This window comes from Pediculus humanus, genomic scaffold (genome assembly GCF_000006295.1).
Source record: "Pediculus humanus corporis 1103172107475 genomic scaffold, whole genome shotgun sequence".
NCBI lineage: Eukaryota > Metazoa > Arthropoda > Insecta > Psocodea > Pediculidae > Pediculus > Pediculus humanus.
In genome coordinates, this window is record NW_002987093.1 from 52,843 (window position 1) to 124,931 (window position 72,089).

The 72,089-nt window shown below is 28.9% G+C and overlaps 4 protein-coding genes across 4 annotated transcripts in view; all 4 read right to left on the minus strand.

Annotated features, from left to right (window-relative positions):
* Positions 1-3,411: 3,411 nt before the first annotated feature.
* On the minus strand, positions 3,412-3,633 carry Phum_PHUM125090 (protein drumstick, putative; the record flags this gene model as incomplete). Its single annotated transcript, XM_002424231.1, has 1 exon — positions 3,412-3,633. The coding sequence occupies one exon, from the start codon at positions 3,631-3,633 to the stop codon at positions 3,412-3,414; it is 222 nt and encodes a 73-aa protein (XP_002424276.1).
* Positions 3,634-8,235: 4,602 nt separating this feature from the next.
* Positions 8,236-10,366, minus strand: Phum_PHUM125100 (T-complex protein 1 subunit alpha, putative; the record flags this gene model as incomplete). Its single annotated transcript, XM_002424232.1, has 4 exons — positions 8,236-8,446; positions 8,530-8,886; positions 8,974-10,006; positions 10,294-10,366. The coding sequence occupies 4 exons, from the start codon at positions 10,364-10,366 to the stop codon at positions 8,236-8,238; spliced, it is 1,674 nt and encodes a 557-aa protein (XP_002424277.1).
* Positions 10,367-13,317: 2,951 nt separating this feature from the next.
* Positions 13,318-16,385, minus strand: Phum_PHUM125110 (tkr, putative; the record flags this gene model as incomplete). The annotated part of the gene is made up of 9 exons (XM_002424233.1): positions 13,318-13,403; positions 13,597-14,301; positions 14,376-14,492; positions 14,570-14,642; positions 14,742-14,879; positions 15,016-15,378; positions 15,457-15,861; positions 15,944-16,151; positions 16,228-16,385. 9 exons carry the CDS (start codon positions 16,383-16,385, stop codon positions 13,318-13,320), a joined length of 2,253 nt encoding a protein of 750 aa, XP_002424278.1.
* A 54,705-nt stretch (positions 16,386-71,090) lies between these two features.
* The window catches only part of Phum_PHUM125120 (uncharacterized protein), a gene marked incomplete at both ends in the record, with an annotated part of 1,688 nt that continues 689 nt past the window's right edge, over positions 71,091-72,089 (minus strand). The window contains 2 exons of the mRNA XM_002424234.1: positions 71,091-71,317; positions 71,789-72,089. The exon at positions 71,789-72,089 is cut by the window's right edge and continues 24 nt beyond it. Coding sequence (XP_002424279.1) covers positions 71,091-71,317; positions 71,789-72,089 — 528 coding nt within the window. The remainder of the gene's footprint in view (positions 71,318-71,788) is intronic.

The window sequence follows — 72,089 nt, forward strand, 5'->3', positions numbered from 1 at the left end:
AAAAAAAAAAAATTAAAAAAAAATTTTAAAGCTTTGAGGACGGATTCATCCCTAATAATAATAATAATAATACTAATAAATGATCGATAATAATGATAATAAAATAATAGAGTATATATATTTATATGGTATAATAAATAAATAATAATAATAATAATAATTTTAAACGTGGCACTGATATTTAGCCTAAACTTTTTTTTTTTTTTATAACAACAATCAATCGACGTAGACTAGATTGCAATGTTATGGAATCCATTTAAATATGAAATTTTTTTTTTATGTATAAACAAACAAACAAACAAAACAAACAAACGAACAAACAAAAAAAAATTTTTTTTATTTATATAAAATGAAAATCGGAATCGGATAAAATTTTTTTAAAAAATAAAATGGATTCCAGTTTTTTGTAATCTACAGCCTGGAAAAAATCAAAAAAAAAATAAGCAAAATAATAATAATAATAATGATAATAATAATGATAATAATATACATTATTTACAAAAAACACTCGCGATTATATTAATAATAATAATAATAAAATAATAATTTTTTTTTTTTTTAAATAATTAAAAAATAAAATCCGCGTGGGAAATAAATAATAATAATTATTATTATTATTCCGCGGATATAATAAAAACTTATTTACATAGACGTACATAGAATATTAAAAAAAAAAAATCAATAAAATCGATCGATAAACATAAAACAGACTTTTTTTTATTATTATTGCACGGATGATAAATAAATATGTCGTCGTCGGTGGTGGCGGTGGTGGTGGTGGTGATGGTGGCATCGAATATTTTTTTTTTTTTTGGTTGTTTGATTGTTACTGTTGTGATTGTGATTGTGGTTGTTGTTGTCGGCTAATTGTACAGCCTACAGCTCGGACTATGAATCGACCTAAAAATAATTTTTTTTAAAAAAAAAAAAACGTCACAAAAATTAAAAAATTAATTAAAATAATTATTAGTAATGATGATAATAATGATAATTATTATAAAGCAGAGTGTTTTTCTATTGACCGTACCGTATCCAGGAAAAAAAACGCCTTAATCATATTTATTTTCTCGCAAATAAATAAATAAATAAAATTACGTAATATTTAAAACGTAATAACTATAATTAATATAAAATTGTGGAAACCTCCCAAAAAAAAAAAATTTAAATTTTATAAACACTGTTTGTTTGGTAATGTATAATTAAGGTTTTTTTTTTTTTTTGGTTATATCATACCTTAAAATACCTTAAAGGTAATGATCGGTAATGATATTTTCCTTCTTCTTTAAAAAAACAAATTCACTCTGCTTTGTAATGTTAGTAAAAAAAATCCATAACCAACTTTACAAAAAAAAAAAATTAAAGCTTTACTACAAATTTATGTTGCATGCAATGTTTTGTTTGTTTGTTTGTTTGTTAGTTTTGTTAAAGCAACGAACGGTTGTTTGAACGACACACACACGATCATTTTGTTAGCAGACGTTCTCATAAGTATTAAAAAGAGAAACGACGAAATTTGTTTGTGCCGTTTGTTGTCGTTTGTTGTTGTTACCCAATCCTACAAACATGACCGTTCGATTTTTGTTTTGATTCGTGATTGATAAAAAAAAAAAAAATAAATGAAATGGATTCTTACTATTTTAAAATAAAAAATCTATCGAGGAGGGACGAGGCAGTGCTCAGGCCGCCGCTTCACCGCCACCCACATCTAAAATAAGAAGAATCAGTTAAACTAACGAACGTGTAAAACCGCCATATTTTGGCAGCCTCCTCCAGCCCCTCATCGGGCATTTTATCATTACAAGGGGTGTTCTAGGACAATCGTTTTTCGGGGAGTTCTTCGGGGAGGGGGATCCTTCGATGATTCCTTTTGCGTTGTATACAAGCGAGCAGTATATAATTCATTCATGCAAACGCCAAATATATTTAAATTTTGTCTTTTTACCCTCCCTGTTTTATTCGCCATTTTCCGTGTGTTGGCAACAATGATTAACCACCACACAAAAATATTGTCAAAATAAATAATTAAAAAAATCCGCAAAATTCGTTTTGTTTCAAACGATTACATCATCAAACCTTTTTTTTTTTTCCTTAAACCGTTCGAAACAAAACGACCATTATTATGATTATTATTATTATTATTATTATTATTAATAGCTTAAATAAAAATATGTACAAAAACTATTAAAATAATAAATTTATATAAACGTATAACGCGATAAAAAAAAAGAAGCAAATTTCTACAAATGCACAAAAACAGACAGACTTTTTTTTTTTTAAATTTATTATTAATATATTTATTATGGTTGTCTTAGTTGTCTTTGTTGTTGTTGTGGTTGTTGTCGTCGTCGTATAAGCCCATTAACAACCGTCGAATGCGACAATAATCAAAATGAGACAACTTTTGTGTGAAAAAAAAAAAAAAAACTTTAAAAGGAAATTTTTTTTTTTTTTTTTGGTCTCATCTCTTCGTTCACTCGTCATCATCATAATCATTATTATTTGCAAAATTTTAACCCTTTAACCTTTTATTTTCCCTCCTTTTTTTTTTTTTTAAAGTAATAAATTATAAAGCAGACGAAAAAAATAAAATAATTAAAAATTTATTATTATTAATCGAGATCGAAATAATATATATAAATATTACGTAAGGAAAAAAAAAAAAACTCGCGACTTAAAAATCACACGAATGACGATCATAATAATGATGATGATAATGATGATGATATAAATAAAAAAACGGGTTATCTTCTTGTCCATAATTTTTTGTCAAATGATGTCCAAGTTACGTGAAAATGGATTCTCCAAGCAGTCAAACAACATTTTTTTTTTTTTTTTTTTTTTTAATATTTATCCAAAACGATACGTTTTTAGCTACTTTAAATTTTTTTTTTTTTTTTGTAAAAACATTTTGTTACTTTTTTTTTTTTTTTTTTTTTTACTAAATAAAGGAAAATTTATTAATCCGCCCAACAACGACAACCGAACAAAAAAAAAAAAATGCGATACGAATACGTCGCAATAAAAAAAATTATGGATATCTCGACACTTTTTTTTTGCAAAAAGCTCTCTATCTATCTCTCTCTCTCAACCCCCCGCGTCGCAATATGTTTATATATATAAAATAATAATAATAATAATAATAAAATTCAGGTTTTTTTACCGACCGACGGCAAACCTAATTTTTTTTTTATACAGCTGTAAATGATAACGTTTGTTTTACTGCATATATATATATATACACTTCGTCACCGTTTGTCTGTCTGTCTGTCGTTTTTTTCATTTATTTAATCCCCTTTTTTAAACCTCCCCTTCCCCCTCCTCCCCATTTAGGGCAAAAAAGTTTACTCTTACCCTTAACAAAAGGTAATAAAAAATTAAAAAAAAAAAAAAAAAATAGATAAATGATTGGATTTACCTGTGCTGTTTGAGATTATCCTGACGTTTGAACGTTTTCCCACAAACTTCGCACGTCCAAGTGACGTCATCCTTATGAGAACGTTCGTGTATCATCAAATTATAGGGTTTTGTGAATCTACGTTGGCAATATTTGCAAACGAATTCACATTTGGCGCGATGCATTTTGCGCCGAAACTCCCTTCTATCATCCGTTTCCACTTGCATTATCGCAAACATGTTCGCTTCTTTTTTTTTTTATTATTATTATTATTATTAATTAATATTTACCCTTTTATTTGTTTTTATTATTATTATCTGTAAATAAATAAATAAATAAAGATCATATAAGTAAAATGACGACGACGAAAACGAGGAGGAATAAATACGATGATGATGATGATGATGATATTAATAACTTGATTTTCTATTGGCTCCCTGCTCACGCAATATCTTCACAGCCACTAAGAGCTACCGGTATTATTATTATTATTATTTTCTCCCTTTTCATTTTTTCTAAAATGAGAGTTCTTCGGGTAGTCATTACAATTTAAACTTTGTCATTATTTAACACGGTTTACAGGTAACCGCCATCGTCGCCGCCGCCGCTGCCACCGCCACCGCCGATACCGCGTTTAAATTTTTATTTAAAGTTTTGGGTTTTTTTTTTTTTTTTGGTACTTTCGTCCGGCGGCGGCGGCGGCTTCCCTTTTAACCAATCATCGACATCGTAATTATTATGATTTTTCGGGTAATTTATTACTCGGGTAATACTTTTTTCTCTCTCTTTCTCTCTCTTTATTACTTCTTATTTTTACATCTTTATCTATTTCCACGTAAAAAAAAATTTTGAGCTTGAGAGAATCGGATGGATGGATTATTTGTGACAATAGGTGTGACACGTTTTAGGTACATAATAATAATAATAATAATAATAATAACGATACCTTTGACGCAATTTACACAGGAAGTTTACATAACCGAGATATCTAAAAGAGAGAGAGAGAGAGAGAAAATCGTTTCCTCTTTCGTTTAATAAGAAAAAACAAAAAAAGGGAGCGGTTTTTGTTTTTTATTTAATTATAATACTTTGCGAACAAATATTTGATTTTTTTTTCTTTCCGCCCCCCGCCGCCCCCCCGGCATGATAATAAAACGTGTGATAAAAAGTAATCATCATCATCATCATCATCAACCTGAATAATAATAACGATTCGAAAAAATTACACCTCTTATTATTATTTAAAAAAAAAAAAAATCAAAATGTCCCCCTCAATTATTATTTAAAATTTTTTTTAATAATAATAATAATTAAATAAATATTAATCCTCCCAAATAATAATAATAATAAAACTTTCATTTTTTAATTTAAAAAAAAAAAAAAAAAATCGTTATTAGGATCGCGTTAAACATTTTTTTAAAAATATTAATAATAATAAAAATAACGTTCGATAAATACGACTTATTATTATTATTTAATATCGATATTTAATTAGTACGTTTCCGGCGGAAACGGTAAAAATTTTCCGAACGGAACTCATATAGAAAATAATTAATAAAAAAAAAGTTTTGTTAACAAACCTTATCATATCCCAATTTTCTGTCGTTGTAAACGTTATCATATAAATTTTTTTTTTTTTTTTTTTAAAAACGAACCCGAAAATAAAAAAAAATTTTTTTTTAAATAATAATAATAATAAAAAAAAGAAAAAAGAAAAAAAATTCACTTGACTTATTTGACCGTTTTTTTTTTTTTTTTTTTTTTTTTTCACTTTCGCCTAAAGTGTCGCGAACATGACTCAATTAAATGTGTGGACCCGAGAACCTGAACAAGACTGAACTTACCTGTCGGGAGCCACAGCGGTGCCCAGAAGTCCAGCAGGTCTTGCTTCTGGAGAAGTACGGACTTAACTATGTGCCTTCTGCAGCCTCCGATGAACGGACACCCCGCCCCGCGCGCCTTCAAGGATTACCGCTCATGTTCATCTTATCCAAAACTAAAAAATTCCTTTTTCAGAAAGAGAGAGAGAGAGAGAGAGAGAGATGACGACGACGACGACGACGACTGGTGAGTTGTTGTTGTTGTTGGTTGTCTTTCCAAGAAGTTAATCAATCGTTTTTCTTCTTTTTCTTCTTTCATTCAACACACACTCACACACGCACGTTCACACGCACTCATATACTCAACTCAAACACATAATAAACACACACGCACACGCACAAGCACACACACACACACATATAAAACACTTAACACACACACAAATTCTTAGATTTCTCTTTATCTCTCTCTCTCTTTCTCTCTCTGTCTGTCACTCCCTCTCTATATTTCCCTCTCTCTCTATCTAATAAGCGGCATGGTTTTTTTTTTTTTTTTTTTCCTCTTGAATCGAAAGAACTTAAATGAAGAACAACAACAACAATACGAATTCCGATTCGAGACGAGTCGGCGTGGGCCGTATGGCCCTGGTCGCGTGGGAACTGCACAGTAGCGCGGGTGGGACTTCCCCTGCTCCTTTCTGATGCTGCTTTACTATTTAAGCCACGCCTTTATCATCTCTTGCCATTGGCTCTTATTCTTCTTCTATTCTGTATCTCTTTGATTATTTGAACGCTCCTCTGAATCTTAAAAAAAAAAAAAATTAATTCTGACATAGGTTTCTCTCTTTTCTCTCTCTCTCTCTCTTTGTAATTTTTATTCACGTCATTTAAATCTTCACTAAACTTTTTTTTTTCTTTTTTTTCTTATTTGAATGATTTAAATTTTTTTTGTTCGACATACAAAAGATTTAAAACAGATTCATTTAAAATTTTTACTTACAAATTTCGTTTTAAAATTTTTTATCATAATAATGATAAAATCAAATGATGATGATAATGATTGACTTTTTCTTTTAGATTTTCACATATTCAAAATAACAAATTAATAATAATAATAATAATAGTAAAATGTTTATGTTGTTAAAAGGTGGAGTGGAGTAAGTAAAAAAACAAAAAAATTTTTAAATCTTTTCTTATATTTTAAAATTAATATGAAGTAACATAAACAACAACAAGTGACACAACAACCGCAAAAAACAACAATAACAACAACAAAAAGAGACACAACAAACGGACACAACAACAACAACAAAAACAAAGCTTTCCATAAAATTTTTTCCCCATTTTTTTTTCTTTTTCTTTTTCTTTCTTTCTTTTATTATTATTTTTAAAATAATTTATTATATTTTATTCTATGGAAAAATTAATAAAATTTTTCTTCTTCTTCTTTTTTCCTTTTAACTCGTTTTTTTCAAAAATTTTTTCTGTTTATATTATTATTAATAATAATAATAATGTTTTTATTACGCGATTGATAAGAATTTAAAATAAAAGCAATTTAGAATTTTTCTTTCTTTTTTCTTTTTTTTTTTTTATTTAAAAAAAATTCATTTATTTTTATAATTAAATTCATCATCATCATCATCATCATCATCAAAAAAATAATTACGGTTTTATTTAAAAAAAAAGGAAAAAGGAAAAATGAAAATTGAAAGAAAGAAAATTTTTTTTTATCGACAAAAAATATTTAAAAAAATAAATAATATAACTACCGACCCGCACTCTATTGGTACTTTATCGAACTACTTACTTTGTTTTTAAATTTTTTTTTATGATGAGGTGAGGTTAGGTTTCATGTAGATTATAGAAATTAATGTTGAGATGTCTAGGAAAAAGGATGTCAAACATAAGGGACAAGCGAAAAAGACATCAGTGTTAAACGAGGAAATAGTTAATTCAAATGAAAAATCGCGAGAAGAACGTGAGAATTTTTTAGGTAACAAAGTTGAAAAAAAATACCAGAAAAGAACCATTGAATCCAACTGGTCAAAATACGATACTGATGATTTGAATGTTGATGCTGAAGACGACGTAAATGAAGATAAAACTAAAAATTTTACTTATTTGATACAAAATGCATCATCTGATTTTACTCAATTCGAATTCAGCGAAGAAAAAAAATGGAAAAAAGAAGGAAATTTCATGTCTCCAAGCAATGTTTTTAACTTGGATTTAAACGTTTTAAGTTGTGGTTTAGCTTGTATACCCTTTTATGAAAGAATAGATTTAAATCCCTCCGAGCTGTCTCCGGAAGAGAAGGCTTACTACGATGAGGAAATTAAGAACAATTTAGAAACATATGATTCCATTAAAAAAAAATTTCTCGATAAAAATTTTGCTTCTAAACATTGTGAAGATAATTTTCTTGTAAGAAAGCACTGCACTGAATCTGTTCCAGACTCAAAAGTTAAGTGTGATATAAAAAGTGATAAAAACATTGTTACATCCCCAAAAGAAACAAAGCCAAGTAATGTTTCTGCAACAGACAAATATCCATCGAATAATTCAAATAAATCTGCATCTGATAATTCTAATAGCGAAGTTATAAACAATGATGATACAAACTTAGAGGAATGGTTGGATGAATTTTTAAGTGAATAATTTTGCCATAGGAAAATTAATTAATTCAGTATTTAACCTTCATTGTACAATCTTCAAATAATAAATATAAAAACAATTCACAGATAAAAAAAATTAGCTTTATTTATTATAATAGTTATTAAGTATCTGCAAACTAAAAAAAAACATTAATAGTAAGTTAGTATCTCATTCAAAAGAAAAAAAAAAAAAAAAATTACAACTTGAACAGGTGCTTCACTGAGATTAAATTTTTTTAATGTGAATTTTAACTTATTACTCTTAGTATATAACTAGGATTGAGTGTTGTTAATTTTCAAATTCATATTTTTTATATATATATTAGTTTAAAAACAATTTATTTGTTCTTTAAAGTTTTCAATGTTAGTCTTCCAATTCACCGCTGCGAAGAGCTTTTTGATAGTTGCTATCATCTTTCGGTTCTGGATCCAATTTAATCATGTCATCAATCCTTAAAATGGTGATGGCTGCTTCTGTTGCAAATTTTAACGATTTTATTTTGGAAATGGCAGGTTCCAAAACTCCAGCTTTCTTATTATCCACTACTTTTCCTTCATAAAGATCTAATCCGTACCTAATAATTATGAAAAAAAAAAAAAAATTTATAATTTATAAAAAAAAGTGGTAAATTAATAATTTATTCGAATAAGTATTTACCATTTTAAGTGAGCCATTTCTAATACTGTTTGGCTTGAATTATGATGAGCTCTTAATTTAGCTACTAAATCAGTAGCATCTTGTGCTGCGTTTACAGCTAATGTCTTTGGAATGATTAAAAGAGATTTTGCAAACTCAGCAATGGCCAATTGTTCTCTTGAGCTTATGGTTGTTGCAAAATTTTCTAAATAAATAGACAATGCTGCCTCTACACTACCACCCCCAGCAACTACATTTTTACTTTCCAATACTCTTTTGATAACACATAGAGAATCATGAATTGATCTTTCCATCTCGTCACAATAAAAGTCATTTGGACCTCTTAAGATAATCGAACTGGCAGTTCTGGCTTTCGGACTAAAAAAAGAAAAAAAAAAAACAAATGAAAAAAAGTTAAAACTAATTAATTTTTCTCCCACATTTAAAATTATTGTTTAAACTTACTTTTTGATAAGAATCAACTCATCATCGCAAATCATTTCTTGAACAACTTCAGCTGCTTCTCCAACAAAACTTGGCTCAAAGCTTTCTTCACCCTCCATGTTGGTCAAAGAAGTGAGGTAAGTGGCACCTGTGGCTTTAGCAATTCTTTTCAAATCATCTTTTTTGCATCTTCTAACTGCCATTGCTCCTGCTTCGACGAAATACTTTAAGCACAAATCATCAATGCCTCCAGTTAGCAAAACAACATTCACTCCACATGCCAAAATTTTCTGTATTCTTTCTTTTGTGATGTCACTTTCTCTTTGTCTGACAGCTTCAAGCTTATCAGGATCTGTGATTAATACTTGAACTCCCAATTTCATTTTTGATTTTTGAAGAGAAAAATCTAAGCAGGCAATTTTGGCATCAACGATTTTTTTAGGCATTGCTTGAGATGCAACAGTGCAATTGAGAGCATACCCTCTGATAAGCATACTGTCTCTGGCACTTTTACCATGTGCTTTTAAAATGTTTACAGCTTTTATAGGGTACAAGTGGCCTCCTTTACCATCGTTAACTTTTATCAAGTTAGCAGCATCAACTGCCATATTTGAAAAAAAATCTGCATCTGCTCCAATTATTTTACTCGACATAGCAGTTCTAGCACAATTTACTAAACAGTCTCTTCCTAATTCATCAACATTAGCCACAAGATGATCTTGAATGTATTTGCATGCTTCTTTACATGCCAAACGATAACCGCTGATGATAGAAGTAGGATGAATTTTTTGCTTAACCAATTCATCTGCATTTTTTAATAACTCTGCAGCGATTATGACAACTGAAGTTGTTCCATCTCCAACTTCTTCATCCTGTAATTGTGCCAATTCAACCAATACTCTTGCAGCAGGATGTTCAACTTCCAAAAGTTTAAGAATCGTAGCTCCGTCATTAGTAACGGTTACATCTCCGATATCATCTACCAACATTTTGTCCAATCCAACCGGTCCAAGTGAGCTTTTAACTATGTTGGCTATCGAACAAGAGGCCATGACTAAAAAAAAATTTAAACAAAGATCATTAATAATTACTAACAATAAATTACCGTAATTTCATCAAATTAAAAAAGGATAATTTAAAAAAAAAATTGCAATATAAACGTAACGCAAGACGAAATAAAAAACAAAATTCAGGTGTGCATATATGAATGGGCAGGGACAAGGAGAAAAAAATTAAAACCGTAAAGCGGCATTGCATTACTCATATTTCGCAATGAATCCGGCGAGAAGCACATGTAACTTACTAAGAAATTTTCTTATATAAATTCAACATTTTACTTACCGTTTTGTGTTCTGACAGGAGCCCCTGATGTTCGGGTTCCCCCGACAGACAATAAACTCTGAACTGAAGACATGTTTTCCCTTTAAATTGTAATAATTCGGTCAATCTCTCGGTGACAAATCAATTGTTTAAAGTGACAACAGAATAATGTGTTTCGTGTCTTTAGAAATGCATTCATTAAACTTGAGTTCCCCTCTTAAATTTTCCTTTGTTATTTACACGTTAAAACAAAATCTGAAAGTTTTTTATAATTATATGTAAGTAAATGTAATTATTATTTATTATATTTTTATAAATTATTATTATTATTATTATCTTTTTTGAAATTGCTTCTTATTTTACTTTATGCATTTATTATAATTCATTCAGAGCTTTTAGTTTAAAAAGAGAACAATAAAAAATTTCTTTTGTCCAACTCTTTCTATTTTCTCTCTTCTTTTTCAAATTTTTATTTGTTTTTGAGTAGAGATTAGAAAAAAAAAAAAACACACACACACACACATACTTAAAACTAACACAATGAAAAATTAACTTAAAAGTTTGATTGATTTTTTTTTTTGTAAATGTCTTTTCAAATATCAGTATACATATATATCTTTCACTCATAATTATAAAATAATTATTTTTTTAATAAATGAATCGATAAATTTATTAACATTTTAGATTGTCTACTTACATAATAAAATATTCAACAACAAAAGAAAATATTCATGAAAGAAAGTTTTTTTTTTATTCGATATTATTTAAAATAAACTAGACATTTCATAAAATTATTTCTTACTTATCGATTTAATTATTATTATTATTAATATGCAAACATTTAATTAGTAAATTTTTCATGTTGATATACAAAGTTATGCATATATATATTATATATATATATACATAATTTAATCTTTTATAAAAATAAAATAAATGAATAATTAATTTATTATTAATAAATAAATTTTTTTTTTTTGTTTCGATTATTAAATCAAAAACGTTAAATAATGATTTATTTATTTATTTATTATTAATAAAAAATAAAATAAATTAATAACAAAAAAAATTTTTTTTTTTTTTCAATAATAAAATAAAAGTGTATAACAAACAAAATTTACTGAGTGAATTACATTTAAAAAAAAATTTTTTTTTTTGGTTTTTATTCGTTTTTGTAAAGGTAAAAACTAAATCGAATAATAATAATAAAAATAAAAAAATTTAAATAAATTTACATATTAAAATTAAATAATAAAATAATAAAAAAAAAGTTTATTTATACAATTAATTATATATATATATATATCCACTTGTTTAACTGTACATATTTACCCTGGAATTTATTTATTTATTAAAAAAAAAATCTATTATTTTTTTTAATATTAATACTATATAACCGTTATGAAATAATATAATTTAATTAAAAAATAAAATAATAATAATAATAATCTTTGTTTTTTTGGTTTATTTGGTTCATCATTATTTGTATATTTTTGTATATATATTATTATAATATATATGATCAACAGGAAGCTCAAAAACAATTTAAAACAATAAAAAAAATATTGAAGCTCAATTATAAATTAAATTAAAAAAAAAAAGAAACAAATTATATTACCTATAATGAAATTATTATTATTATTATTCTAATTTACATAATATTTACAACATTGAGTGTGTGTGTGTTTGTGTATAATAATAATAATAACAACCTGTTACATTATTATTATTATTATTTTATCAACCGTGCTAAAAAAAACAAAACATTGTCGAAATTTATGCCCAAAATATCAAACGTTTTTTTTTTTCCAATCATCATCATCATTATCATCACTATTATTATTATTATTTTATTATACATATTTAAAAAAAAAAAAAAAACGAAAAAAAAATTTTTTTTTTTTTTTGCAACTTTTCATACCGTGCCCTGCTCCTTAGTAAAAGAACTACAGATTTAGGCCTATAAATTAATTCAAGACTTTTTACATTTTTTTTTTTTTACCTCTTGATTAATAATAATAATAATAATAATAATTACAATAATAATAATAATAATACAAAACAAAAAAAAATTATATATTTACACACTAAGTATATATATATATAAACTTTTTCGTATACTTTCATTATTATTATTAATTATTTTTATTTTATGTACTTTATTATTATTATCATTATCATTATTATTATTAACCGTGTAAATTAAATTTATCATTCGCTAATGAAAAAAAAAACACCTAATTAATTATTATTATTATTATTATTATTAAACTTATTGCTTAAAATAAAAATTTTTTGAATGGACGCGTGGAAGGAGGGTATGGGGAGGGGAGGGGAGGAATAGAGAGAAAAGATAACGGTTTTTATTTGATTAATAATAATAATAATAATAATAATAATTTGAAACCCTGGATTTTCCAGATTTTTTTTTTTTTTTTTTTAAATCAATCGAAATAATTTTTTTTTTACAACTTACTCATCGATAAAAATTAATAATTAAATAATTAATTACAAGTACAATAATAATAATAATAATAATTATGTATATATATATATATATATATATATATATATATATATTTATTTATGTAAGTATGTGTGCGTACGTTTAAATACATACATACATAACTATCACATTTTTTATTTATTTATTTATTTTTTTTAAATTAAATTGATTTGGTAATAAGTTATCGATAATAATAATAATAATAATAATAATAAAAAAAGCTACACACACAATTAAATTTTTTTTTTTTTTTTATCAATACACTATCATACATATAATTTTATTAATATTATATTTAATACATATTAATAATAATAATAATAATTATAATTATATTTATATATATTATTTTGAGATCGTCCGTTTTTTTTTTTTTATAAATTTTAAATAATTTTTTTTATTTTTTATTTATTTAATACAACTTTACGCGTTTAAATTATTTAATTAATTAATTGATTGATTGATTGATTGAAGAATCCATCACAAAATATATATATTTATTTAAAAATTTTTTTTTTTTTTTATCAGGGAAATAACTGTTAAAATTTTGAATCTATTCTTTTTTGATAGTTTGAAATCATAGAGTAAATAAAATAATAACAATTGTTTTGAAAACTATTGACAACTTAAGAAAAAAAAAAAAAAATTGTTTGTTGGCAAATTGGTTCAGTCTTTTGTAAAAGGACGATGTTGATTATACCATACTTTCTATTGCTTTTTGTTGTTTTTGGTATTTTTTTTTTTTTTTTTTTTTTAATTTTCGGATCCATTTTCGATTAATTGATTTTGGGATTCGAGTTTTAATGGAATCGGTGAACATTCTAATGAGCTTCCCGTATTGTCTCTCGATTTGCATCTGAGCCCTCGAAAATCATCTTCTTTAGAATCCGGTGATGATAAATCTTGTGGTAACTGCATGGCTTGTTGCAAGAGATCTCTCGCTTTTTCCGGTTGGTGGTGAAAAATTTCCCGCGGTTTATCTTGACTAATTAAATCTCTTGGTTTTTCCTCGTGACCGAACATATCTCTTCCTTTATCGGATTGACTGAACAAGTCTCTCTTTTTATCAAACGGTGGAAGTTGATGTATCATGCTCACGGGAACCGGAAACGGAGGTCCGAAATCCGGATAAAAATTTGCCGCCGCGTAAGGATTGAATCCTAACGGCAAAGACATGTCGTGTTCGGATGGTCTCAGTCCGTGTGTTAAATCTTCCGTTTTGACTTTACCCGGGGGATGATTGTTGTTGTTTCCCGGGGGGGGATTCAAACCTAAAAGATCGAGCGGTCCTCCGGGTCCACCCAAACAGTCTTTTTTTAATTGTTCTAATTTTAAACTTTTCCCATATTTTCCGCGAACGTACATGAGTAAGCTGTTGTACGGTATACCGAATATTCTAGATGCTTGTGACGTCGTCATTTTTTTATTCCAAACGTGTTGAAGTGCTTCCGTCAATTCAGCATTTGTCCATGATCTTGGCGGACCGCCGCGCGGGGCGCTGTGTTGTCCTTTAGGTCTCCCCACTAAAAAAAAAATGACAAATTGTGAGCCGAGATACGGATGGTAATTACACACACAAAAAAAAAACAAAACTAACTTTTTCTCTTATTTATTATATGATTTTCGCTACGATGATCAGGTAAGTCACTAATTAATGGATTCCTACAGTTATCCAGATTTGAAAAAAGTCCCAATTGTTGATCCAAAGCAAAAACTGCCAACATAATAAAAATAAAATCACACTCACATTTTTTTTTAATTTAATAAAAATAAATTTAAAAAAAGTCTTACTGTGTGGCGGTGTCATTGACAAAGCAGATAAAGAAGGAATAGGAAGAAAATTTGGATTGTCCAACGCGGGATCCTAATAAATAATAAAATAAAATTTTTGAAAATTAATTTCATTCGAATTATTATTATTATTATTATTATTACTATTTAGAAAATGATTTCCGAAACTTACCGATGGATGAGCAGAAGAAAGATTAATGGATTCCGTTTTCATTAGAAAATCTTCCGGTATTCCTTGCATATCTAAAATGTCTCTTTCTTGGGGTTCAATATCGGATTCGCTTTGAATTTCTTGTTTTGTATTTCCCGGCTGTAATAATATAAATATGTCGAATTTAAAATTTTTTTTTGGTTTTTTTTTTTTTTTTAATAATACGACAACAGCAGCAGCAGCCGACGCCGCCGTCGCTCAAGCAAAACAAATAAAATCCGGTATTATAACTTACTGTTGGGATTTGTGGTGGCGGACTTGGAGGTGCGACTGTTTGACTTCTTTGCTCTGATACATTATTGTTACTATTATTATTATTATTATTAGTATTATTATTGTTGTTGTTGTTGTTGTTTGTGCTTAAATTATTGTTGTTGTTGTTATTGTTATTACTAAAAATATTACTACAAATAGTATTGTTATTACTTATACTATTGTTGTTGTTGTTGTTGTTTGTAAATGACTTTTTTAACGATAAATTTTCGGGAGATATATTAACCGGCGAACAAGTTCTTTTGCTAAGATCTTGAGGTACAGCATGTTGTTGTTGTTGTTGTTGTTGTTGTTGTTGTTCTCCGGTTCTTCTCATGGGTCGAGCCTGAAAAAAGAACAAAAAAATTATTATTGTTATTTTTTCTTTTTTTCCTTTTGGTGGAAAAACGCAAAGCGAACTCACCTGTTTTCTTCGAGGTATTGGAGAACTTCTATCTTTTTCTCTTTCTCTTTCTCTTTCTCTTTCTCTTTCTTTTTCTCTTTCTCTTTCCCTTTCTCTTTCTCTTTCTCTCTCCCTTTCTCTCTCCCTTTCTTCCTTTTGCCTCGTAGATTCGGAAGGATTTTCAGTGAACGGATGAGTGATATGATGCGAGAGAGACGTTATTTTCAATGGTGAATCATAATTAGACGATGCAGTCGGAGAATAAGGAGACAAAGGTAGGGAATCTTTGTCTATCGACGTGGAAAAGAGTCGGTCGGCTGTTTGGTACATACCGGAACTCGGAGATGGTGAAAATGGATGATTGGATTGAAAACCGCAATCCTTTTTACTTCCGGGAATTTGTTCCGGTTGTGTCAAACCTCTCACCTAACCGAAAAAACACACACATTTCATATAATTCAACGTTTTAAAATAATGATGATGATTACAATTATGACAACACATATACGATCAATGATGGTAATTGTCCATCAGTGATACCAACCTGTAACGATTCTGCTGCTTTTATTAAATTTTGTAACTGATCCTGTACAACGCTTATTTCTCCTTTGTACATGAAATAAACAATTGCTTGTACTTCCCATCCTCTAAGATCTTTTAATACGATTATCGGATGCTTGCAAGGATTTTCGGAAAATATCTTTTGAAAATAAGGACTGTAAAAACGAATAAGATATCGTGAGTATAACGGATGGGTGCGTGTGTGCGTGTAGGTGCATGTGTGCATATTACCTGCATGCAGAAAGAACGACTTTATGTGCCCGAATTTTAGTTTCTTCGCACACGAGAGTGACGTCAACGAGTGTTTCGCTTTGGAGAAGTGTATCAAAGGCATTCAATATGTAATTTTGATGGTTGTTCCATCTTAAACTGTAATGCTGCGAACTCATTATTTTACGCTTCTTTTCCCCAGTCTGAAATTAATTATTATTATTATTAAATTATAATTTTTTTTAAAAAAATGGTCCGTAAATTTTACCGACGGCTAACAATCAAAATCCCATAAAAAATTTACAAACAGACAAAACGGCCAACAAAAAAAAATGATGTCGTTCATAATTTTTTTTTTTTGTATTTTATTAATCGATTCGAACGAAAAAGACGAAAAAAAAATCTCATTTTGAGAAGGGGCGAGGGAGTAATGGGGAGACAAAAAAAAATTGTTTTCATACTCTATGAAATAATAATAAATATTTATTAATTAATTAACTTCATGCCGATTAATTTAAAAAAAAAAAATCAAAGCAACAGGAAAATTATAAAATTGACGTCATATCAATTTTTATAATTAATATGACGTCATATTATAATTTCCGTTAATTAATTTTTTATAATTTACTGATAACGATGATAACGAGAAAGATGGGGAGTAAAACGTGATAACTTTTAATTATTTTAAAAAAAATAACGGACGAAAAATTTCTTTAAAAATTTCAAAGAAAATCTTTTATCATTTATCTTCCTTTTAAAACATACATATAGAAATAATAATAATAATAATAAATTTTCTGGAGAAAAAAATAAAAATAAACGTCGACGTACACGTGGATAGACGAAAACGTTAAAAACAAATAAACAACAAAAAACCGGTAAAAAAAAACTTTTCAAATCTTTTACTATCGATAATAATAATGACTTTAATGACGATAATAATAATAATAATAATAATGTTAATAATAAATAAATAAATAAATAAAACTTACGACACACATTTAAACAAAATTTAAATAAATAACACAAAAAACTGATCATCTTTAATTTAAATAAATCCTTTTTATTATTTTTTTTTTTCTATTTATATTAATCCCGTTAATTATTATTATTATTATTACTACATTTCGATAACATTTTATGTATTATTATTATTAATTTTAAAAAACACACACACGCACAATTCATACGTAATTAATTATTAAAAATCACATTTGAAAAAATTTTTCGCGCATTTTTTTTTACTTTCAAAAAACTAAAATGGAAAACCACGTGAGAGAGAGAGAAAAGTTTTCTCAAGTTTAAAAGTATTTTCCTGTTTTACTAAAAAAAACTAAAATTTGTTTTTTTGTTTTCTCAAAGAGTAAAAATGAAACAAAAAAAAAAAGGGAAGAAACTAAAAGAAAGAAAGAAAAAAAAAAGAAAAAAAATTTAGTTTAAAAAAATTGTTTTTGTTGTTTTCCCGCACTTATTTGCGTACGTAAGACGTCCGGCGTCGGGGGTGAAAAATATCTGTCAGGGCCCCGGTTACTGGACTCATAATTCCCGGATCCCTCGTTAATGAATCCGATTAGACAAAGCTTGGAAAACCTCATGACAACGCAAGCGCCAAACTTCCAAGGAAAAACCAAGTGTATTTAAGTAAACAATAGGCATAAGTGAGATTTCCAAAACCCTCTTCTTCTGTACTCCTTCCTGGTCTTCTTCTTCTTCTTCGTAGTACTAAGAAGAAGAAGAATCGAACCCTCCTCTTCCTCCTCTTACCTTTTCTTCATTTATTTTCCTCGAGTTTCATTTCCATCCACCTACTACCACCACCACCACCAACACACTTTTTTTTTCTTCCCTTATTTCGTAAAACACTCTCATTCGATCTTAAAAAAAAAAAAAAAAAACTTTTTTCCTTTTTTTTCTCCTTCCCTTTCCCCTTTTCCCTTCTTCATCCCCTACTTTCCTTTCTGTCGTTTTTTTCCTTTTTTGCATGCGATGATTATTATTAACCGACGCATTCACACGATCATCACCATTTCCGATCGGAAAATATTTTTTTCTCTCTTTCATTTCTAACCGAAAAGTTTTTTTTCTACATAAGCGAAATACAAAAAAAAAACAGGTATACCAAACGTGAAAATTAAAAAAAAAAAAAAAAAAACCGGGAAAATTTTTAACACACGCATCACAACTTGACCGTTGAGCCGCGAAAACTAAAAATTTTTAACTTACGCGGATGTGTAAAAAGCGTCGGCGCCGCTTAACCGCCAATTTAACGCAAAATTTTCTTTTTTTTTTTTTTCTTAAACTATCATCATTTTTTTCACTTATTATTATTATTATTATTAATATGATCGGTAAGTAATTAACAATAGTGATAACGAGAGACAAAAAAAAAAATTCTTATTAATTTCAGGTACGAATGAAGAACGCATTCGTATTCTTTTTTTTTTTTTGTTAATTTGAAAAAATAATGATAATGATAATGATAATGATAATAATGGGGAAAACAAATTAAAAAAAAGAAAAAGGAAAAGTGACGTCGTTGTCGTCATCGTCGTCGTCGTCGGTTAGAAGGTTTTTTAGTTTTACCCATCACATTCACGGTAGGCTTGTGGCAGACATTTTTCCAAAAGCTAAACGAAAAAAAAAAGAAAAAAAAACGAAGGAAATAGGGCGAGTCAAAAACAATCTTCTTCTATCTCTCTCTTTCTCTCCCTCACTCTCTCTCTCTCTCTCTCTCAAAATAAAAAAAGAAAGTAAATGAGAAAAAACTATAAGATTTTCTATAAAAGCACATGTCGCGGAAAAAAACAAAATGAGACGAGTGAGTGGAAGAAGAAAAAGGAAAAAAAAAACAGAGTGGTAGAATAAGAAAAATAAATGAGTGAGAGAGAGAGAGAGAGATGTCGAAGAGAGGGAAATAAATTCACCGGAAATAAAACAAAGATGGTAAATTATAATTACGAATGGGATAAAAAGAGATGAAAAAAAAAAATTTTCTTTTTTTCGCTTTCACCACCGCCGACTTTGTTGTATGTGTTAATAAAAAGCTCCCGTACGAGTTAGACAAAGATGGAAAATGTTAATTTTTAATAAAAAAGAAAAGAATAAAAAATGTTTTTTTTTCTTATTCTTTTCTTTTCTTTTCTTTTCCTTATTTTTTTTTTTTTTTGTTTTATTTTCCGAAGGAAAAATTAAAAAAAGATGGAAAATTTTTTCCTTTTTTTTATTTTTTTATTTTTTTGTTTTTTCATTTTTCCCTTCGCTCCGCCCTGTCCCCCTCCCCTCTCCCCTTACCCCTCGTCCCCTCTCTCATTCCGCGGTACGAAATTAAAAGAAGATGATTGAAAATAGATTTATGGCATTAAAATGTGTGCGAGAAAGAGAGAAAAAAAACAACGAACGAACCGAACGAACGAACGAACGAGCGAACGAGCAAACGAACGAACGAACGAACGAACGAGTGAGAACGATCGAGTAGGAGTGAGAGAGAGAGAGAGAGAGAAAAAAAAGAGACAAGAGAAGAGAAACATAAAAATAGAAAGAGATAAACGAAACGAAAGAAAGCGGGGGGAAGGTTAAGGAAAGGAAAGGAAGAAAAAAAACAGCAAAAACCTCGTGAAAAGAGAAAGATTAATTAACACGAGGAAAAAGAAAAAGATGGATAGATTCGAGAAAGAAAGAAAAAAAGAAAGAAAGAAAGAAGGAAAAAAAAAGAGAAAGAAAGAAAAGAAAAGTTTTTTCTTTTTTTTTTCTCGTAAGGAATAAGAGAGAGAGAGAGAGAGAAAATATAATTAAAATATTTAAAATAGAAAGAGAAAGAAAATCTCTGGATAAAAAAAAAAAAAAAAAAAAAAAAGTTACTCAAGAAAATTGTGAAGAAAAAAAAAAATTAAAATTAAAATTACGAATATGTAAAACTTTTTTTTTTTTCTTCTTTTCCTTCTTTTTTTTTTTTTTTTCATTTCGAACTTTCTGGAAAAAAAAAAAATACGCATTCTTACGTACGTACATGCACGAACACGCACACGCACACACGCACGCACACATACAAAATGAAATTTTTTTTTGTTTTTAATCGTTTATTTTTAATGCGTTACGCGTACTACTCCTCACGCGCACTCACTCACTCACTCACTCACGGAATGACACGTCACACGTGTACAACATAAAATTAACACGTGCAAACATTAAAAATAATTTTTTTTTTTCCTTTTTTTCAATTAACCTTTCGAGAAGGAACTTTTTGTTTTTTTTTTTTTTTTTTACCCTTTTTTTTTCAAAAGAGTTTTATTATTATTATTACCAAAACTGTGACTACGAAGACTTTGATGACCTTAACCCAAAAGTGTCGCACATAAGAAAATTATCATCATCATCATTATTATTATTATTATTTTTACGTATTTATACATATATATTCATTCGTGACATTATTGTATTTATAATAATGATAATAATAATCATGAAAGAATGTACTTTCCGAGGAGGGGAAATTTTTTTTTTTTTTTTTTTTATTCCAGCAGAAGAAAAAGAAGAAGAAGAAGAAAAAGGAAAACTTATTCATCATGATTCTTCCTTCGTGACGGCAAAACATTCTATTTCTAATTAGAATTTTTTCTTTTTGAGTAATTTTAAGGATTTTCGGTGCCAGGCGAAGGTTTCTTCATTTTTCTTCAACTTAAAAATCGTCGGCCATGTCATGTGTATGAACCCCTCACCTCCCCTTCCCCACAACCCCCTCAACCACCGATCCCACACCCTTCCGCCTGTGGAAAAGTTTTTCTCTCTCTCTCTCTCTCTCTTTCTTAATTTTAATTTTCCCTTATTTTATTTTTTTTTTGTTTTTGTTTTTTCCCATATAAAACTAATTATTATTATCATCATCATTATCATTATTATTTAGATCAATAAGTTTTCGCTAGTAAAAATAAATAAATAAATAAATTATTATTATTATTATTTATTTTCGAGTTAAACTGTAATTACGGTTATTAAAAAAAAAAAAAACTTTTTTTGTTTTTTTGGGAGGGGGCGTGTGCAGGAACGGGGGAGGATTTCCCGTTTGACGTTTAAATGCGTTTAAATAAATTATTATTATTATTACTACACGCAGAAGGAAAATATTTCGACCCCTTCCCCTTCCCCCCCTTTTCCAAAAAAAAAAGGAAAAATACACGCACGCACGTATTCACATAATTAAAAATGTTAAATTTTCGTCTTATTTATCCCCTCCCCTTCCCCTTCCCCTCCCGGTCTTTTACTTTAAATGAAAATGATATATGATGACGTAATTGATGACGATAATGATGACGTTTTTTTATCGGATTAAAACGCGAATAATAATATACTAATAATTATAATCGAGTAACGGTTTTTTTTTCTTTTCAAGTATTGAAAATTTTCACGTGCGTGGGTGTGTGCGTGTGCGTGCGTAACGCATCGAAAAAAATGACGCGGATGAAAATTTTTAACTTTTGTTTATTTTATTTCATTCAAAAAAAAATTTTGTTATAATTATTACTGTGTCAAGAAATTGTTTCATCCGACCGGAGATGAAGAAATAAATAGAAAGAGAGAGAGAGAGAGAGAGAGAAAAATAAAACCATCGAAATCATCATCGTCATGAAAAACAATAATTGAAAAAAAAAAAAAAAATTCAACCGTGTGAAATATTTTAAAAACTAATAATAATAATAATAATAATGAAAATTTCTAAACGAAAAACTGAGAAAAAAAAAAAAAACCAGAAAGATTCCGACTTTAATTAAGCCACCATAATTAAGTCCTCAACGAAAATAAAGTATGAGAAATTGGGAAGCGAAGAATAGGGAGGGGGACGGAAGAGGGCGAGGAGGAAAGTGAGGATGAGAAAGGGGATAAACTCGGGGGAGGGGGGGGAAGAAAAAAGAAAATAAGAAAAAGGGAGAAAGAGAATGAGGAGGGAGGAAGGGAAGAAGGGGGTAGAGATAACCTCTCAAAAACCGAATCTTCAAAAACTAAGAAAAATAAAAAAAAAAATAATTTTATTATAACAAAGGAATACTTTGCCCCCCCCGTCTCTCTCCCCCCTTCACTCCCCATTACCATCATCGCTTCGCCGTTCCTTTTCCCTCCCCCTCAAGAAAAAAAATAAAACCTCTCCCCACCTTCGCCCCCATTTTTTTTTTTTCTTCTCTCCATCCATTACCTGATTCGGCTTTGGCTCAAAAATTACTTCGCCATTTTGAATTTGCACGCAAAAAAATCTTAACCAATCAAATGAAGGTAAAAATTAGAAGCAAAGAAAATGAAAATGAAAGGGGGGAAGGAGGAAGGGCAATCGGAGTTGGGGGGCTGATGGGAGAAAGAGAAGGAGGAGGCTGTTGACTGGAGAGTGGGGAGAGGGAGAACGGGGATGGATGAGGAGGTAAAAAGAAAAATTGAGTTTAAAAATTCCCGGAATCGGTTTTTATGTACATAAAAGACTTTCCATCGTCAAAAAATATTCAAAAATTCATTTGCTCGAAATATTAACGAATTATTAACGAAGGTTTTAAAAGAGACGCTTAAAAAAAAAATGAAAAAATAAAAAAAGGAAAAAAAGGAAAAGGAAACGGAAAAAAAAAGGAAAAATGGTCACACCTTTTTTTTTCTTTTCTTTTTTTTTTTATTTAATTTGTAAAAGGAATTTAACGCCTATAAAAAAAAAAAAAATTTCGATTTCGTTTTTTTTAATGTTAAACTATTAGCTGGACTATCGTGTGCGTGTGTGCGTGTGTGCGTTTGTGCGCGTGGTGTATATTTTTTTTTTTTAAATATATATATTATTTAAACGATTTCGTTTTAAATATAAGTTTTTCTTCTATTTTTTTATAATTAATAATAAATAAGAATTTTTTTTCTTTCCTATTTATTTTGTATAATTTATAAATAAGAGAAAACCGATCGTCGGATAATATTATAGTCACACCCATCAATTACCCTCGTTTCAATAAATAATATTAATTTTTTTTTTTTTGGTCGTGGAAGGAGAAAAGAAAAAAAAACGGGGGGGTTTATGTGTTAAGAAGAAATCATAGATGATAAAACATGTTTTTTTTTTTTTTTTTAAATCCATCCACGAAAAAAAAAAAAAATCGCGCGGAAAGGTTTTAATTTAAAATTTATTTCCTTCCCATTTTTTTTCTTCTTCCACTTTTCTTTCCACCTTCCTCTTTTTTTATTTCTACTTCATTTTCTTTTTTTCAATCCTTTTTTTTTATTGTCTTTCTCCTTCGCCCCCCTTTCTCTCTCTCTCTTCCTCTCTTATAATTTTTATTTTCCTTTTTTAATTTTTTGTGTTCGTGCGTGCGTGCGTGCGTGCGTGCGTGTGCATTATATGTAATTACACTCTCTCTCTCTCTCTCTCTTCTTCCCGCCTTTTTTTTTTTTATCGTCGTTTATTCGATTGACTTTATTGAATTTATGCATATTCACGTTTAATTTTTAAAATAATTTTAAACTATTCAAATTATTTATCTCGCGCGTCATTTAATCGACGATCGAAAATAAAAACTAGTAAAATAAATTTAAACAACCGACTTAAACAACAACAACAACGACAACTACAAACAAAAAAAAAATTTTTTTTTTTTTTTATTTATTTACCGATTCTCTGTCAAAAAAATTTTTTTTTATTAACTATAAGTTCTCAATTACAATGTTTTTGTTGTGTTTAAAAACTTTGTAAAAGTTTAACCTTTAACCTCTCTCTCTCTCTTTTCCTTCTACTTTCAGCTTCCTCAATTTCACATCAAACCTCAAAGTTTTCACTCTGAAATCTTCTTAGGTCCCCCACAAAAGCATAAAGTTTACGCTTTTCAAGGTACCTTGCCAGATCCCAAAAAAAAAAAAAAAAAAAAAATTTACTTTTATCGAGAAAGACTTCAAAAGAATTTTCTTTTTTTCTACTTTTTTTCCTTTACCCGATTATTATTATTATTATTATTATTATTTGCTATCCTTTATTTTTTTTTTTTACTTTTATCGACACAGCAAAAAATTATTATTATTATTATTAATTTAAAATCAATTGTCACGCGTCGTTAAATTATACTAATTAAAAAATTTAAGGCCCTTTTCGCCTCGTCTTCTTCATCTCTCTCACCCTCTGACCCCTCTCTCCCTTCGCCCCCCCGCAAAAAAAAATTGTGAAAGAATGCACAAAATTATAATAATAATAATTATTATTAATTATTTAATGTTATAAATTATTTAAATTTTTTTTCTTATAATTTCCCGTTAAAAATTTCGTTTCGAATTTTTATTTTTTTTTTTTAAATTCTTCGGGGAAGAACCCTAATGTTACGGGTTGGGGGTAGAGGGAGAGGGGAAGACAAGAGAAAAAAAAGAAAGGGGGGTAAAAAAAAAGATGAAAATGCGCTCGGAGAAAAAAAAAAAAAGTAATTATTGAAGGTGATCAATCTACTTTCTTTTTCCACCCCGCTTCTTCTTCTTCTTCCTTAAGTTTCCTTTTCTTCTTCTCCCCTACCCTAACCACCACCCCTGTCTTTACTTTCCCTTTTCTTATTTCATCATACATGAGCTGTTTTAAAAATTTCCCCGGGGCAATTCTTCATTCGGTGGAAAAAAAAACGAAAGAAGTGTAAGAAGAAAAATAAGAATAAGAAGTAGAAGAAGAAGTAGAAGAAGAAAATCGTGGAGGGATAAAGAGAAGAGAGAGAAAAAGAGAAAAAGAGAAAGAGAGAGAGAAAGAGAAAAAAAAATTTTTTTTTAATTTCGCTCGAGACGCATAAGACATTTAGCATTAAAAAAAAAGAAAAAAAAGGAGAAAGAAAGAAAGAAAGAAAGAAAGCGAGAACGTAAATGAGCGAAAAGAAAAAGATGGTGGGCTACATGGGACTAATTAAAGGCCAAACAAGGGAGTTTTCCAGAAAAAAATAAGGGGGAGTAAAATAAGAAAAAAAAAATGGAAAAATGAAAAATGTGAAAACGTTGGAAAAGGGAACGAACAGGGTTTGTTTCGAGAAAATGGGAGATGGGGGAGTAGAGAAGTAAGGAAAGAAAGCACGAACCCGAGGGGGGCCTAATTTAAAAAATAAAAAAAAATAAAAATTCCTCTTTAACTTTTTCCCCCTTTTTTTTTTTTTTTTAGTAAAAACCGATTTTCGATTTTTGGCTCCTTTTTCGTTAATTTTTAATTTAAAAAATTTTTTTTTTTACATTCAAGTTTTTTTAAAACGACCCAACGACGTTAAACAAACGACACAATACAAACAATTATTATTATTATTATTATTGTTAATAAAAATTTATTATAATTTTTTTCTTTTTTTTAAACAAATAAAAATACCAAAAATTATTATTATTATTATTTTAACTTATAATTTGTTAACGAATCAACAACAAAAATCTTTAAAAAAAAAAAAAACGAGGAAATGGTAATGGGAAAAGCGGGGAGGAGGGAGGAGGGAAAAGGAGGGTAGGAAATGGAAAAGAAAAGAAAAATTAAGAAAAAGAAAATAAGAAAGATAACAAGAGAGAGAGAAAAAGAATTAAAAAGAATGTGTGAGAGAGCGAGAAAGGAAACGATAGGGCTTGTGAAAGAAAGCGCGCGAGAGAGAGAGAGATAGATAGATTGAAAAAATATAAGGAAAAAAAAAAGAAAGAAAGAAAGAAAAAAAAAAAAAAAGTTAATTCAAATGAAAACAAATGGAGGCATCCATGCATGGACTTCTTTGCATAATAATGAAGGCTCAGAATTTAAAAAAACGCACACGCGCACGCACGCATTTACTTCCATTAACTTTTTAATGTTTTCTACATCCTCAGCGCTGACGGCCCTCACCTTCTTCTTCTTTTTCTTCTTCTTCTTCTTCTTTATCCACCCTCCCTTCATCCTCGATTCGCATTTTCTTTTCGTCTTTTTTGTCCTCCTCTCACTCTTTCTCTCTCTCTCTCGCTCTCTTCTTTTCTTTTCTTTTTTTTTTTTTTTCATTCTCCCCATCGTTTCGCCACCCTCTCATTTCGTGAGGCGCGCGGGACCGACCCGTGATGAAGATGGTCGGGGGAAAGGGAAGGAAGAGGCACCATTCGAAAAGGGAGATTTTTTTTCCTCTTTCCCTCTGCCACCGCCGCCGCCGCTCCCGCCCTCGGGGAGGCATAATTTAAAACTTTTCTTGTCCAATTCTTCATTTTTTCTTCTTCTTCTTCTTTTTCTTTTTTTTTTTTACTTCCTGCTAGAAGTTAATTTTTCCCTTTTCCCATGTGTTGGTTGCTAAGGAAATTGCGAATCGATCTTCTGGAATTTTCTTTTCGTGGGGTTCTCTCATTGAAGCACCCGGATTAATTGCTCTTTCTTTGTCTAACGTTTTTTTTTTTTTTTTTTAGGTCTCATCATCATCGTTGAATACAAATATCAAAAAAAAAAAAAACACAAAATGGCTTCATTCATTTTGTTTTGTTTTCTTTTTTTTTTCTCGTGGAAAATACTTGCTTGAATATTAATTTTTTCCTCCCCCACTCCCTTCTCCCCTCCGCAAAAATCATAAGTTCCGGACAAAAAAAAAGTTTAAAAGAAAACCATAGAAAAAAAAAAATATGCAAATAATTTCGACACAAACAAACTTAAAATTTAAACAACATAGTTCTTATAGAAAGAAAGAGATAGAAGATTAGGAAGAAAAAAAAAGAGGATAGAAAAGCCCAAAAGGCTAGAAAAGGAAAAAGATAATGCGGAAAAGACGGGAACGACGACGACGACGACAACGTTAAACTAGAGCAAAGACTCAACATTTATATAATATAATACGTAAGAGAAAATGGATGGTTCATTCCTAGGAAAAGGATGAAAAAAGGGTTGGATTCGAATAGAAAACAAGGAGTAGAAGAAGAAGAAGAAGAAGAAAAAGAAGAAGATGGAGGAGTAGGAGGAGAAGGAGAAGGAGTGAAAGTTTTCGGCCGAAATCTCCTCGGGAAGACCCCAAAGGATTAAGACAATCGAATGTATCATTCCGAAAACGGACCACGTCATAAGCACTTTATGCTAAAATGGTCCACGACGTATTTCCTTTACATTTATATCTATCTCTTTCTCTCTCTCTCATTATTTTGTTTCTTCGTCCTTTTCTCTTTTTCTTTCCTCTTACTACCACTTCTCCCTCCCTCCCTCCCTCCCCACATTTCCATCTAGAATTTCAGCCTAAACTTTATCTCAGCAAAATTTTAGTTTTAAGATTTACTTCTTTGTCATTCTCTTAATTTATGGCTAATCAGATTTCTGGCCTTTTCCTTTAAGATTACGTCAAACGTGGATGACCTTTGGCTAAATTTACCAACCATCGTTTCTTTTTTTTTTTTCTTATTCTCAAAATTTAAATTTTCGGTGGACTATGACGATGAAAACGACTACGATGATGATAATAATAATAACGATACGAAAATTTAAAATTTTACGGTAAAAAAAAAAAAAAAAAAAAAAAATTCTCAAATTCGATTTCATTTTTTTTCTTCTTAGAATCTAAATTTTCCTTTCTCCCCTTTTTTATTATCATCATTATCATTAACTCTTTTAACTCTTTATTAATAATTTATATAAAAAAACATAGAAAGAATATAGAATTGGGGTTGTTCGTAAAGTGAGAGAGAAAGAGAGACAAACTTGGGCGTTACAAACAACAACAGCAACAGTAAGGAAAACATATCGACAACTATTATTATTATTATTATTATTATTATTATTAATAAATCGAATAGTGAGGTGGCAAAAAAAAAACGTTTTTTTTTTTCTTTTCTAATTATTAGTACGAAAGAATAAATTTACCGGGAAATTTTCGGTTTTTTAATAATTAAATAATTTTCGAAGAATAAAAAAAAAAAAAAACTTTTGTAATTTTATACCGCAAACTTTTATTAATGTTTCTTTTTAATAAATAAATAATTATAATTAAATTCTATTAATTGTACCTAAATAAAAAAATAAAAAGAAATTATTAAATTACATTTTCAAAAAAAAAAAAAAAAAACTTTTCTTTTTTTTTTCTCCCTTTTAAAAATAAAAAAAAAATAAATTGAGATCATGAAAAGTAATCAAATACGGCATTAAAAAAAAAATAATAATAATAATAAAATGTCGTTCGCGTGCGTTAAACAACAACAACAACAGTAACAAAAAAATAAAATAATTTTAAAAGAAAATCTTTTGTTAATTTTAGTAACAACAACTTTCATTAAGTTTTCCAAAAAGAAAAACCTTAACCGCAAGTTTTAAAGTGTGCAACATACAAACAACAAACATCTGACGCAACCTACGTCGTTTGTATGTGCGTGTGTGTTTGTGCGTGTGATAAATGGCCCGGGGAAATATTTAAACCCGTTCAATTATTTCGTTTTTCCCGCCAAAAACAAAAAAAATATTCTCTCGCTTTCACCCCCTCTCGCTCTCATAATAATAATAATAATAATGATGATGATGAGACGTAAAACGACGCGACCGAGTAATAAATAAATAAATAAAATAATAATAATTATTATTATTATGACGATAATAAAACGGTTTTAAACGTGGAGGAGAGAGGGGGGGGAACATCAAATCATCATCATAATAATAATTTCGCGTTTTATTATAAAAAATAATAAAAGGAAAGGAGAAGAGAGAAGAATCGATCGATAGATCGATCGATAAATCAATTCAAATCATTTAAATAAAAAACAATTATAAAAAAAAATGAATTTATCGTGAGAGAGAGAGAGAGAGAAATGATTTTATTATTATTATTATTATTACTGGAACGGTTTTTTTTTTTGCTGCAAAATTATACGAGAATTTTCGGTTCGATGAGTATTATAGGTATTAACTGGTACGAGTATCAGGTAAATTAAAAAATCTCTCAATCAAGTTTTTTGTTTGTTTGTTTGTTTGTTTGTTGTGTGTGTGTTTGCATCGTTTATTTCAGGGTGGGAATTTATAAGAGTGGGAGATGTAGATGAAAAAATGATTTTTTTTGATTGATTTATTTGGATTTTTTCGATATTTGCGGGAGTTTTTGAATGTCAATTATACGATCGATAATAACGGAGTCACGAATTGAAAAAAAATAAAAAAAATTTTTTTGTTGATTCTGCAAAACAACAACAACAACAATTTTTTTTTTTTTCCATTTATGCTACTAGTATTGAAATGATTTTTTAACCTTTCTCTCTCTCTCTCTCTCTCTCTCTCCTCCGGCGGCAAACATTCTATTAAGTTTTTTTTTTTTTAATTTTTTTTTATGTTTTCAATTTAACATTCAATCATATTTATTTATTATTATTATTATTTACTGGCAATTTCATTATTATTATTACTATTACAATTCACCAGTTTTACTCTTTTTTCATATATACATATAAACAATTCGAAATCGTCTTCTGCTTCACCTTCTTCTTTTTCTCACGCAAAAAAAAAAAAAAAAAAAATTTATTTTCGATCGAAATATTTTTAATATAAAACTTTTTTTTTTTTTTTTATTAACTTAAATCTATCTCATTATCGATAATGACTAACTGTTTGTTATTAAATCGATTTATCGAAAGGTATCGATAATAATCTTTCTTTGCTGTCGTTTATGAAAGTACTCGTAATAATAATAATAATAATAATAATAATAAATTAAAGAAATTGTTGACGCGGACTCTTATGTATATATAAAAGACCCAAATTTAAAATAATTACTTATTGGTTTTCCTTTTCCTTTTTTTTTACATCATCTTCATCTTCTTCCGCTTTTTAAAAATAAATAATAATAATGATAATAATGATAATAAACAACAATTTCTTTTTCTATTTAAATTGAAAGTATGAGCGTAACTGTATATAAATATATAAAAAAAGGGGTAGAAGGAGGAGGAGGGGGTGAGGAGAGAAAAAAATTGTCATTTCACGCGCGCCATAGTTACGACAATAATAATAATAATAATAATAATAATAATAATAATAATAATAATAATAATAATAATAATAATAATAATAATTACGTTAATTTTGTTTTTTTTTTTTTATTTGTTATTAACTAACGTTGTCCGCGTGTTATGACAAACAACAAATAATTTTTTTTTTTTTTTTATGTAATAACAAAAATATTATTGGATCTTATTAACCAATAAATAAATTTCTTTTTTTTTTTTTATAATAATAATAATAATAATAATAATAATAATAATAATAATAATTGGTCAATAAATAATGTTTAAGTAAGGAAACGACGGTATTATTATTATTATTATTATTATTATTATTATTATTATTATTATTATTATTACTTGACCTAATTTTAATTTAATGCCCGAAAAAAAAAAGAAAAAAAATTTTGTTTGTTTGTTTGTTTGTTTTTATCGATTCTTATAAGCGTGATGTACGACGACGATAATGATAATAATACTTAAAATTATTTAAACGCGTTTGTTTAACAAAAAGAGAAAAGAAAAGAAAAGAAAAGAAAAGAAAAAGGTTTAAAGTCATTTCAATAATACATATACATATAGATATATATTTTATAAATGTTAAAATAAGAGGAAAAATTTATTTAAAATTTTGTAAATGAAAGGTTGTAAAAGGTTTTCAAGTTATCCTTTCCGTTCATCTTAAGCTGATCATTTCTTGTCACGGAAATTTTTGAGACGCCCCGTAGAATATAAATTATTGGGGGATAGTTTTGCTAAGGCAAAAGGTCATTTTGATCTACGTCCAGAGAAAAAAAGGGTCCGGGGGGGGGAAGTTAACGCTCGACATTCTGGACGAACGAACGAACGAACGAACAAACCTTTTTTCTCTGTGTTATCCTTCGTAGCCTGGTTCTCCCTCGAGCCAGGACCGTGTTTTTCCTTATTCCTTCCTTCTCCTCTCCTTCGGACGACCGACCGACCGAACGAACGGACGAACGAACGGACAACCTTCTCATCCTTTTTTCACATCGACGAACGACGGCTCTTACATCAAAATTAAATCGAATGAACTAATCCTTATATCAAGTTAAATCCTTTTCAGAAAAGGTTTTGTTTTCTAACTTTGTTAAAGAAAACTAACGTTTTCCCCGTTCTTTGAAAAAAAAAAAAAAAAACTATTGGTAGTAATATTAATTTTACGAAAGGGTTTCATGCGTTCCTTTCCTTTCCTTATTATTATTATTATTATTATTATTATTATTACGTGAGAAATAATGCGTAAAGAAAATAAATATTTAAAAAGAGAGAAAGAAATTATCATCATCATCATTATTCGTCCACCATTTTTTTATTCGGACAACAAATATAAAAAAAATAAATAAATAAAAAAAAGGGCGGGAAACTAAAAATTTAAAAAAACACATACAAGTTTTCATTCATTCATTCATTCATTCATTCACGAACGAGCGAAGGAAAGAACAAACGAACGAGAGAAAGAAAAATACATGACGAAAACGCACGTTCAACAAGTTCTAGTTTTTCATCCTCCTTTTCGGCTCCACCGCCGTTACCCCGTCGCCCTCTCACCTCCTTTTTCTCACCCTTATTCTTTTCTCTTATTACCTCCCACATCCCTTAACTTGAATGGCTTAGGTTCGATAGTTTTTGCACCCTCGCTCGTCTAGACTTAAAATTTGTCGCTTCTTTTCACCTGTTTGACTTTATTTTTTCACCCGCCGCCCCCCTTCTTTCTTCTTCTTTTTTTTTTTTCTTTCATTCGATTTCGCGTATTATTTTCGATTTCAGGTATCCGAAAAGTATTTTTTTTTTTTTAAATAAAACTATTATCATTATTATCATTGGGTTTTTTTTTTTAATTCAATTTCTCACACTCGAATTTTCTTCCGGTAAAAAAAAAAAAAAAAAAAAAAAAAAAATCGTTTCAAATCAGGAATCGCGGGTCAATCAATCTACAAAAGGCGGTGGTAAATAAGACATCATCATCATTATTATTAATACTAATCTTCGAGCGCAATAAAAAAAAAAATTAATAATAATAATAATAATGATGATGATAATTTTCGTGAAAGATAAAAATACCTGAACTAGAAACAATTATTCAGAAATAGTAAGTAACAGAGAGCAAGAAGAATATAAATGTTCACGATTACGATGATGATGATGATGATTGTGGGAGAGAGAGAAAGAGAGAGAGAGGGGGCGAGGCAGGGGGGAAAGGAGAAGAAGAAGAAAAGAGAGAAGAAAAAAAAAAGTTAAGAAATAATAATAATAATGATTTATTGTCTCTGAAAAGAGAATAGGTACTTATTTCATATGACTGTACGATTTTGAACTGATTTCCATCTTTTTTTTAAACCAATTTTAATTTTTTTTTTTTAAAATCTATTGTTTAAACAACACACCGTATCCCGGATACAGATAAACTCTATGTCTTCCTTTTTCCTTTACCTTTCTCCCTTCCCCTCCCTCTTTCATCTTCAAACGTGACTTTTAAGCTTCCTCCTTCACTACATCCTTCACTTAATTTTAATATATGCGTGTGTAATTTTTTTTTTTTTTTTGCAATAAATAGACCGTTGAAAAAAAATTTTTCTTTCCTTTTCTTTCTTTTCTTTCTTTTTGTAAAAATTTCAAAAATTAAATTCAATAATAATAATAATAATAATAATCGATTGATTTACTTATTCGATCGATAATAAATTTACCACTATTATTTAATTTTAATTTACCCTATATAAACTCCCCCCCTTCCCCGTGTAGAACGTGGAACTAGAAAACAAAAAAAAAAAATGTCATATGTTAAAAGAGAGAGAGAGAGAGAATGTGTCGAGTCATTTAACGTGTTTTTCTTTTTGCTCCTTAAATAAATTGTCCGTGTTTTTATTTAAAAAAAAAAAAAATTTCTATTTGATTTTTGTCGCTGGAGAGAACGTCCATGTTGTGCGTGTTCATGTTTATGTGCGTGTGCGTGCGTGATTTTAAATAAATATAATGATAATAAATTTATATATATATATATATAAAACTTCACCGCGTCGTTTCCTTTCTATTGAAAAAAAAGTGTGTGAGTGAAAGAGAGAAAGAGAGAGAGAGAGAGAGAGAGAATAGGAAACGGAAGTTTTATTAAATTTTTTTTTTTTTTTTAACAGATAATTAAACCTCGTACGCAGTAATTTTTATCATTTTTTCCACTGTCATTTTTTTTTTCAATTTTGGCAATTTCTTTTTTAAATAATAATTAATCGTTATGGGTAGTGATAATAATAATAATAATAATAATAATAATATTTTCATAAATTTTATGAAAAAAAAAAAATTATATTCCATTAAAATTATTATTATTATTATTAATTGTTTCTATTATTCACAAAAAAATTTTTCACGTAAATGGAATTTCTATTAACCTTCATTCAATGAGGAAAAAAAAAACCGCAAAAAAAAAAATTACAAAATCACGTGACGATGACGATCGGTCCCTAACACTTCTGTACCTGAATCCGTTTTATTTTTCCAATAATAATAATAATTAATCGTTAAAAAAAGGAAAAGTTTTTTGTTTTTTTTTCCCTCCATAAAATTTAATATTAATAATAATAATAATAATAAAAGCAAAGGTTTTATTTTATTTTATTTTTTGTAGAAATAACGGTGAACCGCCATGATGATGATGATAATAATAATAATAATTAGCTCATCTCTGGTTAAAATTATTAGAATTTATTTGCCCTTTTCAAAAGGACGAAGAAGACCACCACCACCACCATCTTATGCAAATCTTTGAAATGTGTCTGAACCAGCTGAATTTCTTATCATCCTTGTTCCAAAGCAAATGTCCATTGTTATCTGGACGTAATAATAATAATAATAATAATAATGCTGATGCTTCTGCTCCTTTTTCTCTCTCTCCCTTTTTCTTCTTTCTCATTCTCCTACAAAACTCACTCACTCTTTCCTTTCCTTTCCTTTTATTTCTTCGTTTCTCCTTTTCCTCCTCCTCCTCCTCCTTCTACAACCACCTCCACCACTACCACTACTACTTTGAACGTTCGACCGACCCTCTTTTTCTTTCCATCTTTTAGCCTTTTTGCCCGGAGGCCGACTTTTCTTAAATTACTTCTTCTATCTTTATTCGAAAGGTTTTAAATTGTAAATTTTTACATGGAGAATCATCGCGGCGAGAAAAATTCAGGAGCGAAAATAAATCCGAAAAAATTAATTTTTTTTTTTTATATATATAAATACATAAATTTTTTTTTATTTTCGATTTATCGATCTATCGATCGATCGATCGATCGTTGGATACGAAAGAAAAAAAAAGAAAAAACAAACAAATAATCGATTGATTTTTTTTTTTTCGTGTTTCGTGTATCACGAATTATTTCTTTGTTTTTCTTTTTTTCTTTACATGCTTAGATAATTTTTTGTTTTCTTATTCAAATGATAAAAATTGATTATAAACATTGCAAGACAAAAAAAAAACATTTATGTAAACCAAAAGAAATTCTTAATAATAACTATAAAGAGAGTCAGTCGTATTAAAAAAAAAAAAAAAAAAATCGTGATTGGCCGCGTGGAAACTCCAGGAAAAAAAAAAAGGAAACCCTGGGTGCTCAATGAAATCACGAATATTATGGATAAATAAAATATTGCGTGAGTTTTTGGGTGTTCCAGTTGTGATGATGAGTATATTTTGCAAATAAATTCTTTTTTTTTTTTCTTTTCTTTTAATCGATCGACCTAAAACCTTTTTTTTTCTTTTTTTCTTTTCTACATTCTTTCCACCATTTTTCATTATTATTTAATTTTATCATTTTTCTTCTTCTTCTTCTACAAAAAACTTTGTTTTGTGCGAACTTGTTTGTTTTTAAACAAATATAAATAAATTTTTTTTTTGTTTAACATAATCATTATTATTATTATTTTTAAAATTAAGTCTTATACGTAATGGATTATGACGGAGGTATTATTGTTATTATTACGTACATTGTCGTGACTCGTTTTTTTTTTATTATACTTTCATTTTAAATAATAACTAATTATTTATTGACCCTTATTATTATTATTATTATCATCGAACGGTAAAAATGAATTCATAATTAATAAATAAATAAATAAAAATTAATTTTTTTTTTAAAACAACAACAATAGATCTTTCTAGAAATTTTCTTATTTTCATGTATTTATCTATATATATATTTACGTAAATTTTTCGAAAAACATAAAATTATCGTGGGAATGAATGAATGAATGAATGAATGAATGTAATTTTTTTTTAAAAGCGTTCGAAATAACGCGTTAAAATATTCATCGAATCGAAATAAATTTCATATTATTATTATTATTATTATCGTTTATACATGCGTTGACGTTTTTATTAAAAAGTTTTTTTTTTTTTTTAACTGAAAATAAAATAAAGTGGTGAATTTTTTTTTTTTTTTTGATGTTTGAACCACGTTCGATCTCTCGTTCCCGATTCCCGACTCCCCACGCGACCCCCAGACTCGACTTTCATTTCCAAAAAAAAAAAAAAAACCCCAAATAGTTAATTAAAAATAAAATGCTTTTTAGATTTGTTATTTGACCAACATTAAATAGGATTATACAATAAGCCAAAGAAAATAAATAAATGAAAAGAGCCGCGAAAAGAAGAGAACGTTTCAGAAAAGGAAAAATACCGCAAAACTTTTTGCGGAGGAGGAAGGGGAACGGGTGAGAGAAAGGGAGTGAAAATGAAAGAGGGGGAAGAAGGGTGGTAATGCGTGCGTGTGGAGAAAAGAAAAAAAATAATAAAACGAATGCACGCGGCCATGCGGCAACAACGGCAAAAACAACAACAAAAACAACAACAACAACAGCAACAGCAACTCTGAGGTTCCCGTAACAAGGTTTGAAACTTAATGGCAACAAACTACGGAAGACAAGTGTAAGAATGGAAAGGCGAGTCTGACATTTGAAAAACCAAAATCTGAGAATCTTCTCCCTGAGAAATCCCAACTCTCCCTCCCTCCCTCCCTCCCCTCCTCCCTCTCCTACCCTTTCTTTCCGTGTCGTGCCGTATACACATTCGAAGACAAAAGAAAATGAAGAGGAAAAAACATTGTCAGAGAAAAGGCCAGTACGAGGGAGAAAATTTCCTTTTTTACTTTTTTCTTTTTTTTTTTTATTCAACTAATCTCAAGGGGAGGGGGGGCAACCAAAGCACCGCCGACGTCCGACGACGTTGGCGAAAGGGAAAAATATAGAAAAAGAGGAGAGGTGAGGGGATTGAAGAGAAGAAAGGTAAAGGTGAGAGAGAGAGAGAGAGAGAGAGAAAGAGGTTAAATAGAAGGTTTTCATATTTACTACATGGAGAGTGAAAATGTCATTAGAGTAAAATATTATTACTAAAAAGAAAAAAAACTATTATTATTATTATTATCATTATTATCATTATCATTATTATTCATCGTTCTAAAGAATATTTATTCACTTCCTAATTTTATTTAAACTAAAAAAAAAAACTATTTTTCTTTTTCTTTTTTTTTAATTAGGCTTTAAATTGTGGCAGTTTACGTAAAATTCATATTTTTTCTTATTATAAATAAACGAATAACGTTATTATTATTATTACCTATTTTTTTTTACGTAATTACTCTTTTACATTAACTAATGATTATGATAATAATAATAATAATAATAATGGTAATAATAATCATGCACATGTAAATGCGTTATCAATAAAAATCATGCAGTTGTGTGTACGTGCGCGCGCACGTGCGCGTGTATCGCGTATAAAAACAAAAACATAAACAAAAACTTTTACTTATCAACAATCAATCAATCAATTTTTTTTACCATATCATCGTTATCGGTCTCCCACGTGTGACAATTTTTCTAACGTCCGACACTATTTTTTATAATAATAATAATAATAATCTCCATTCTACCCCCTCCTCCTCAAGAGAGAGAGAGAGAAAAAAAAAAACAATATCCTGATCACGTCCCTGACGATTCGTATACGCTCCTGCAATCGATTCGATAAACACTTGAAATATAAATGAATAAAAGCCCGCTTTTTTCGTTCCTTATTTCTCGAGAAATAAGAAGACAAAAAAAAAAAAAAGAAAAAGAAAAAACGAAAAAGAAAGAAATGTACATTTTCCTCTTTGTAATTAAAATTCTGAGGGGATGAAGGAGAAAAGAGGTGGTAAGATAAAAAAAGCTCAAGTAAAAAAAGTGAAGGAGGGTTGAAGAAAAAAAAAAAAAAACTCGAGGAAGAGTTTACCGGGGGGTAAGACGCGGAGAAAAAGGGGGGAGAAAGGGGAGAAAAAAAAAGAAAGAAAAAGCACGAAGAAGAAGGAGAAGAGAAAGAAAGAAAGAAAGAAAAAAAAATAAGAAGAAGAAAACCAAAGGGGTGAAACAGTCTTGGAAACGAGAGAAAGCGAAAGGAAGAGCGGGAGCGGACGCGGAGAGCGGAACCGAGTGGTGACGTAAAGGGGGGTAATTCAAAACCCGGAGGAGGAGGAGAAGGGAAGAAGAAGAAAAGAAACGAAGGGAAAAGAGAGAGAGAGTGGAAGGTGAAGGAAAAAGGACTCCAGAGGCCCAAGGAAAAGGGGGATGGGAATGAGGGCGGGAGAGAGAGAGAGAGAGGGTGAGGGTGAGGGAGGGGAGGGGCAGATGGAAATTTCTTTGCTTCCCAAGGAAACGTGGGATGGGTAATTTTATCGATTGAAAATTTTCTTCTAATTTTGCATCACCCTCTCTCATTCTTATGAAGAAGTGTCTTTGTTTGTTTTACATTTTTAAATCTCTGCAGGAAATGAATATTTTCTTTTTTTTTTTTTAACTTAACTTTTTTTTTCTTTTAAAAATTTAATTTCTTTTTTTTTCCATCTTCTTCTCCTTCAGCTTCTCCTTCATCTTCATTTTCATCTTTTTTTTTTTTTTTTTTTTTTAAATGCCAGAAATTTAAGTATGGCATAAAAACCAATAATAATAATTCATTCATCATTCATTCATTCATTCGATTGTGACATTAGAACGTTTTTATACCGGTTTGATGGTCCAACAAACAACACACATTAATGATATATTTTTTATAAAGAAACTCACGATACGATAACAAACAAACAAACAAACGAACGACGATGATGATGATGATGATATCGTTAAATCAAATGTGGTAAGATTGCGGTTGTTTTGATTATTAGAACTCTCTCTCTCTCTCGTTCTCATCCCGTTGACAAAATTCAAAAAAAAAAAAAAATTTTATATCAACATGGGAAAACCATCATCATCATTATCATCATTATTATTATTATTATTATTATTATTATTATTATTATTATTATTATTATTATGTATAAAAGTTTTTTTTTGTTTTATTAATAATTACAACTGGAACGATTCGTTTGTACCGATGCTAAAAATTTACATGAATTTTAAACTATTTAAAAAAAAAAGAAAGAAAGAAAGAAAAATTACGCAAAACTTTTCCGTTTGTTGTTGTTGTTGTTGGCCCTAAATCATGGTTGATTGAGCCCCTCTCTCTCTATCCATCTATGTCTCTCTCTCTCTTTCTGTCTACTCAAAGGTGAAAAAAAAAAAAAAAAATCGTTCCAAGGATGTGTGTTTGTGGTAAAAATAGTTGTTTTTTTTTTTCGTTTTTTTTTTTTTTTATGGTTTGCCGTCCTTGAACGATTTTTTTTTTTTTTTGTTAGTTTGGCACGAGTTATTTACAAAAATTTACAAAAATATTTTAATTTTGCAAATAGGCATGAAAAAAAAAAAAATTTAATTGAACATTTACACATATTCCAGTAATTTCGACAACAAAAAAAAAACCGTCAACAACAAACAAACAAACAAAATGAATTGATTATTAATTTTAATTTTGCATTAACATACATTATTATATAATAACTGGAAAAACATTAATAATAATAATAATAATAATAATTTGTAAATGCTAGACGAAAATTCCCCCGCAACAAACAAACAAAAAAAAAGTCTTGGAAAAATTCATTTAGAAATAAAAAGTACCTAAAAAGTTCAGTACGAATGATAATAATAATAATCGAGGGGCATCGTCGAGAGTGATAAGGCCCAAATTTTAAAGAAAATCATTTCCAAAATCAAAAACGATTAAAAATTAACAAAAATATTTTTTTCCGATTTAAAACCATCACCATCACCACCGACACCACCATCAAAGGGTTTCCCCTGTACAAACGAAAGTAAAAATGATAATGATGATGATGATGATGATGATGATGATGATGATAAAAACATACGTGTACATACCATTTATCGATTTCCGTAACACAACCAAAAAACGCACAAAAAACTTTTTGTAACAATAAAAAATAAAAAATCTCATGTGACATTCATTCGGTGACTAAAATTGTCCATTCATTTTCGTTTTTCGGTTTGATAAATTGACATTGATAATAACAAACAAAATTTTCTTTCACCTGATTGTGTACCTTACCTACCTACCTACCAACCAACCACCTGTTTTACCTTTCAACGTGTTGTTCAATGCAACAAACAAACATTTTTTGTTGTTGTAAATTCACTTCCGTATATTATTTATAAAAAATTTTTTCTTTAAAAATGGCGTCCGATCGAGAGAAGATTGATTTACACACACACAAAAGTTATACATGATTATTATAACAGAAATGAATGAAACGTGTGTTGATATAATTACACGTGTGTGCACGTGAGAACTCCCGTACGTGCGAGTGAGTCATAGGTGACAATTTAAAAAAGAAACAATTGATTTTTTTTTTTGTTTTTTCTCGCAATTTCCATCACCATTTTTTTTTAAATATTTTTTTTTCTTTTTTTCTTTTGGTTTTTTTTTTTTTTTTTTAAATGTTTAGCCAAATCATACATTTTATGCTTCATTTGATTTTTAACCGCAAAATATAACCTTTGACGGCTTGAATTGGTGACCAACCACCGTCTCGCTTTTTTTTTTTTTCTCTCTATTGTTTTTTTGTTTTTTGTTGTTGTTGTTTGTTGCTTTTTTTTTTGTTTTTCTTCGGCATTCATCCGTGCATCATCATCATCATCATCCACCGTGCATGCATTATGGTGATGATGCATTTCATCATATATATACATTTATTTTTTTCTTTATTATTTCAAATTTGTGCGTACGTGCGTGAGTGAGTACATGCATGTTTTACGCATAATAATAATAATAATAACAATTAAAAATAATTATTTTGTTTTTCTTTCTTTTTTTCTTTACGAAATTTCCCCCCTCCCTCCTCCCCTCTTTTCTTCCAGGTTTCATACAGCATGCGACACACGAACGCGCGTGCTCCCTTAACATCATGATTTTTTTTTTTTTTTTTTTTATTACCGACAACAAACGCGAAAAAAAAAAAAAAAAAAACAAACCTTGTGAAAGGTCACAGTCGAGTTACCAAATGCATGAACCATGCAGAAGAGGTTCGATGATGTCGAAAAAAAAACAAAAACCTGATTATTGTTGTTGTTGTTGTTGCCAAGAAAAGCAAAAAAAAAAAAAAAACTATTTGGTGGGTATCGTGGGTATCGTGGGTATTTCGGGTATAAAAATAAATCATGCGAATCCAATAAAAAAAAAAAAAGAAACTTTTTTTTTCTTTATTTAAAATAATAATAATAATAATAATAATAATAATAACTCATTCGTTCGATAATTTTATTCCCGTTTTTTCTTTTTTTAAAAAAAATGTCTTTTTACTTTTTATATTGTTTTTAAAACATTAATAATTTATATAAATAAATAAATAAATTATTATTATTAATTATTAAATTTGTTTAATTTTCATAAAATATTCAACCCATAAAATAAAAATAATAATAATAATAAATTATTAATTTTTTTTTTCCTCCAAAATTTTTCCCGTTTTCACCCGTTTTTCCTCCTCCCCATTTCATTATGATCATTATTATTACTATTATTATCATTATCATTATTATTATTATTGTTAATATGAATGTTGTTTTACAGCAAAAAAAAAAAAAAAACACGATGAAAACCGTTATCAATCGAATAAGTAAACGTCATAACGTTATCAACGTGTGTGTTTTTATAAAAAAAAAATCACACAAAATTTTTCCCGTTTTCTTTATTATTATTATTATTAAACTAACAAAAAAGTTTTTTTTTTTTTTACTCATAATAAAAGAAAAATGTATGATGATGATGATGATGATGACTTAATCAAAATGGACCACAAAAAATATACAAATGAATTTGTTGTTGTTGTTGTTGTCATTTAGTCTCTCTTTACCTCCACTTTAAATTTTCATTTTTTTTGAGGATAAAAAAACTTAATTTTATTGTTTTTACCCCCCACCCTCCCCTACCCCCTCTATTTTCCAAAAAAAAAAGAATCAATCAATCACACGCACACACACGCACGCAGGTTAAAGTTCAAAAGTTTTTTTTTTTTAAAATAGTGGAACGACACGACGAGTAAAATGCCTGACCATTTAAACGACACCGCCGATAATAATAAAAAGGTAAAAAAAATAAAAAACTGTCATATTCAATTTATAATTTAACGATAATAATGATAATAATAATAATAATAATAATAATAATAATAATAATAATAATAATAATGGCAAAAAAGAAAATTGATGGAAAAAAAAAGAAAAAAAATTCGTGATGTAAATTCAAAATTACGTCACACATGGTTCAAATTAGGTATAATTTTGTAATTATTTAAATCGCATAAGGACATTGTTGAAATTGCCCATTCGAAAAACAAACAAACAAACAAACAAACGGGCTAACAAACACAAATTTCTTTTCTTTTCAATTTTTTTTAACGGTTTTTCTCGCAAGAATTTTTTTTTTTTTCTATCTTTTCTTCGACTACGCCTACAATTGAATTTGATAATTGTCACAAAACCTTTATTATCATCATTATTATTATTATTTATTATTCGGCCATTTTTAAAAAAAAAAGAGAAAGGATTCCGTTGTCATATTCGAAAGCGGAGCAACATCATTATTATTATTATTATTATCATCTCGATTCGCCACTGATTAAATAAAAAAAAAAAATTTTTTATTCGCACGCATAAAACCTTTTTCTAACGGTACTGCAAAAAAAAAAAAAAGGTTTTCCGCGTAATTTCAGGTATCTGTTTTTTTTTCTCTCTCCTTAAATTTTAAGGTACAAAAAAAAAAAAAGAAAAAAATCACAACAAATCAAACCTACTCATTTTCGTATCTTCCCCATTTTTTTCTACGATTTTTGACAGGTTAATATATATATGTGCGTGCGTGCGTGCGTGTGTGTTTTTTATGATTCGAATTATTCAAATAATAATCCACATGTGCGTGCGTGAGTGTGTGCGTGCGTGCGTGCATGCGTGTGTGTTTTTTTCAAGGTAACGGACAGAGAGACGACGGTAATTTTTATATCTTTTTTTTCAGGGCATTCTTCTTATATTATTCATTATTATTATTATTATTATTTGAATTATAACAAACGAAATTTTTTTTTTTTTTTTTACGTAAAAATTGATTTAAAAAAGAAAAGAAAAAACATGGGCGGGAGCGCATGAGCAAACAATTAACAAATTTATAAAATATAATTATCATTATCATTTAAAATAATTTCAAAAAAAAAAAAAAAAAGAAATTTATTTAATGGCGGGCGGCGAGAAATGAAATTAAAAAAAAAAAAAAAAAATTCTAGTACCGTCGGAAGAAACGATGTAAAAAAAAAACACGCACACGCACACGCACACGCGCACTCCCACTCACGCACACTCACGCACGCATGCACACACGCACGCACACACACATACACACGGGCATAAATAATAATTAAACGGAAGTGAAATATTTTCGCCGTTGGGGGGCGAGGAAAAGGGAGTGAACATGTGGAGTGTCACGTGGATGTGACACGCAATCGTATAAAGGTGGCACGTGTCATTAGAAAATATAAAAACGATACCGTAGAATAATATTTTACAAATAAAAAAAAAAAAAAAAAATCTTATACGTTTAGGTATATAATTTTTAAATTAAAAAAAAAAAAGAAAAGAAAAAAAAACTTACCTTGTTAAAAATCCATGTCTCGCATGAATCTCGCAAAATCTCGCAAAATCTCGCATCCGAATTCGTCGATTATTTTTCAATTATAATACTGATGATGATGATGATGCTGATGATTGGTGATGACAATGATGAAAATAATAATAAAAATTAAAAAATAAAACAAAAAACAAAATAAATTAATTAACGCGAATTAAAAAACGTTTAAATAAATTAAAAAAAAAAAAAAAACGCGGTAGAATATTCTTTAGAATCGTCCGTTATGGCCGTCGTACCGGTCGGGTCGAGGAGTCCGCGGCGAACAAGGTGAATTCACTATCGGCCGATGAAAGAAAAGCAAGTGCGAATGGAAGACAGCAGAAGACGAGAGGTGCGGAGAGGATATATTTATTCTCTTTATGCCATGTTGTTGAATGATGCCTGCCTGCCTGCCTACCTACCCCCCTCCCTTCGTCCGTCCGTCCCTCCCTCTCTCCCTACCCTCCTCCTCTCTGCCAGTTATCGCATCTTCATTTTTTTTTTTTTTTTTTTTTTTTTTTTGTCTTTCTATTATTATTATTAAGATGTCCGAAAGTGAGAGAGAGAGAGAGAGAGAGAGAGAAAAAAACCCCGAAAAAACTTTTTTTTTTTTTTTTATCTTAACCGCGACGTTTTATTTTCTTTGTTTTATTTTTATCTTCTGCTTCTTACTTTTTACTCATACCCTAAAAAAAAAAAAAAATTTTTTCCCCTTCCCCATTTTTTTTTTTTTTTACGGAGTAATTTCTTTTTGTGACGAGAGAAAGGGGAAGGGGGGGAAGAAAGAGAGAAGAGTAGAGAGTTAGAGGGAGCGGTTGGAGGAGAATTAAAAAAAATGACGAAAAAGGGGAGGAGAAGCAAAAAAAAAAAAAAAAAAAAAAAAACGAAGAAAAAGAAGAAGGAATAGTAGTAAGTGATGGTAGAGGTGGCGGTGACGTAGGTGGTGGGAGTAGTAGCGGAGGTAGCGCGATGTTGGCGAGTGGTGGTGGTGGTGGTGGTGGAGAAAATAAAAGAAAATTTTCTTCCTTTCGACTTGCGGACTAAGCCTTCGTGATTTTCTTTTTTCTCTTTTAATTATTACAGCGTTATTCTTATTTATTTTTCCTTAACCGATTTTTAGGCGCGTTCATTAATACACATTTACATATTATATACAATGCAATATTTTTACCGTTTATTTTCTCTATGAAATTTTTTTTTTTTTTATTAAATAAACATTATTATTACAATGTTCGTGTCCGTCCGTCCGTCCGTCCACATGTACATATATATGTGACGTATTAACGAGACGCCATTCATCATTGTTATTATCATTATTATTATTAAAATTTAATTCTTTTATTTTTTACTCGTGACTTTAAAAAGAAAAAATTATTTATTTATTTATTTTACTTTATTATTATCATTATTATTAATAATAATTAAAAAAAATAAATAAAATAAAAAAGTTAAATCATCGTAAAATATAATAATAATAATAATAATAATAATAATAATTTAAAGTGTTTATTTTAAAAATTCTATACAAAACTTATTATTATTATTATTATCAAAAGTGTTTTAAGTATTATTATTATTATTATTAATTTTTTTGAAAATGATTTTATTATTATTAATACATAATTTCTTTTGACGTATTTTTTTCATTCATTTATTTATTTATGTGTGCGTGTACGGGAGTGCTCGATTAATTTTTCGTTATTATTATTATTATTATTATTATTTTAGGCCGAGGGATCAAATTGGTTTGATAGGAGATAACGTAAGGTTCTAAAGGTACGTGAAAATTTTTTAAAACCTTAATTTCATTATCATTATCATCATCATCATCATTAGGGATACTCGTTTATTAAAAGAATTAAAATAAATTAAAAAAATTCGTTATTTTCTATTAGTGTAAAAAACAATGATAATTTTTGCTATAGTTAATTCTCACTACAAGAAACTACTACGTAAAGCCGTTGAACGATAGCAAAAAAAAAAAAAAATGGGTCGCACGCAAACGAAATGATTAAAATTAAATTTAATCTCTCATTTTGGTCAATCAACAGCTTTTACATATATATATATATATATATAAATTTTGTATACTTTTAAAATTGATACGTACGAATTTTTTTTTTTTAAAATATTCCTCCTTCGAGTTTCATTTTATTTCGTAGACATGAATAATAATGATAATAACAATGATGATGATGATGATGATGATGATAATAATAATAATTTTTTTTTTCAGTGCGTTACAAAATTTTTCGACATGAAATCCGATCCGATGCATATATATTTACATATATATTCACTCATTTTCATTGCGGTTTTTTTTTTTTTTTCGTAAATTGCGGTCGTTTAAATTTCAAATTAATTTTATTATTATTATTATTATTATTATTATTATTATTATTATTATTATTATTATTATTATTATTATTATCATTATTATTATTGTTCTTGTTGTTGATAATTTTTTTTCAAAAAAAAAATTTTTTTTGCATTTAAAATTATTACAAAAAAAAAAAAAAAACAAAATGGATTCTAATTGTTCGTTTACGACTCTCTCTCTCTCTTTCTCTCTCTCTCGTCTTTCACTCTTTCTCTCTTTCACTCACTCACTCACTCACTCTTTTTCCCTCTCTCTCTTTTTATCATCGTGTTTTTTTCTTGTAGGTGGGTTTCATGTGTTTCGAATTCCCTCCTTATAGGTTATTTTCGTGACATATTTGGGCATCGAAATACTTGCAAAAAAAAAAAAAAAAAAAAAAAAAAAACCATCATGACTCGTTCAATCAATCGACCAAAACATAATTATTATTATTATTATTATCATTATCATTATCATTATTATTATTGTTAAAAAAAGAAAGAAAGAATTTTTTGATTTTAAACTCTAAAGCATAAGATAACGAAAAAAAAAAAAAAAATTTTTATAAAATTTTATCCTGTTGTGTTTATCTTATTACTTTTTGTCTAATTATTACGTCATCGAATTTAAAAAAAAAAAAAATTTTTTTTTTTTAATTAATAATTAATTAATTACTCCTGTTGCTACTATTACACTCTATTCTCTTACTTAAAAAAATTACTTTTTAATAAAGACATAATTATTATTATTATTATTACATAAGATGATGATGATGATGATGATAATTACTCGACGTAAAATTAATTTTTTTTCGATATGAAATAAGTAATCGACATTTTTTATTACGGGTCGTTAAATTATTTTGTTTGTTTTTGAGCAATATGGTCGTTTTGTTAAAGGATATTTTTAGATGTGCACACGCACACGCGCACGCATAGGCACAGGCACAGGCACGAACCACCCGAAAATATTTTTTTTTTTTTTTTTGTTATTCTAAAGAGTTTTCTTTAAGTTGTTCGTTACCATCGTGAAGATCCAATTATAACAAAAAAAAACATTATGTGTATGTGTGTGTGTGTGTTTTTTTTTTTTTTTTGATCTCACGAATGTCCAGAGCTTCTGACCCCCAAAGCAGAAAAAGGAAGTCGACGAGTACTTCGTGCTATGTGAGGGTTCAAAGGGCAAACGTGGCCCCCGCCACGTGAAAATTTCAAAAAAATAAATATCGAACGAAATAAAAAAAGAAAAGAAAAGAAAAGAAAAAAGTAAAACAAATATATATATATATTATTATAAAGTTTATAATAATTATATTTACCGATAATAATAATGATGATGATCGTATTAAAAATTTTGTTACTTGGACAGAAAATAATAATAATGATGATATTTTTTTAATAGAAATTTTTTCAAAAAAAAAAATTAATTTAAAATTATGTTTGTTGTTGCCGTTTTTTTTCGCGCGGCAACAACAAACAAAAAAAAAAAAAAACAATCCCTTTCGTTTGTTATGTATATACGTTTGTGTACAAACCAGGTCGCACAACAGGCACCATGAGAGAAAGAGAGAGAGAGAGAGAGAGAGAGAGAACCCGCCCATGTTATTTCCTCACGTGATGAAAAAAAAAAAAAAAAAATGGGCATTCTATTTGCAGGGAGAAAGGAAAAAATAAATTAAATTAATTTTTTTTTATTTTTTTGTTTAAAAATCAAAAAAAAAAAAAAAACAAAGTTGTTATTGAAAAAAAAACGATGAGCGCCCCCAAAAAAATAAAGAAAAGAAAAAATGAAAATTAAATTAAAAATTGAAATGAAAATGATAAAAAATTGACGCCATTGAGGCTACATTCCGTCGTTAACCGCTCACATTAATACAATTATTATTATTATTATTATTATTAAACGTATATTTATGTGTTTTGTTTCTTAGGTGGAAAATAACAAACAAACAAACAAAAAAAAGAAAATTCATAATAATAAAAACTTTCTTTCGTTTGAATTAATTTCCGCGCCCCCTCCCATTCAGAACAAATTTATCGTATCTGGTATGTGAACCCCCCCCTTTAAAAAAATTTTCATTGGCGTTTGTCCTTGTGTGACCTTCACCCCCCCCCTTCCCCCCATATATATATATTAGATAAATGCCTTTTTGCGGTTTTTCTCTTTGACTATTTGGAATCGTACACGTGAGATTTTCATATTTTAACGGTTCTCAGGTTCAATCAAAAATGAAAAATTTTTTTCTTCTATTTCGCTTACGAAAGTTTTAATAAAAATTATCATTATTATTATCCATATATTAATATATATTTTTGTGCGTGTGTGTGGAAGGTTAAGCTCACGTTTCCAGTGTGTCTATATTTCATTGGACTCACTGAAGTTTTTCTTTTTCATCACAAGAACAGCACACATAAAGTCAAGAAGAGACCTTAAGGCCCTAAAAAAAAAAAAAAATTTATAATAAATGGCGGATCACGAGGATATAAATGATACCACGTGGTCTCGTCGTTATTCCGTGTCCACTCATACTAATAATAATATTTTTTTTTTTTTTTTTTTTAAATCCATGTTAATAATTTGACATTATTCAACAAAAATAAATTTTCTTTTTTTTTTTTTTTGAATTATTATTATCATCATCATCATCATCATCATTTACATGACCGGAAGTAAATGTATTTATTATTAAACGTAAATAAAATAATAATAATAATAATAATTTTTTTGACTTTAATTATGATTTATATGAATTTAAATTTGACACGTGGAATAAGAAAAAAAAAAAAAAACTACCATCGTTATTATTATTATTCCAATAGAAATTTTCATATTCGTCGATAAATAATAATAATAATAATAAATGGAAGGGAAAATATGTGTGTGTGAGTGTGTATTTATCCAGGAATTTATTTATTGATTAAGGGAAAAAGGTTTTTCTCAAGTTTTAAAAACAAATAAATGAAAATTTTGCAAAGTAAAATGACCCTGACAACGGTTTGTTGGCGTAAGTTTTTCAAGACGGATGATGATGATGATGATGATGATGATGATAATGATGATGATAAATTTTAAGAAGAAAAATAAGGAGAATATCTTGAGCGAGTAAGAATGTATTATTCCAGGCCATTTGTTGGGAAATGCAAACACGGTTTTTGGCCTGCCTGCCTGTCTTAGACTAGCTCCTGGAGTTTTCCATCTCCTCTCTCTCCCCCTCCCTCTCCCTCTCTCTCTTTCTCTAGCACAATTTATCTGTTCCCTTCTCGTCCAGCTTGTTTTTCATGTCAGAAATCTCAACCCTTCGAAACGTCAACTTTAAAATTTTATTCTGTTTATTTTATTTCCTCCCTCTTATATATATATATTTTTGGTTTTTATCATTGTTTTTTCTCCAGTTTTTTTTTTCTTGTCTCTTTCTCCAAATTACCATTGATAGACATTTATACGCATTTCCCATCTCCGAAACGGAAGAAAAAAAAAGAAAAGAGAGAAAAAAAAAGTTTTTATTTTTTTTATTTAAAAAGAATTTTCCGGAATTTTTTTTTCTTTATACGCACTTGAATCATAGGTGACAAAACGTGGCGGTGGTGATGGTGATGATGGTAATGGGGGTGGTGGTGGGGGGTGGTTGGTTGTTAACAACTTTTTGAGGAATAACTTATTGCCGTGTTAATGTTGTTTGCGTCTAGCCGCAATTATTTTCAAAATTTTCCCTACTTATTTTAAATTTACTATTTTTATTTATTTATTTATTTAAAATTTTTATTTTCGATCGTTTTTTTACCTTAATTATCATCATCATTATTATCATTGAAACTTTTTTTTTTTTTAAATAAATTTGTAAAAAAAAAAAAAAAAAAAAAATTTTTACACGCCACATTGAATTTTTTTTTGTTTTTATTGGAAAAGGTAAAAATCAAATTAACTATTTCCATTGTTTTTTTTTTTTTTTTGATTCATTTCGATCGTTATTATTATTATTATTATCATTATTATCATCATCATCATCATTATTATTATTTCTTACGTAAAGCCTAATGGTCGGCGTTGCTACGATTTATTTAATTTGATTACGCCGTACAAAATTCACGACACAAAAAATTATTTCGCGTGCACATTTAATGATGAACACGCACGCATACCTCGTTTGTTGTTGTTTGTTGTTGGTTGTTGGAGTGCACGTATGTTCGATTTTTTTTTTTTTTTAAATAACAATCAGGTACGATGATCATAAATTCGAAAATAATTTTTTAGTTTTGAATGAAAATTTTTTTTTTTCTTTTTTTTATTCGAGGAAAAAGTTAAAAATTTTTTTTTTTTTTAAAATTTCATCGTTAATGAGTTAACCTTAAGACGACTGGGAAATAAAAAAAAAAAAGAAAATCGAGAAATGAGAGACAGAGAGAGAGAGAGATAGAAAGAGATAGAGAAAGCGAAAATCCACGGGAGAAATTTCATTAAAGAATTGAAAAATTTTTTAGTAAAAAAAAAAAAAAAAAAAAAGAAATGTTACGTTTGATGAAGGGTAAAAAAAAAAAAAGAAGAGAGAGAGAGAATCCCTTAAGCTAATTCCCGCTCACTCATTTACTCTCTCTCTCTTACTCTCTCTCTTTTTTTCTCTCTCTCTCTCTCTCTTTCTGTGTGTATTGATTTTCTTCAACTTAGTAATCAAAGTTAAAAATGTAAAAATCCATCCTTTTTACTTTCTCCAGTTGGTTTCATTATTATTATTATTATTATTATTAGTTTTTTCATCTCTTTTCATTCAAATATCAACTAACTTTGTTTTCTCACACACACGCACACGCAGACACACGCACGTACGCACACACATTAATCCATGCACATCCAACGCGATTCTTTTTCCCCCTCATTTTCTTCTTTTTTTAATTTTTCTTATTATCTATCTATCTTTTTCTTTTTTCCGCTGTGGTTTTTTTTCTTTTTTTTTTAATGTGTAGGAATAAGAAGAAGAAGAAGAAAACCCCCGAGTTTTTCTTTTGCGTGTCGTTTTTTCTTTCTTTACACTCCGTAAAAAAAAATTTTTTTTTTTTTATTTGTTTCCCCTTTTAAACGACATGGAAAAACTTTCCTTTCTCTCATCTTAACATTTAATCCGAAATAATTTTTTTCGACGGGAATAAAACGCGGGAAAAAGAACAGAAAACAAAATTAATAATAATAACACTCATGCGGAAAAAAAAAAAAAATTTATTTGGCAACCTGATTAATTTTTAAAAAAAAAAAAAAAAAAGAAAAACTTGTGAAAGATTCTCAAATAAAATTCACACATGCTTGAGGCGACTCAAATATCGTGACACTAGAAATTCGTGACTATCTCGCGCCTTCTCGAATCGAAAAGAAAAAAAAGGAAGAGGGGAAGGAGGAGAAGAGGATAGAAGAAGAATCGTCATAATCATAATCATCATCATTATCATCATCGTCGTCGTCGTGATTTTTTTTTTTAAATGAAATCATCATCATCATCATTTCAATCCGATGCCAATAATAAACGCAGCATCCTCATCTCGTTTACTTTTTTTTTCGTCAAAATCAAAATTATCATTATTATTTTTGGATCATGCGACACGCACAATAAAGAAAAAATTTTCACCCGCGTATAAAAAGGAAGAAAAAAAGGAAAAAGAAAAAAGAAAAACATTTAAGCCAATAATAAAAGAAAAAAAAAAAATCTGGTCTCGTGAGACGAAGCAAAAAAAAAAAAAAACTGAAAACGTCTGGTGAAAGAAAAAAAAGAAAAAAAAAAAAAAAAGGAAACGGTTGCGTAAAAGTTGTAACGACCTTGAAAAGAAAAAAAAGAAAGAAAAAAAAAATATAGAGAAAAGGGGTCGAAGGGTTGATGGAGTAAAAGAGTGAGTGAGAGAGAGAGAGAGAAAGAGGAAAAAAAAATCGCTGTTGGTCATTAACCTGATTCTGTGCAAGCGGTAGGGGATGAAAAAAAAAAATGACGTCACCACGGTCATTGGAGTACATCATGGGAAACGTTGCGAATGCGCTCGTATCAGCTGACCAACACGTGGTTTTTTTTTTTTTTTTACAAACTTTCTCGCTGTTGTAAAAAAAAAAAAAAAGAAAGAAAGAAAGAAAGAAAATAAAAGAAAGTAGTGAAAAAGGTTGAGAAAAAGGGAAGTGGGAGGAAGAGAGAGAGAGAGAGGGAAGAAGGGAAGTAAAATGGGTTGACCGAGGGTAAAAAGGAAAAAAAAAAAAAAAAAGGGCAAAAGGGATGATGATGATGATGATGATGATTTTTCTTATTTTTATTTTTTTTTCATTACTTATGTGCTTTATTATTATGACGTCATCAAATAACTTTAAATAAAATTTTATTAATTAAAATAATAATATTAATAATCGAAATTGTTTTTTTTAAACATTGGATCGGTCATTTAAAAAAAAAAAAAGAAAAAAATCGATTCGTAAACTAAAAACTAATAATTAATTAATTAATTAATTAATAATATTTTAATAATAATTACGTAGACATTTTATTTTGCTATAAATTTTCTTCATTTATTAAAATTTGTTTAAAGTTAATTTGGCCAGTAAAGAAACCCTTTTTAAGAAGAAGAAAAAGAGAGTAAGAAGCATACACAGTGTGTTTATCGATTCTCTCCGACATGACCAGCACCTTGGGAACTAAACCCAAGAAGCAAGAGGAAAAGGAAGGACGGACGGACGAACGGACGGACGTACGAACGGACCGAAGGGAGTAAAAAAGGAAATAAAGTAAAGACGTGAGGGAAGAAGAAGAAATGAATTGTAGAAGAAGTGGTGTTGTCAGTGGCGGTAGTAGAAAAGGAAAGAGTTGAGAAATAGAAAGAGAGAGAGAGAGAATAAAGAAAGAAAACCTCATATTCTAAGATGTATTAATTGGTTCAGGCTCTGACCCTCCCATCATTTCCTCCCTTTCTCCTCTTTCCTCTTCTTCTTTTCTCGTCATCCTTTTCTCGACATTTTTCCTCCCTTTTATTCCCTCCTCCTCCCCCAATTTTCTTGGACTTTTCCTTTCGACCTTTTTCCTTTCCTTTTCCTTACGGCATGGCGCTCCCCATCCTCATCCCCTCTTTCCCCCGTTTTATTCCCATTTACATTCTCGATTCGTGAAAAAGAGACGAACCGTACGAAGGAGACCATAAAGACGAGTGAAAGAATTCTGACAAAGATGAATTCAATTCTGATTCAGGAAATGGACCTTTAGGTCAAATTTCATGGAAATTAGAACTAAGAAATTCTTTATTAGTTTATTAGCAAATTATTTGACAAACTTTTCTTCTTCTTCTTCTTCTCTTTTAAATAAGATTTAAATTTTTTCCTTTTTTTTTTTTTTAAATGAGTAAAAAATCATCAAAAATTCCCTTTTTCAAATAATCGATAATCAATAAATATTCACGCACACGCACACCCACCCACCCCACGCACAATTATTTCGTTTTTTTATGTATACAGATTATTAAATTTTATTATTATTAAAAAAAAAATTTTACGTAATTAAGACCATTTTCATCGTTACGCACACGAATATTTATTATTATCATTATTATTATTAATACAAGGTTTTAAAAAAAATAATAATAATAATAATTTTTTTTAAAATAAATTAAAGTAGAAGAAAATATTATCAAAACGATGACGACGACGACGACGACGACGACACGCACAAAAAATTTATTATTATTATTATTATTATTATTTATTTATTTTTATTTTTTTTTACATAAATAAATAATTAGAACAATCCATCTTGTTTAAAATAAAATCATCTGTCAAGAAACAAAACTGAGCTTGAATTTTCAAGACGTTTTATTATTTCTCGATAAAGAAGAAAGCAAAATTATTTTCCATCTCTTTCTATCTCATTCGGGTGGTTTCTTACCCTTTTACTCCCTTTCCCTCCCCCCACCACCCTTCATCATCATCATCATCATCATCTTTTTCTTGTTTCCTCCTAATCCTCTTTTCCCAGTTTGATAGATAGTTGATAGCTGTTGTATGCATTGTCCGTTCGTTCTAAAAGCAAATTAAGGCCCTTTGAACACGTCTCGAGCGGCCATCTTGTCCACTTACGAATATTTTCTACGACCCTTTCTCTCCCTTTCTCTTCCACTCTCTCTCTTTCGAAAACTTTTAGAAAATTTTCTTTTTAGGAACTTTAAGAAAATAGGAATATTTACCTTTCTTGTCCACTCGAATTCCTGCATAATATTTTACCGTTGTTAGAACTCGGATGATTTTAAAATGAATAAATATAAAATGATTAATGGTTTTTATATAAAATTATATGTTAAATGAAATCATCTTAAAATAAATTTTGTTTTATAATTTTGTCGGAAAATTCGATTAAATGCCCACTTATAGCTTAAGAAAAAGTTTTTCAAAGATGGACATTTGATTTTCTGTTTTCTTCAAGGCTTTTCAACCGTCCTTTTTTATATGTATATATATATATATAAAATGTGGCGGCCTTTTTATAATAAATTTTCCTTCTTTCATCATTGGTTTTGCGGCCGGTCAAACATTTTTAACCATTTAAAAACTTTTGAAAATTTCCTTTTCTTTCTTTTTTTTTTTCTATCCTTGTAGTTGTAGTCGTTGTTTTTGTCTCGGTGACGGTGGTGATGGCAATGGCGGTGGTGGTAGCGGTGGTAAATCAATTTTTAATTTTTTTTTTTTTTTTTTTAACGTTCAAACGCACGAATCCTTTAATTTTTATATCAATAATAATAATAATCGAACCATATTAAGTTAGGATCAAATGACTTAAAGTTATGGAAACAACAACCAGAAAAAAAAAACCACTCGAAAATCGTCTGTACACCATCCAAAATAATAATAATAATAATAAAGACACTTAATCAGAACGAAAAACTTGAACGAACAATAGATCATCTCTCGGTGCACGAAGATGTCAACGACACAAAAAAAAAAGGGAAAAATGATAATAATGACGTTTGAATTTTTTATTATTATTATTATTAATAATAATAATAATTTTTTTTTGTTTATTATTCATCTATTTTATTTATTTAACAATCAGTAGTCATTTATTTTTTTATTTGCCCGCGTGTGAAACAGAATATTATGAGAAAACCAAAAAAAAAACAAAGATAATAATAATAATAATAAAATCAATTGATAATCGTCCTCCCCGACGTTATAATAATAATAATGATAAAACCCGTCCGATCGGAAACAAAAAGAAAAATTTAATTTTTATTTATTTATTTTTTTAATTTTCTTGTAACGATTTGATTTTTACGTAAGAAGAAAAAAAAAAAAGAGAAAAAGTTTCTGCTGATGAAATGAGTAAGGTAGGCAGTTAAAAGAAAAGAAACGGAAAAAGGAAAAAAAAAAGGAAGAAGAAAAAGGAAAAGAAAAAGAAGAAGACGAAGATAAGGGTAAAAATGGTTTGAAAATGAAGAGACGAGGGTTGGCATGACAGAAAAGGGACGACGACGACGATGATAATAATGATAATGATGATGATAAAAATATTTTCGGAGAAGAGAATATGTGGGAATGAGGGGGAAGGGGGAGGGGAGGGTGTTCGATAGGGAATCGAAACGGGCAAAAATGAAATTCAAATTTTTATTTTATTTTTTGAATTAAAAAAAAAAAAAAATTATTAATTAATATTGTTATTATTATTTGGTAAAGTTGAAAAAGTTCGACTCCCAAAACGTGGCCGAACAAACAGAACAAAACAAACAAACAAACAAAACGAGTGAAAATATATAGAAAATATTATAAAATATAAAATATCACCCGGACAGAAATATCAGTTTTACCGGGGATTAGGCTCCAGGGACGAAGGAAGACTAAGAAATAAAGTTGAAATTCGTAACGGAACGACAAGGGGTTGTTGTGTAGTAGTGGAAAATGTGTCCGGGGGGGTTTTTGCCAAAAATCAAAGTGGGGGGGGTAAGGGGAAAGGATGGAGAAAAAACCTCCCCAATAAATACGCACGATCGTATATTTCTTTGGGCCTTTTGTATTTATTTCATTCTGTATCAATTTTGCATTGTGACCTTTGTTTAAGACAATATCCATTTCCTCGTGTTGGTTTTTCCTTTTACGCGTCACCTATTTTCTTATATATATTCCATAAACAAAAACCATACCTTACTTACCTCGACCTTTCTCTTCTTCCCCCCTCTCCCTCTCTCCCCTCCCACCTTCCTCCTTCCATCCTTTCTGCAATTTCGTTTTATTTAAATAAATTTTTTTTTTTTAAATTTCGATGTTTAATTAAACAAAAAAAAATTATTATTATTATTATTATTATTGATTTTTATGAAATATTCACAAAAAGAAATTTCGAAGAGGAAGAGAAAGGGGCGCGGGGTTAGAAACGGCAAGGGAAAGGGAGAAATTAAAACGATAAAAAATAAATAAATAATGATGAAATACGGGGAAAAAAAAGAAAGAAAGAAAGAGAGAAAGGGAAAGAAAGAAAAAGAAAGAAAAAGAAAGAAAAACATGAATTCTGAAACAATTCTCACGTTTTTTCGCCTCCCTTTGAGCGTGACCTCAGATCCACGATCATAAATGATCGCATAAAACACGGTTTTTATGATTTGGATCACATCAAATTCACATCATCATCATCATCATCATCATCATCATCATCGGACTCGATGACCTGACCTCATCATCTTCAAAACCTAAACCAATCGGATTATTCGATAAGTCAAATATTTAAAAAAAAAGAAAAGAAAACATTTTCACGAGAAAAAAAAACGAAATAATTTTTATTGGAAAAGATGGGGGGCCCGATTTCATCCTCCCTCCCTCCCTCCTCACCTCCCCTCCCCTTTTTTTCTTAATTTACAATTTTATTTTTAACAATTTAAATTCGAAACGAACGCTTTTCTTACGAACCGAATAATTAATTAACATTAAAATAATATTTCTTTCCAATTTATCAATACCATCACTCCCGCCCCTTTCCCCCTACCCTCCTCTGCCTCCTGCCCCCCACAATAATTCAGGTATATGATTTTTAATGGGAAAAAAAATGCGTGTGTATGTTCGTACTACGTGTGTTCGATTCGATGCGGCATAAAAATTATTACTCCTCCATTAATACATATATATTGATTTAACACGTGACTTGGACCACCATATTGATTTCGGAATATGGAAAATTAAAACGAATCGAAAAAAGAAAAAAATCTCTCTTGTGATTTTCATCTTAATAATAATAATAATTATAAATGAATCATACCGGAAATTGGGTAACGTTTTCAAATATCCGCATTTCATACTTGACCGCATACGTGAAAAATCAATCAATCGACGTAAAAATTCGCTGCTACTTCTTACAACAACGACAACTACGACAACAACAACAACAACAACCGCAACAACCACTACTAATACAACTACAACCTTTTAAATATTAAAATAAATTTCTTTACCCGGTATACTCTCTCTCTCTCCTCTTCTTCACCCTCAGGCAAAAAACAAACAAAAATTATAATAATAATAATGTTTTCTTCCTCTTCCCGCCCATCAACTTCCGGTTTTAAATCAATTAATATGATGACGTCATTTTGTTTTCCATATTAAATAATTAAAAAAGTTCACACGTTTTTTATATATATGTATATTCATTCTGTCGTACAAAAAAAAAAAAAAATGATTTTAACCATCATTTAAAAAACAATTTTTTAATTTTGTGGTTGTTGCGGTGATGTTTGTATGTCGATATCGATTTATTGGCCTTTTAAACCTAAGCCAGCAATGAAAGGAAGTACGTTTCAGGTATGTGTTCGTGCCTTCACGTAAAATTCAAAAAAAAAAAAAAAAAAAAGCTTATACGTCGCTAAAAAAAAAAAACAAGAGAGAGCGGCATAATTATCAATCGTATGTTTAACATATGAAAAACTGGACCTGTCGAAAATAATAATAATAATAATAATAATGAGTATTTTCATAATGATTGGATTATCTAATGTCGTTGTTTACCTCTCTCGCGGTATGCCTTAAGAAGAAGAAGAATCTACCAAGAATAATATAAAACCGGCGGCAAGAAATAATCAGGCAGCCGCCGCCTTATAATTCACAATCCGCCTCCGCCGCCGCAAATCATGTTTCCGTACCTGATTGTTTCTCTCATTCCTTCCTCGTGTCCGTTTTTATTATTTCTCATATATGTTATTTTGTCTTCACACGCTTCTTTTTTTATATATACATATGTACCTTCGAATACCTTAGGAAATCATCATTTGTACTACACCCCATCAAAGACTCCCGTGTTAGTATGATGATCGATTATTATTATTATTATTATCACGACAAAATTTAACTTTATCAAATTTTACTTATTTAAAATTTACCTGGTTGCTCTTATGAGATTTTTCTCGCTCCTCCATCCCCCTCCACCCCCTCCTCCGCATCCCTTTTTTCATCCTACGAAAGATCTTTATTTTCTTTCTTCACCTAACTAATCACCATAACAAAAAAGTTATTTATTTACCAAGTTCCTGTTATTTTAAACTTCCGCCGGCCTTTCCCTTCCTCCTTCTTCCTACCCTCTCCCACAACTTCCCCCTACCCCCTTCCCCCAAAAAACAAATAAAAAAATTACTAAATCAAATTTTTAACTTAACAAAAGGAAAAAAAAAAATTTTTTTTTCCACAAAAAATCTCAGGTAATTTTTTTTATTATTAATTAATTTTTACGGGATTTTCCTTCCCCTCTTACTGCTCCCCTTCGACCCGTCCACTCCCCTCCCTCCCCAGTTACCTTTTCACAAAAAAAAAATTGTTTGTCTCTTCGAACAATAATAAAAAAAGCGTTAAACAAAAATTAAAAAAAAAACCTAAAAAAGCCGAAATGTAAACTCGTTCGCGTTCGCGCGCACACGCACACCCACACACGCACACATCATCAAATGAAAATTATTACAGTAATAATAATTACGTTAAAATCGTACACACGATCGAATCATTGAAAATTATTAAATGATACCAAGGATTCGATGAATGAATGAATGAATGAATGAATGAACGAACGAACGAACGAATGACCCTATACCTGTCGTGTACCTATCTACTTTTATTATTATTATTATCATTTTTCAAACCGAAACGATAATTATTAATTGACCGCCATACTGTTCTTAATAATAATTACCTAAAATATTATTATTATTATTATTTGTATTTAATTTCGTCAAATGTGATTAAAATAATAAAAATAAAAAAAAAATTGATTTACGAGGAACCGCCGGATTTGGGTAGTTAAATTGCCTTAAAATTTCTTAAAAAAGGTTTGAAGAAGATGAAGGAGGAGGAGGCGGAGGGGGAGAAGGAAAAAGGCCGGAAAAACCCTTTTTCGAAATCTTTAAGATAATCTATAATTTAACAACAAGTAAGAGATTTTGAATTTGAAAAAAAAAAACAAAAAATATATTTTTTTTGTGGGGGCGAGGAGGGGGGGGGTAAAAGAGTTAAACATGAGAAAAGATGTTCTAAAAGATTCGGGAAGAGGGAAGAGGTCATAGGAACTAATGCCTTTTGCTTGTGTGTACATCCTCCTTAAAGTTTTCCTCTCTCTCTCTCTCTCTTTAAAAGGAGAGAGAAAGAGAGAGAGAAAGGGGGGGGGGAGGGAGAGAGATAGAAAAAGTTTAGATTGAAAACTTTTGATATTTTAATGGATGTTAAATCACTGATAAACACATGGCAATTCAAAGAAAATTTTCATCATTTCTTTTATTTCGTTCGGCCATTACTTCCTTTTTTCCTTCTTCTTCTTCTTTTACAATTTTATAATTGATGATGATGATGATGATGATGACAAATAATTTAAACGTGGTGTGTGCGTGTGCGTGTGTGAGTGTACGGTTGCGTAGAACGTGGAATAAAAAAGAAAAAAAAAATTTTTTTTTTTTTCCTCATCTTTTTTGAATAGTTTTCAAAACTTACATCAAAAGTATGAGAGAGAAAGAGAAAGAGGGAAAGAGGGAGAGAGATAGAAAGATAGATAGAAACTCCTTTGGAAATTTTCCCTTTTTGAAATCGGTTTAAAAACTTTTCTAGTGTCCATTTTAAAATATTAGTTTCAACATTTTAAACGAGGAAAGAAAATTTACAAAAAAAAAAAAAAGGAAACGTTTTAAAAGTTTTCCGAACGTTTTTAATCTTTTAATTTTTTTTTTTTTAAATAATTTTCCATTAATTTTAATTGCTCCTCCCTCCTCCTTCTTGCCCCCCCCTCCATTTTTTTTTATTTTTAATAATAATTTTAACACGGAATATATTTTGTTTAAAAAATAATAATAAAAAATTACTAGCGGATAATGTTAAATTACTAAGAATAATATTATGTGACAAATTGTACTCGCGTACGCACGCACGCACCCACGCACACACACACGAGTAAAAACCATTGAAAGGCCAGGAAAAAAAAATATTTTCGTGTCGTCAAAGGAATTTTTTTTTTAGTTTTTCGGAGGATTCTTTTGCAATTACGGCATAATCCTACGATATACGTGAAGTGTCAAAAGTTTATTATTAACACAAAAAAAAAAAGATAATGATAATAATAATAGTAGTAATAATAATAATAATAATAATAATAATAATTTTATACACATGTGAAACGAAAAATATTGAATTTTTTTTTTCAACGACTAATTTCAATTTTAAATTTTTTACACTTCTAAGAATTTTTCCCCCACCTTTCCCCCCATTTCTTCGTCAAACAACCAAAAAAAAAATTGATGACAAACAACAAGGAAGGTATTAATCAAAAAAATTATTTCTTTGATTGTCTGTCCACCGCGGACACGAATAAATTCACTGATAATTATCATTATTATTTTTTTAGGGAGTCCATCATTTCCGGTAAAAAAAAAATAAATAAATTCAGGATAATCGGGAATGTTTTCACCTCTCTCTCTCTTTGTCTGGAATCAAAACGTTCACGTTTACAAAAAAAATAAAAAAGTAATAAAAATATTTTCGAAAACAATAAGACACGTCACAATGCATCATCATTATCATCATCATCATCATCATCTTCATCCGAGTGTCAAAAGTTAAAAGACACAGAAATCGGCGGAACGAAATCATAATAATAATAAAAGTTATTCCCTTGTAAAAAAAAAAAAATTCGAAATGTGCATACCAACGAGGTTTACGGTTTCTTTTAGGTATGGTCGTGCGGGTGATGGTGGTACGGAGGGAGGGAAAAGGAAGGGGTCACGACAAACCAAACGTTTAAATTTTTTTTTTTTTTTTTTTTTTTTGGGGAGGTCACGAAGGTGTATGACCTTTTATTTTTATTTTTACCCCGTAATAACCATCGCGACGAAATCCCCCCATTTTATCTCTTTTTTAACCGAATTATCATTATTATTGACAAGTGTGTGTGTCCGCCGAGTGTGTAATAATAATGATAATAAATAAAAATTTTCAACCTGGTATATCAACCAGGAATTTCTAAAGAAGAAGAACGAAAAGAACAAACAACATTATATATATATATGCATATAATTTTTAATTTTCTTTTGTAAAACAAAAAACCGGAAAGTCCATCCAAGGAACGAACGACCGGAAGTGTCTAAAAAACAGTAAAGTAAATTTTTTACTTAATAAAATTTAAACCGAAAGGAAAAACCCGCCAACAGGAAATTCCTTTTTCTTTTCTTTTCATTAGTTATGTTGAGAGAAAAACAAAAAAAAAAAAAAACAATAATTTATAACCCGTTAACAAAACGTCCCAAAAAAAAAAAAATTATTATTATTATTATAAACACCGTACCTATTATCATCATCATCATCATAATTTTTCCCCAAAAAAAAAAAGAATTCCACTTCCGGTTCGTTAATTATTTTTTGTTCAAATTAAAATTATATCCGGGTACTTTTAATTATTTTTTTGAGCAAAAAAAAAAAAAAAGTTTCGTCGATAAATTTTAAAAAATCCCTCGAAAAAAAAAAATTATAAAATTATTATTATTATTATTATTATTATTATTTTCTTAAACATCCCCTAGCAGGGGGTTGAAAGTAAAGAGAAGAAAAAAAAAAGAAGAAAAAACTTTTTTCCACCCCTTTAAAAAATAAAAATAAAATCTATCAATCTCCTAAAAAACTTTTCCTCTCTCTCTCTCTTTTCCATCATTTTGTTGCTATTTTTTATACCCTTGCTTTTATTTCTCGAACTTTCTTCTTTTTTTTCTACCCCCTCCCCCTCCCCGTTTATCTTTCCTCTCCCTCCACCTCATCTTCTTTTTCTTATTATTATTATTTTTATTTTTTTTCTCTCTCTCTCTCTTTCCATTTTTAGTCTTTTTTCCCTTATTCTCATTTTTATTTACCCTTTTACTTTTTTAATTGCATAAAGAAAAATTAAGGGATGGAAAAGACAAAAAAAAAAAAAAAAATTTTTTTTAAATTTCTTTTCTTTCTCTCCTTTCTCTCTCTCTTTCTCTCCGTTTATTTATTTATTTTTTACTTCTTATTAAAAAAAAAAAAGAAAAGAAAAGAAAAGAAAAGAAAAAGAAAAATTTGTTTTAAATTTTTCCTTCGCGTTAATTAATAAAAAAAAAATTTTTTTTTTGAAATTTTAAATAAACGTTACAATATCATAAGCTAAACATGGTCGGTAAACTTTTTTTTACAATATAAAATTTTACAAAAATCCACCCACACACACGCACGCACGCATGCATATTTTCCTTTATAATAATATATATTATTATCATTATCATCATCGGTCGGGGGACGTGTGATGCGTATACGCATACGTACGCACAAAAAAATTCGTAATTAATTTTTTTTTTTTTTTTTTGGGAAAAACGGAGGGAGGGGATGAAATTTTCTTTTTTTTTTTTTTAAATTAATTTTTATTAAATTTTTATTCAACCCTTAGAGGGGGGAGGAAAAAAAAATATATATATATATATATTATTTATAATTTTTAATTAGTCAAAAAAAAAAGAGGGGGGGAGAGAGAGAGAGGGTGAGGGAGAAGCAGAATAAAAAGAAAAGCAGAAGAAGAAGAAAATTTTTTTTTTTTTTAATATTTCAACCCTTTTCTTACATAAAAAGTTTTCTTTTTTTTTATGTTAACATTAAATGTGTATATACGCGAGGGAACAAAAAAAAAAAAAAAACGTGTGAGGGTTTTATGTATTTTTATTTATTATTATCATCATTATTATTATCGATTCTTTAAATTATTAAACAATAATAATAATAATAATAAATTATTTTTAAAAAATTACGACCGCGATGATGATGATGATGATAATTAAAAAAATACACGTGGAAAATAAATTTAGTTATTGTTTTTTTTTTTTTTTAATTTTCTCCCTATCGATCCATTATCGATTTTATTTATTTATTGTTATTAATTTATTAATTAATTAATAAGTTAATTGTTAATAAGATACATAATATATGTTTGTTCACTTACCTTATTCATTTATTTTTAACTTCTTATTAACACCGCAAACGATTTATTCAAACACTAAAAAAAAAAAAAAAAAAAAAAAACAAAAATTAAATAAATTTCGACTGATTGTTACAAAAAAATTCCTGTTACATGTGTTATCACGTGCAATGTAATAATAATAATAATACACGCACGCACTAACGAACATACGCACGCACGCACGCACAACCGTTTTTTTTTTTTTTTTAATTATTATTATTATTACTATTGAACGTCACTCATATTTTTATTTATTTATTTATTCTTAAATAAATGGTTTCATTATTATTATTATATCCGTAAAACTGTTCGAACAACCGCGACAACCGGACAACAAAACAAAACAACCAAAAAAAAAAATTCACAACGACACAAACTTAGGTACGTTTTGATTTATTATTATTATTATCATTAGTTTTTTAAAATTGTTTTTCGTAAACGTTCGGAATGAGAAAATAATAATAATAATAATAATAGAGTTAATGTACGTAACATGTGGTTTAACGGTTAACACGTTCGAATCGTAGGAAAATTTAAAAATGACAGTCGAAGGTTCGAATCCTTTTGACCGTCACTTACAAAAAAAATTTTTTTTTTTCAAATTATGGGAATCAGGTATTTGATTAAATCGTCGTGTTCGAACTTGAATTTTTTTTTTTTTTTTTTCTTAAATTTTTGTCACGTTAAGGTCGAATCGATGAGTTCGATTAAATTCAGGTTTGAAGGGGTACGGAGGGGAGGGGAGGGGCGAATATGAAATCCCCTCACGAGTCAAAATAAATCCATGTATAACAAAAATTGATGAGAACATGACGACGATGACGACGACGACGATGATAATGATGATGATGAAGGAAATTTTGTTTTTTTTTTTTTTCCCTTAATGATAACCACAGACCCATAACAATTTAGAGAAAACAATTATTATTATTATTATTATTATTATCATTATTATAACGAAACATTCGTATTTATTTGTAGTCGTAAAACAACAAAGAATTATTTTATTATCATCATTTCAAGATTCTACGATTATTGAACACGTAAACTTGGCGAAGGAAATGAATGGTTTTGTCTCTCTCTCTCTCATGGGGAGAAACAAAAAAGAAAAGAAGAAAAAGGAGTGAATTAAAAACAAAAAAAAAAAAATGAAAATGAAAACTAAAAAAAAAAAAAAAAGAAAGAAAGAAAGAAAAAGAAATTTGATGGAAAGCGTTATGCCCAATGGGGGTTGGGAGAAAGAGAAAGAGAGAAAGAAAGAGAGAGAGAGAGAAAAAGAGTCAAAAAAATTAAGAAGAAAATTTTCTTTTCTTAACAAAATGTGGATGGATGGATGGATGGATGGCACAGAAAATTTTTCCTCGGTTTTCCTTCGGGGCTTCCTTGTTCCCTTACCCCCTATCCCTTCCCTCCCCTCCGTCATTGTCGTCGGGTCCTCCTCCTTCTAACACCATTTCACCCCCCTCCCTTATTCCTTCTTCTCCCTTTTTCCCTTTTTTTTTTGTTTCGTTAGGTTTCGTTTTTTCACATCTACTTTAACCCCTCATCGGCTCACCCCCACCCCCAACCCCCCACCACAACCTTCTCCTTCCTTTTTCCTCGAGAGTTTTTCTTCGTAATTATTTTTTACATATATTATCATTTTAGAAAAAAAAAATTATTATTATTATTACGTGTTTTTTAAATTGAATTTAAATGTCTTAAGGGAACCTCTCCCTCCTTTCCTTCCCTCCCCACTCCTCCTTCCTCTTCCTTTTATAAGTGACCTTTTTCCTTTGAAACTAAAACTTTTTTTTTTCTTTTTCTTTATTTCATTATTTAGTTGTGTCGTTTTATTAGAATCGATTTATAATCGAGTTGTTGAGATTTCCTGTGGTGTACAGTATCCTCCTTCATAGTAGAAAATTAATTTTCATTAGAATTTCTTGGTCTATCTCTCTCTCTCCCTCTCTCACTCTCTCACTTTTTCGAAAATCCTTCTTCTCAAATTAAACTACTACTTAATATTTAAAATGATCTCGTCTATCGTCATAAAAAAAAAAAAAAACAACCGGACAATTCGAAAAAAAAAAAAAAAAAACTTTTTTCTTCTTCTTCATTCTAGAATTAATAATAATAATAATAATAATTTATTCTCGATACGTAAACGGTCATCCATCAGTGAAAAAAAAAAAAAAATTTAATTTTCATTTCGTTTATAAAAAAAAAAAAAAATTGATCAATATGGGGTAAGGAAGGAAATACGTCATTGTCTTAAAATTCAATATATTTTTATTATTTTTCATTAAAAGGATAACAAGAATTCCGTAACATCTCGAAAGAAAATTCAACCCTTTTTCAAATTAAAATTCCCACCCCTATTTTGAATGTTAAGGGAATGTCTTAGCTTCTTTTCTTATTCATATAAAATGTGTCTTACCTCTCTCTCTCTCTCTCTTTTCCCTTCATTCCTTATTCTACATCCTTGTTTTTCCCTATGCCTCTCTCTCTCTCTCTCTCACTCACTCCCTTCCTTCCTACCCCCCCCTCCCTTTCATTTCTTTTTTCCCTTTTTTTTTCTCTTCGATTCCCTCTTACTTCCTTTTTTTTTTTTTTTTTTTTTTTATTTCCCCCTCCTTCCTTTTTTTTCTTAGCCTCCCTCCCCCCGACCCGAAGACGTTCACGAAGCTTCTTTTAATACCAAGTCTTGATACCACCCCCAGCCACCCCAAAAAACCGAGGCGAGCTCGCATTTTAATCGATTTCATTTGCGCGCATGTGAGAGTCGACTGTGTGGCAAAAACTAAGAATAAGTTCGTATTCATAAATGACACTTGAAGGGAATAATTAATGAGCCTATTTTTCATAAAGTTTCTTGGGAATTCTTGGTTTCATTTTGAAAAGTTGAAACGGGGAGGGGGGCGCGGGGGGGTATGGCGATGGTGGTGGCGAGGGGGGAGAGAGGCGAAGGAGTGACGGCGGCGGCGGCGGCGGTGGTACCGGTGGTCGTCGTCGTCGTGACGGTTGTAAAACGTCTAAAGGTATGGAAGAAAGGTAGGCAGGTAGGTAGGTAGGCAGGCCGAGATGATGACGATGGCGACCGTTACGGTAGATATGAGGGAGAGCGAGGGGGGTAAGTGAAAGAGAAAATAGAGGGGAGGGGCGGATAGTAGATAAGTTCATAAAAAATAAAAAATTATAGATTCTTTAGTTTCTGTCAAGTTACGTAAAACTTTTTCTTTTCTTTTTTTTTCTTTTTTTCCGGTAGCCATTTCTTTATGTTCAATTATTAATAACAAATTTTAAATAATTTAAAATGTGGTCGACCTAATTTATTTATTTAAAAAAAAAAAAAAATCGCTTTGTCGTATTAATAATAATAATAATAATAATATTATAATTAGTTTTAACACTTTTTTTTCCTTTTTTTTTTTTTCTTTTTAAATAATAAAAAGGAAAAAAAAAAGAAAAAAAAAGTTTTTAAGTAGCCATTTAATTTTGTTTTTGTTTTCTCTCTTTCTCTCTCTTCCCCCCCCTCTCTCTACGTTTTTCTACCGAAATTCGCTTCACTATATTCATTAATATTTAAACATAACTGGAAAAAAAAAAAAACAACACACGTGCTCTTTCTCTATCTCTCTCTCTCTCCCTTCTCACCCGCCATTTTCACTCGTCCTTCCGCTTTTTTCGCTTTCACTGGAAAAAAAAAAATTTTTCCTTCTTCTTCTTCTTTTTTTTTTTTTATTAATTATGAAGCCCCACCTAAAGTAAAAATTATGCACGGAAGGCAAAAGAGAAAAAAGATGCGAAGACGAATAAGAAAAAAAAAAAAAACGTTTTTCTTTGTTTTTCCTTTGCTTACGTCATTAAGAAAAGCCTCATATACCGTTTTGGAAGGGGGAGGAGTGTGGGAACCAGCCACGCCCTCCGCACACATACACACACGCACGCACCCTTCTCTCCCCATTCTCCTTCTCCTTACCCCCCTTACTCCCGCACTCCACCTCCTCCTCCCCTTCGAAAAAAAAAAGAAAAAGAAAAGAAAAAAAAGGAAAAACGTTTCCTTTCTACATTTCATAAATTTAAACGATATCATTGTCGGGTATATTTATATCATTTTAACAAGTAATTTATTACTTACGAACCGCCAATACTAGTGAATAATGCTTGACCCCTCCCCTCCCCTCCACCCCCTCTTTCTCTCCCTTTCTCTCTCTCTCAAACATTTTTCGATTTACAATAAAAAAATTTTCAATTTGAATATTTACGCATTAACAACAACAACAACAACAATTACGCGTATTTATTTATTATTATTATTATTATTATTACCTTACGCACACACGCACCTTACCTACGCACAGGAAGTAAGAAAATGATTATTATTATTATCATTTAATTATTCATACGTTTAAATATTTGAATATATAATAAAAAGATAATAAAATTTATGTATGTATGTATGTATATGTATAAACGCATGTTAATAATAAATAAATTTAAAACAAGAATAAAATTTCATCTCATTTCATCATATCCGATACGTCATCACTCTCTCTCTTTCTCTCTCTATCTAAAAATTTGTCCTCTTTTCCTTTCCTCTCCCTTTTATCATCATTATCATTGTTTTGGTTTTTCCATTTTGATTTAACACATTTCCTTTAAAATGTCATTAAGTTTTCTGTTGAGTAAACGGTTGAGTGGTGTTGGTGGTGTTGGTGCTGCTGCTGTTGCTGCGGCACTAAATGTCAATTTTATATAAATTAAAAAAAAAAGGGGGGGCGAGGGGGGAGGGGGAGAGTCGAATGAAAAAGTAAAACACAAATTTTCTCTTACGTATATATATGTATATATAAAAGGGAGGAAAAACGGTTTTAAAACGGAAAAGTTTTCTGAAAATTTACATTGAATTTTCACGTTTGATATGTGAGTGTGTGAGTGTGCGTGCGCGTGTGCGTGTGCTTGTGTGTGTGTTAAGTTAAATTTAAGTTTGAAAAGAGAGTTTCAACAGGTTGGTGTTGTTGCGAAACTAGAATCCACACAAAATTTAACTTTTACTATTGCCTACGGTTATAATAAATTAAACAAAAACCATTCATTCACACTCATGATCACCAATTAACAACAGCAAATAATTACTTAACAAAGATTAAACGGGGGGAAGGGGGGAAATAGTTTTCTTTTTTTTTTTTTTTTTTATTTAATTGTCGTACGAAATTTTAATCAAATTTATTCTCTCTCTCGCTCTTTTCTATTTACACGTTTATATTTTTTTCTCTACCTCCCCGTAAAATCACCGAAAAAAAAAAACAACAACAACCCCTTTTGACAATATAATTTTATTTTTTTCACAATAATTTCTTCCCTCATCTACTACCACCCCCATCACCACCACAAATTTCCCTTCTTTTACTATTATTATTATCATCATCATCATTACAACTCTAGAAATTCTTTTAAATTTTTTTTTTTTTTTTTTTCAACTCAACTCTCAGAATGATGACTAGTTAATCTTTTACAAAAAAAAAAATATTAGATAATATAAATAAAGTAATTTTACTCTATAATAAAATTTTAAAAATGTTAAAAACTTTTTAATTATTATATAATATAATTATATAAAGAAAAAAAAAACTCTTCATTTATTTATTAAAAAAAAAAAAAAAAAGAAAAGAAAAGAAAGAAAACCCTTAAAAAAAAAAAAAAATTTTTTTCTCAAAACTTTTATTTAAAAATTTTTTTTTTTTTCCCAGAAAAAAAGAAAAAAAACGATTTTCATTTATTATTATTCATTTATTATTCGATATTAAAAATAAATAATAATCATTTATATTACGTAATGTTACGGAATTACTATTCTTGTTTAATGTCTTTTATGAATTTTCCGTAGTAATAATAATAATAATAATAATGAAATAATTAACAGTATCCCCTTTTAAAATTTTTGGGAAAATAAAAATTTTTAATTTGGTCATTTTAGATATTTCTGATTCGGTATTTTTAAATAAAATTTATTATTACCCTCCCTCCCCTCCCCCAACCCATTCAACCCCCTCAACCCCACGTATCAGTTTTTATCAATTAAAAATAATTATCACGTTCGTAAAATTTTAATTTTTTCGTCATTTTTTGGGGAAAAAAAAATTTGGACGTTTGTGCAGTTATCAGCAAAATAAACCGGAAATGAATTATTGTTTCCCCGCCCCCCTACCACGCCTCCCTGTTTTGAAAATAACCGGGGGGGAGGAAAAAAAAACATGTTTTTCAAACGCCATAAATTAAACACTCAGGTGTGGAATCAATATTATTCGATATCAATCAATAATTTTTACAAAATTATCAAAAACTTTACTAATATCAACGCACACGCACGCACGCACACGCACTATGACACCATTCGGCGAGTTAAAAAAAAAAAATTTTTTTTTACAAAACTACATCACTATTATTATTAATCATGCACCAGGTATCAAGTTAAAACCTGTAAATAATATAAACGTCTCCAAATGATATACATTGTTCAAAAGGTATAATTCAAAATAATAATAATAATAATAAAACCAAGTAGAAATCGAACTTCCTTCCCCTCTCCCCCCACCCAAACAATAACAAACAAACAAAAACAAAATATTACAACTCTTCAATAAATTGTATTCCACAATTTTTTTTTTTTTTTTAATTTATAAAATTTGAAAAAATTAAAAATAACTAAATATCGTCGTCGTCGTCGTCATCATCATCATCATCATCATTATCATTATCATTATATAAAATTTTTAATTATAAAACATGATATTAAATGAAACATTTAACCTAATTTTATTTAATACGATTTAAAAATCAAATTTTAATTTTTTTTTTTTATGTAATTTCGCAGAGGGGGGAAAAAAAACCTTTTTTAAAATACCTCATCATCATCATCATCATCATTATTATTATTATCATCATTATTTTTTTTTAAATATTTAATTTTAATGTCATATTAAAAAAAAAAAAAAATTTTTATTCGCATAATTGTTGTTGTTGTTTTTTTTTGCGTTTAATCATGATTTCGTGTTTGTTATCAATTTACCCTTTTTTTCCCGTCCCCTCCCCCCTCCCCTTTTTTTTGTTTAAATAAAGTTCGAAAGAACAATATTAATAATAATAATAATAATAATATTTAATATTTAATGTGACAGAAATTATTTTATTATTGTGTGTACGTTTAAACTATAAATAAATAAAAAAACCATCTTCCCCCCCTTATTACCCTCATTATTATTATTATTATTATTATTATTCATTACGATAAGAATTAATATAAATGTTTATAAAAATTATTATTATTATTATTATTAACTTTTTTTAATAAATAAAACAAAAAAAAAAAAGAAACTAATGACTTCCCCATGTTTTTATCATTTTTATTTTTATTTCGTGGTTGATATTTTTTTTTTACTTGAATATTTCACGCGAAAAAAATAAATAAATAAATAAATTATGTATATATAATGTACATAACCACATTATGCGAACACATCAGCACAGCCCAAGTTTTATGGAAAACATAAAAAAAATCAAACCTACCATGTTTACATTCTTCTCCTGATACTTTTTTTTTACGCAGGAGGTACATACTCCTTTCGATTTATCAAAAAAATTAAAACCGATAAGACGTTGGGGGTGGCAAAGGGGCGGGGCGGGGGGGAGTATAGATACAAGTAAATACAAAGAAAAAGAAAAAGGGCCAAACAACATGCAATTAAAAATTTCATTTAAGTTATTTCAATGATTAAAATAAAATTAAAAAAAAAAAAAAAAAAAAAAACAAAACCACCATTAAATTCTCACGTGAATTAAAAACGATAACGTTGAATTTTTTTAAAAAAAAAAAAAGGAAAACAGTTTGGGAAGAATATCTGGTACGAGTCGGCACGACACGAATCTCTCTCTCTCTCTCTCTCTCCTTCTTGTTTTATAAATAATTAATAAATTTGGTTCACCTTAACTCTTTACCATTTATCCAATTATTAAATTTTTAAATTGAATATTAAAAAAATAAATACCTTTTTTTGTTTTTCTTCCTTGTTTCCGGTTGCTCCTGTCGTTTAATCCGTGTGAATGTGTTGTGCTTCGGCTGCTCTCCAAGCGTTAAGAGTTGCATCTACAAGGCTCCTGCCCCATGTTGAATAGTAAAATGAATACAATATTCGTATGACTATGACCAAACATGACAGTATGAGATAGTAATCGGTTTCTTTAACGACGATTGAAGGTACAGGTCCCAAACGTTCAGATGGTGTTATTGTTAATTTACCATCCGATAATGAAATACCTGAAATCAAACGAAAAAAAAAAAAATTAAAATCAATGGAAAATAAGGAAACAAAAAAATTTTTAATTTCGTTTACATAATAACAAAGATTATTATTATTAATATTTTTTCTTTTTTTCCTTTGTCTATATATTACTATAACTCCTTGACCAATGACCTAGATAACTTGAAAAATTAAATAAAAAAATGATTTTATTTATAGTGGAAAACAATCTCATTGAACAAACTTTTTAAAACTTTCAAAAAAAAAATTTGTCGTTACTCATATGTATAAAAAAAAAGTATTACATAGTTAATCGTTTGATTAATTTAACCAAAAAAAAAAAAAAAATGACATAAAACATTAAAGAAAAAAAATCACAGTTTGTTAGGCAATTAATTACAATAATGAACTGTGTTAAAATTTTTAATGAAATTAGTAACGAATAAAACATAAATAAATAAATTTTTTAAACTAACCTGTATGCTTACTGATAAACTTGGAAAATACTTTTAAATCATATTGTGAAGTTTCGTTAAATTTAGCTGTAGGCCTTCCATTGTGAAAAAGCATCATTGTTGGTGTACCAACAATACCAAATTGAGCATTTACACTGCGATATTTCATTGCATCAATGGCAGCCATTTTAATATCGGGAAAATATTTAGGCAAAGCATTGAAATGAGGAGCTGCTAAGGAACTGAATGGGCAACTGACTGAATAAAACAGTACAACAACACAATTACCAGGGCTTTGTCTACTTGTGATGTTAGGTTCTATGTGTAGTAAATT